The sequence below is a fragment of the Chiloscyllium punctatum genome, chromosome 36, assembly GCF_047496795.1.
Source record: "Chiloscyllium punctatum isolate Juve2018m chromosome 36, sChiPun1.3, whole genome shotgun sequence".
In the NCBI taxonomy this organism is placed as follows: Eukaryota; Metazoa; Chordata; class Chondrichthyes; order Orectolobiformes; family Hemiscylliidae; genus Chiloscyllium; species Chiloscyllium punctatum.
This window is the reverse complement of record NC_092774.1, coordinates 43547944-43620032: the sequence shown is the minus strand read 5'-3', so window position 1 is coordinate 43620032 and position 72089 is coordinate 43547944. Positions and strand designations below refer to the sequence as shown.

General features: G+C 39.6%; 1 non-coding gene and 1 gene segment (V, D, J or C); both read right to left on the bottom strand.

Annotated features, from left to right (window-relative positions):
* Window positions 1–38749: 38749 nt before the first annotated feature.
* LOC140460069 (Ig heavy chain C region-like) lies at window positions 38750–50346 on the bottom strand. The segment is given in 6 exon segments: window positions 38750–39471; window positions 40104–40424; window positions 43347–43650; window positions 44368–44657; window positions 46564–46878; window positions 50271–50346. Coding segments are annotated over 6 exon segments (1689 nt in total).
* trnaw-cca (transfer RNA tryptophan (anticodon CCA)) lies at window positions 44194–44265 on the bottom strand. Its single transcript has one exon. It is a non-coding gene; the product is annotated as a tRNA-Trp (tRNA).
* Window positions 50347–72089: the final 21743 nt, after the last annotated feature.

The window sequence follows — 72089 nt, the reverse complement described above, 5'->3', positions numbered from 1 at the left end:
ATCTCACCTGCCCATCCCTGAGATAATGAATATTGTCCTGTACTAATGTTGCTGTAATTAAGAAATGTGCGAACCAGTTCCGAGGCACAACGTGTTGTGTAGCATTCAGCGAGATAAAGAAAGAGAGACAGATTAAGATCATAGATTTAAAAAGACCACAGATTTAGTAGAGGTGCAAAAGTACAAAGGCCATTTGTTTCTCGGTTGTTAAGTGTCACTTCAATGGCGGCTCAGAGGATGGCACTCCTGCCAAAGAGCACTGAAGACAAGCATTCGATTTCAACCTTGGGAGATTGTCTGTGTGGAGTTTGTGCATTCTCCCCTCTTCACTTGTAATCTTTGGTTCCTCTCACAGTTAAATAAAGTATATATGTATTTGTCATGAGAAATGTAGGCTTGCAGGGATATCAGAGTGTTGGTCGGCGGGTTACTTTCAGACAGTCGTTTGTGGGCTCCATTGGCCGAATGCTCAGCTTCCACATGGTCGGGACTGTATGATGAATGGCAGGCGAGAAGAACAATGAGTAAAAATGGACTGATTATACAGAGCAAGTGATATTTTGCTTTGGAGAATTTCGCCAATGTTGCATTATTTCTGGTCACTGCCCTTCCACTGTCATTGGATGTACAATCCAAAAATTTAGGGAAAAATAATTCTTATAATTAGACTTAAATTTTGACAGTCAGGTTCCAGAGATAATTCATGTCTTCTGTAAATCATAGAATGGGGAGGAGCTGCTTAACCCAACCTGTCAATATGGCAACAACTTGAGAATAGATTTTTGCGTAATCATGTCATCTTGATGTCTGATTTTGAATTTTCCTAGAGCATTCTCGAGTCGAGGTTTTTTCGCAATGAAAACAATTCAAAATCTGTAGATATCTCTCTCAAAATTGAATACATTACTAGAATGATAACAACTAAGTTGTCGAGATATTTGCAAGATAGCGTTATACCATATCCTTCCAAATTGCCTGAATTTATACAAGATTCAACTTAAACATGATCTGAATTCATGGAGGAACGGAACAAAGAATTTGATCAGCTATTATCAGTTCCTTGGCTCCCATATTACTTGACATACGCTCATTAATCACGAGATGGCACAAGATGCTGTACCTCAGATAAAATCTGAATGCACCAGTTAACCACAGAATACTAACTGCACCCTGCTGGCGCCACAACAGATCAGACTTTCTGCTAGATTACGAGTTATTTTGCTTTAATGAATCCTGATAGAAATATTTTGAACATTCTGAGCTAAAGACTTAAAGCAGACCACCTGATTTTTTTTTACTCGGAACCATGTATTAAGCCCTCGAAACTAGAAAAAGTATTATACTTTGGGAATTTCTTGGCCGTTTTCCAAGTTCATCTGAATAGTAAAAAGCACGTCATTGAAACAATCTGATTCTCACATCCATAATATGACCATAGCATTTAACCTCTTGTTTATTGTCTTCTTTGAATTAATTTCAGAATACTTTATCGTAACTTTGCATTATTGTTTGTTCAAACTAACTCGATTGACTTTGAGCTAGACAAACTGTTCAGCGTTCTTATGATTCCCTTTTTATGTAAAGTGAGGACATATTAAATTTTAACAGGAAAGTGCTTCCATAACTATCGCACTTCATGAAGTTTTCTCTGAAACGGTTCCAGATTTTGAAAGAAGTAAATTTCGCTTTCTATGAGAAGAGCTAACGAAGTCACTGCTGTTATGTAGGACTAGTTTCAATCAGTTTCCTGTTCTGTAGATTTTAAAAATAAACTGCACTGAAATTAGCGGACATTACACACTGAAGTTTCATTTTGTTTGCTGATGTCAGTTTTTACATTAAAAGTAACGCTGCATTAACAATACTTCTGGAGGAGTAATAAAAAAGTAAAAGTATTATTTTTCAAATGACACCATGCTGAAAGTTGACATTCCGTTAAAGCATCCAGGAAAAATGTGAAGTAATTACTGCCAAGTAATATTTGCATAAGGAATACTTCTGATCATTTCAGGAATGTAGCTCTCAAAGTTTTCAAATGGCATCATTGCACGAATGTTTTCAATTTTTTGAGACTCGTTTCAGCAGCAATTTTCTTAATTTCAATAACAAAACCAGTAGAACCATCACTGTATCCCATTCCTTGACCTTTGGGCAGTAAGGGGAATCACTTAGGTAAAAACAATGACGCAGATGCTGGAATTGAGATTCTGGATTAGTGGTGCTGGAAGAGCACAGCAGTTCAGGCAGCATCCAAAGAGCTTCGAAATAGACGTTTCGGGCAAAAGCCCTTCGTCGTCGATTTCGAAGCTCCTTGGATGCTGCCTGAACTGCTGTGCTCTTCCAGCATCACTAATCCATAAAGGGGAATCACTTCCCCATCACAGAAGCTTTCTTCTCTGAGCTCTTTGTTTTTAGCCTAAAGCTGATTACTGAATATGAATCTCTGTACTCTCAACAACAAGTCGACTTTTTCTGCACAGCGACTGAGTTTCTCCGACTTCCAGATTTGCAGAATCGACAGTTTTTGGCTTTCTGGTAAAATGACAGCGCCAGATAAATCTGTGGAAAAAATCATCAAAAATTGTTGATAGAATGATTCATCCACTCAGGTGTTCCTTTCGAAACCTTGCAGTTCTTTTGCAGTATTCACTCAAGTGTTAGATATTCAGTTTGTAATGCATTACCTGGAACTATAGATTGGATTTTGCTGTGCATGAAATTCTGCTACACTCACTCAGTGCTTTTCTGTGCCTCTCCATTTTAAGATAATTTAAATCATTAAGCGCTTTCATTTCAAACCAATGAACTGTGTAGTCTGGAACTAAAAGGAAATAATACGCAAGGGAACACGAACAGAGGGAAGATCGCATACAAGTCACTGTTATGGAAAACTATCCTCAATTGTCAGTGAATCAATAACTTGAAAATTCCGTCCAGAAGCAGTTGCATGTGCAGCAACAAGACATAAATTTCAAAAGTTCCACTAATGAACTCATTTGCAGTTTCTCAAAGGCAAATAATTCTGCATACTTTTTGATCATAACAATGTCTCACACACTCCCCAAGAGCGAAGTCAAATATAAAATCAATTGACAGCTCTTCAAACTTCCCGAGATGAAGGGATTCCATTTCTTTGATTGCATTTAAAACCTATATGTATTTATTTATGTGTGGCGTCTTGGTATGACAATACAGTTCGAATTTTACCAGCTTAACCCGTTGACAGAAATACAAAGCTGTAAAAATGTTCTAAATGTATTCGTTGGATTAGGCAACAGCACTTCAATGATAAAAGAAATAAAATTTCCATCATATTTGGAGTCATAGAGTCAAAATAACATACAGCATGGAAACAGACCTTTCATTTCAACTCGTCCATGCCAACCAGATATCCAAACCTTATCTAGTCCTATTTGCCAGCACTTGGCACATGTCCCTCGAAGCATTTTATATTCATTTATCTATCCAGAAAACTTTTAATGCTGTAATTTCATCAGCCTCCTCCACTTCCACGGGCAGTTAATTCCATATAGGCATGACCAACTGAGTGAAGATGTTACCCATTAGGTCCCATTTTAATATTTGGCCCCATATGCGCTAATTCTATGTCCTTGTTCTGGACTCACCACAAGAGGGAAAAGCCCTTGTGTATTTTGCTGACGCTTGTCAAAAATGATTTTATAAACCCCTTTTATGATCTTATACACCTCAGCCTCCAACCCGCCAGGGAAAAGCACCCCAGGTTATGCAACTTCTCCCGAAAGCTCAAATTTTCCAAATCTGGTAGCATACTTGTAAAACTTTTCTATACCCTTATCTATTATAATCCAGCTTATTATGTTGAAGAAATTTAACACTGCGCTGATTGACAAAGAATTTTGATTTCAAGAGAGAAGATGAGAAACGTACTAAGTGAAGATAAATAAAAACCTAGCATGCGATGCAAATGAATTGCGCAGACTTAGCAAGACGACAGACGTTTTAATTCTTTGCGACTCTTCCTTTAACTAAATCACTCCAAATAGAGCCTTATCTGCAAATCTCATGAAACTATATTGTAAGGAAGATAGAGAACAAATTTTAAGGTCCAATGCAAAACATGCATTTCAATAATGGCTAAGGTGGCACAAGACTTTTTTTTCTGTCCTGAAAGCTGCCCATTTTAAAACAATGTCGCTTCTGACACTCTGGTTTAAATCAATTCACGTTGTAACTTTGGTGGATATCAGTTTTCAAAGATTACATTGTATTGACATAACGGATATAATTCATATTTTAACTGCAACTCAAGATATTTTGCAAGTGGCAATGTAAGTTGTTGTTGTCTGGTGTTTCTCGGAAGGTCAGTGGCTCATCGAAAAATATTTGTCCATGGGCCTTAGAATTTTTTTTTGAATTATGTTCAAGTTAGCGATACCTACCAGGAAAATAAATACCCCAAATAATGCTTATCCAAGCTTTGAAACATTAATCCAGTTTTGGCAGTTTCACTCCCGAGCAGCCATGATAATCTTGAGACCATTTCTAGGTTTAGGAATTTGAAACGCTCTTGTGACTGACTAAATCAAAGTGCATGTTATGTCCATTGCATTGTAAAGGGGAAATTCACAAAGTTAGCTTTCTTGTCAATGTATATCTTTCTATGCAAAGGCTATCTTGAAGATTTCTGATTTGAATCACTAATGTATTTGGCAGCAACCATTGGCATCGATGATTTCTTCCGTCCACAGAATACTATGAAGAGGGAATCTATAGTGATGTGAACTAAAGACCAAATGAATGTTTATTTCCGGATTTAATGTTTGTGTTGGACTGTTCTGATATCTATTTTGTAGCTTACTTATATATATTTTTTGTTCCATAGAGACGCCTGAACGCTGTGTCGCAAAGAAATTCAAGATTTCTGGGAAGACTGACATTCTGAGATTCGTATTGATGAGATCAAGGATGTGGTAGGAATGCTTTTCGTGTTTCATTTCGTGGAAATGTTGATAATTAATAATGGCCAGGAAGTGAAACCATAGCGCTCTCGTAATATCCAGCCTAATCATAAGACCAGTCAATCATTTATTCTCAATTTATTTCGATTTATGTTTTGCAATTTCGCCAGTTCATTGGTTTGTTGCATTTCGGTGGAATTCTGATTAACAGTACAGTGAAAGATGGAGAATTGAATATGCAAGATAAGAGAAGCAGTTAAGCAAGCAGTTTAAATCGCTGTTTTGAGATTGTATCTTGATACAGGTTGTGGTTTCTGATAGTGTCACTGGTCGATGGTGGTCAATGCCACACGTTCCTACACTCGTATTGAACACAAACCGGAAGTAAACGTTTCATGATTGTCCAAAACGATGTGTCATTCACAAAAAGTAACAAACTTAGAATGAGAGGCTAATCGGAAGTAGGAAATGACTGTCTGTGATCACATTTAATAACGAAAGAATAAATCAATATTATTAAACCTCGTCACTAAATGTGAAATTATTTCAGGTTAACTGTTCTTGACTAACGTAAATTTATTCATTGCCTTCCATGGAAGTTTATAGGACCGTTTTATCAAGAAGAATAACATCCTATTTCAATGGTATGCATCAATCCTTAACATTTATGGAACGCTTGAATAGACTGGATCTTTGAGAAACAGTGTGTAACAGCATTGAACAAAATAATTTGAATCCAGGTGTCATCTTCATTTATGTTGAGTGGATCCTGCATTTAGGTGAAAAGAAAACGCTTGTTTCCAGCACAAATAGTTTGACTTCAAGAGAACTTAAAGTTATTTAAATGAATTTCTTTCTGCTCTTTTGACTAAGTTACATAAATTGTTATCGATAATCTTTGGAATATTTTGCTTTGGAATAATACCAAACTTTAATTATTTTAAGCTGGCTTTCTCTCCCACTTACTTTGGCGATCTATAAATTTGAAGCAGAAATAAGGAACATTAGGATGGAAGGCAATATGTTTTCCATTGTTAATCAAAGAATGTGCGTGCAAATGTCTCAGGACAATCAAAGAGGAAAACCAAATATTATATTTTAGTGTTATAGCATATATATTGAAAAATATAGCGTTTATTTTCCTCTCTGATTGCCCTGAGAAATATGATCGACTTTTAACTGCATTTTGAAATGGCCTCACAAAATGTTCAGTTGCACCAAATCCTCGAAAGTTCTCAGCTGAAACCAGACAGGCAAGTGTCATTAAATAAGACGGAGGAAACGGAAACAGCAAACCCCTCTCCGTCGAACATGCATAGCCGAGTGTCTGACGATTAGAGCTAGATTGAAGAAACTGATACACAGTTGAGTGAGAGATGAACCTGACATTGTCATATGCACAGAATCAATTTCCCAAACACCCCCATTACTACGTCGTAGCTACTTATGTCCCGTTTATATGGCATAGACAGCAGAGTGGGTGACCAGCAGTGGAAAATCAGTCAGGAGCGACATTGACTCTACAGTTCATGAATTCTCATGATATCAGGTCAACAATATGCAGGGGAATAACGTACTCTCCCATGTTCAGCACGAATTGAAAGAAGAACTGGAGTGTAGTAACATATAGAACAGGTGGTGGGGTGACCGATAAGAGGAAAAAGATACTTGACCTCATCTTCATTAATATATCTGCTCCTATTGCACCTTGCTATGACAGTGTTGGTAAGAGTGACCAGTGCACAGGCATGTCGTTATAGCACAAAGCATTGCCATAGTGACCATAGCTGCATTTGTGTTGATTACAATTGTCCTCTTGCTAAGTGTGATAGCAAATCAAAACGGAGCATCAAAGCAGCGGCATGTTGAATCATCAGCAGAAAATTGTCCTCCAACGAACTTGCAACCTCATAATTTGGCATAGCCGATCTACAAGAACCATCATCAAAGGGGTTCGGCACTTGTTCAATTACACATGCATGAAGGAATATTCGGAGTAGCGCAGGGTGTTTTTATGTTTCCTATTTACTCTTTAATACCAAACCGTTTTTTATTATATAACAGATATTTATGTATCTGGAAATTGATGTTTTGTACCTAAGATGCTGAGAGAATATGGCGACTTGTAAACTTGTAATTATACACAAACACGCACATGTGAAACTAAAGCAATTTCAGTTCAATTAAATGCATTTCGTTTGCAGGATTACTAACTGGGTCAGATTTCAGCCCTTGGTGATTTTCTGTGGAGAGTTTGCAAGTTATCCTTGTGTTACTGTAGGTTCCCCAACATTCCATAGATGTGAAGATTCGTTGATTTGCCACGGCGAAATGTGCCACTTGGTGTCTACAGATGTGTATGCTGTGGGATTAGCTGTGGCAAAACCCCACAGCAGGATTACAAAGGTGTGGTAAACAGTGGACTGGCCTCTTACTGAACGGTCAGGATTGTGTCATTGTGTGAAGCGCCTCGTGCATGACTACAATTAGCCTCCTACAGATTATTCTTGATTTCCCTGTATCAGTCAACTCTGACAGTCCTCCAGCAGATTGACACCATCCAGGACAATACAGGTCACTTTATCAGCAAAAAAGTTACAACGATTCACTGCTTTCTTTCATGATACTCAGTAATTACAATATACAAACCGCATGTAACAAATTCATTAAGAGTCTTTAAATAGTAAATTCCTTCCTATGTCGACGTCAATGGAGGATGACAATGGCATCAGCTGCACGTACACGTCACCGACTGCAATTCCCCTTCTATGGCACTCATCGTCGAATACTATAAATAATTCACCATTGCTCTGATGTGGAAGAGGGAAAATCCTGGAGCATGCTCCTTAAAGACATTGTGGTGTATCTTCACCAAATGGAATGCAACAATTGAAGAAAGTTGTTCACCACCACTTTCTTCACCGCAACGAGAGATGAGAAATAAATGTCAGTGACGACCACATCCTATGAATGAAAAAAAGCGACAGGAGACAGAGGATAATGAAAAGGCTATGGCCTCTGATAATGTCACGACACTCAGAGAGAATAATGGAGGTCGATAATTTCTAAGCTCCAAGTCAAACTGATCCAGTACAACTAAAACATCTGTATCTACTCGGAAAACCCATCATTTGCAGGGTTATGTCATGCACAGAAAAGGCAGAACAAATCAATCCTCAAATTACTGCTTGATCATTCCACCCCAGATGATCTGAAGTGAAAAAAAAGACATCAGCAGTGTTGTCAAATAAGATTTGCCTCGGAATAATTGAGAGTCAGTTTCGGTTTAGCCAGGCGGAGTCAGCTCTAGACCTTATCACAACGTTACCCCAAATTTGGGAGTAAAATCTGAGTACCTGAGATAAGGTGGAATTGACTGCTCGGCATGTCAAGGAAGTATTTGAAGGATGGAGGGTGGCGTCGTGTAGCCCTCGCAAAATTGATCCCAGTGGACGTCATGCTGAGAGTGAACAGGTTCAAACGTACTTTAAATGCAGTGCAGTGACTATATTATCATGCATAAATATCAAAAAATGCAAACTTAAAAATTAAAACAGAAAACTTGAAAACTTTTCCCTCAAACTAGATTAATCCCAAGAGTTAAATAGTCACACAACACAGAAAATACACTATGGCCCACTGCGTTGGCACTTCGCTATCTCCAGTAATCCCTCTTCTAAGCACTTGGCTCTTTCTTTTCAGATGTCAGTTGTTCACAAGTGGAGTCCTAGAGGTATCAGGATTTATACGACAACGATTCATTTTATATATCAACGAAACGGACGAATGCATTGATGGGGCATTTTTGTTGAGTTTGCATGTGACACAATGATTGCTGGGGGGACAGGTAGATTTGAAAAACTGAGAAGGCATCAGAACGACTTGAACAGGATGGGAGAGTGCACAAACAAGCAGCAGATGGAGTGCAATGTGAAAAACTGAATTTATGCATTTTGGTAGGAAGAATAGAGTAGTCGGCCATTTTCCAAATGGGGAAAGTCTTCCGAAATACAAAGTACAACGAATCCTCGTTATCGATTGTCTAATGATTTGATGCAGGTTTGGTTGGCATTTAGGAAGTCAAACGTAACGTTATCATTCATTTTTGAAGATTTGGAATACAGGAGTACTGATGTACCTCTGAGGTTGTCTGAGACTGTGATCAGGCATGCATTCGAACGTTTTCACCTCCGCTACTGTACCAGTCTCAAAAGTGTCTGATTGGCACTCACTGCTGTTCAGAAAGGTACAGTGCAAGGGGAAAATGATTAAGGTAATGTTATGCAGTGGAAGCTGCATGAGAATCAAGCAATGAAGGAATGGCGATGAAGCACAGAGACTGTGCAAAAGATCTTCAGCAGCAAATGATTACGAAAATGACTTCGACTGGGGAGATTGAATTCTGCAGTAAATCTAAGGAACTGGCTTGTGGATTAATTAGCTGAAAGAGTAATGCCTTGATGATTTCAACGTGCAGCAGTTTATTGAACGGGAATATTTTGCAGTTGAGTGGAGGCAGCAAGGTAAAATAAACCAACTGTACATGGATAATTATTAACCAAGATAACAGCCATTCACAGAAGTAAACGAATGAAATAAAAGGGGAAGTCTTAATTGGTAAAGCAAATAAAGTGTTCGTGAACTGGAAAGAAAAGTTACTTCAGGTTTCAGAAACAGATTCTACATTGTTAAAATATGGGAATGTTCATGGAGATACTACATTGTTACCTGTGTCCAAAAACCAAGGCATTGCCATTACATTTTCATGCACACTGTCCCTTTTGTACAATAGCACTGGTTTCCCTTTCAGCCTCCATGATATGTTTTCACAGTTTCCCTCTGCCTCTCTCCACCTCTTTTTTCCATTGCTTAGCTTTCTCGAACTCAGCTCTCTCATTTCCATATGATTTTCAGACCTCCCAGTGCCCATCGCGACCTATGACTTTCTCTCTCCAACTCTCGCTCTCCCCCTCGCTCTCTCATCCCCTTTATCTCTCATTCTGTCGCTTTCTGTCTCGTACACTTTCTATATTAAACAAACACGCATTCTTAGAGCAGACAGTCCATTCCGTCCAAATGTCTATGTATGGGAATATTACAATGTGGCAGCCAGAAGTGCCCAAGAATAGAATTGTTTTTTTCATCTGGATAGGGTCTGACTACGAGCACCAGCACGTCACTTCTTTTAAATTAGAAGAACCACGTTCGATGCAACTGACCTTACTGGCTTCCTATGGAATATTAACTGGGACCCTTCCACGCATTGCCAAAGAAACAGTGAAGAGTGAGGGTTCTTGGGGTGAAATGCCATTTAAAGTACGTTTGAACCAGGAGGCTCTGAAACGAAATCCAATTTGTTCAATGGTGTGTCATGATGTAACTGAACGGTTTAACGAGAAAATTCCTATGACAATGTAAAGAGGCATTTCTAAACCAGCAGGTCGTATTTCCCTGATCCCTGGAATGGTAGGCCTAACATATGAGGAACAGGTGAGGATCTTGGGATTGTATTCATTGGAGTTTAGAAGATTAAGGGGAGACTTAATAGAGACGTACATGATAATACATGGCTTGGAAGGGGTGGATGCTAGGAAATTGTTTCCGTTAGGTGAGGAGACTAGGACACGTGGACCCAGCCTTAGAATTAGAGGGGGTAAATTCAGAACAGAAATGCGGAGACAATTCTTCAGCCAGAGAGTGGTGGGCCTGTGGAATTCATTGCCGCAGAGTGCAGTGGAGGCCGGGACGTGAAATGTCTTCAAGGCAGAGATTGATAGATTCTTGTTGTCTCGGGGAATTAAGGGCTATGGGGAGAATGCGCGTAAGTGGAGTTGAAGTGCCCAGCAGCCATGATCGAATGGCGGAGTGGACTCGAAGGGGCGAATGGCCTTACTTCCACTCCTATGTCTTATGGTCATATGGTCTTATGGAAGTCCCATCAGCTCCAGCAGTATATAGTGGCATCTATGAATAGCTTGATTGAAAAATTAAAATGAAAATGTAAAATGCTCCGCACTGGTGGTACAAAAGGTGCGGGTTCAAATCGATTCAAATCCTCGGTTCAAATCCCACCTGCCGGGTGTGTAATGATGTCTCTGCAGTTTTAAACAAATTAATTTAAACAGGTATCTCTGAACCAGCAGGATCGAGTGTAAAACATACCTGCTCCTGGTGTGTGCAATGGCATAACGAAATAGGCTGTTGAGAAAACAAAGAAAAAAGATGTAAAAGATCTTGAAGTACAGTGATAGTGTGCCTTTCTCTGGGCTGTCGATGCCTGGATTCACGCTACATCTGCTCCACTGGTGTGTACTGTCATCTCTGAACTTAATTAAATAAAACAATGTGAAGCGAGATTTGCTTATGGGAAAAGATAACTGTTCAGTTGGCTGTAAAAGCACCTTCGGTTAGGAATGGTACTGCTTCGGATTACTCTGCAGCTGCAGTGCTCAGTGACTTGCCTTGAACGTTACCGACGGCCTTTTTATTATTTACAATAATCTGTATGAGGATTTGTATCAATGCTGGGACCTTTGTTGTTTGATATGTAGTTTAACGACTTGAACGTGAATGCAGAAGCACTGCTTAGAATGTTTTTGGATGACTCGGCAATTGGTGGTATTGTTGGTAGTGAGCAGATTTTTTCTCTGAACAGAGTCTGATATTGATCATCTGTTCAATTGGGCAGAGCACTCACAGATAGAATTTAGTTCTGTATAACATGAAGTGACGCACCTAGGGAGATTCTGCAATGGAAAGACACCTAAGAATTATACAACCTTGGGTAAAACTGAAGAACAAAACGAACTTGGTATATACGCTGACAGAAACCTAACGTTGTCTGCAGAGGTGGAGTGGTAAACAAGGCATGTGGGATGTTTGTCCTCATAAGCCAAGGCGTAGAATGTGGAAGAAAATAAGTCTTGCTGCAACTTTAGAAACCAAACAGTTTAGATTACAGAGGGAATATTGTGTACAGTGCTGGTTGCCATACCACATGGATGATGTGACGAGAGTTGAGAGGAGGTCGACGAGATTCGCCAGGATGTTATCTTAGATGAAAATAATAAGGGAAGATCGGACAGCTAGGTTTATTTTCACTGCAGCAGAGGAGGCTGATGGGATGGGAGTAGATGGGATTGAGGTGCACAAAATTATAAAATGCAGAAGAAGAGGAGATTGTGAGATTTTATTGCCCCGACGGTTCACGTCAATAACAGCGTATGGCACAAATGCAAGGTGTGGAATAAGTGGCTTAAAGTTGGTCTGAGGAAAATTTCTTTGATACAGGCAGTGTGCAAATATCGAAAATGCTGCCTGTCTCATAACATTTAAGATGCATCTGGTTGAATAATTAATCTGAGGAAACTGTGTCCAGCAGGCTAAGATAAAAGCGAGGGAGAAGGGACTTGGGGGAAGGGGCGTTGGAAATGCGATAGGTGGAAGGAGGTCAAGGTGAGGGTGATAGGCCGGAGTGGGGGTGGGGGCGGATAAATCAGGAAGAAGAATGCAGGTTAGGAAGGCGGTGCTGAGTTCGAGGGATTTGACTGAGACAAGGTGGGGTGAGGAGAAATGAGGAAACTGGAGAAATCTGAGTTCATCCCATGTGGTTGGAGGGTTCCTAGGCGGAAGATGAGGCGCTCTTCTTGCAACCATCGTGTTGCTATGATCTGGCGATGGAGGAGTCCAAGGACCTGCATGTCCTTGTTGGAGTAGGAGGGTGAGTTGAAGTGTTGAGCCACGGGGTGGTTGGGTTGGTTGGTCCGGGTGTCCCAGAGGTCTTCTCTGAAATGTTCCGCAAGTAGGTGGCCTGTCTCCCCAATATAGAGGATGCCACATCGGGTGCAGCGATGCAATAAATAATGTGTGTGGAGGTGCAGGTGAATTTGTGGCGGATATGGAAGGATCCCTTGGGGCCTTGGAGGGAAGTAAGGACGGAGGTGTGGGTGCAAGTTTTGCATTTCTTGCAGTTGCAGGGGAAGGTGCCGGGAGTGGAGGTTGGGTTGGTGGGGGGTGTGGACGGACGAGGGAGTCACGGATGGAGTAGTCTTTTCAGAAAGCTGATGGGGAGGGGAGGGAAATATATCCTTGGTGGTGGGGTCCGTTTGGAGGTGGCGGAAATGACGTCGGATGATACGATGTATATGGAGGTTGGTGGGGTGGTAGGTGAGGACCAGTGGGGTTCTGTTCTGGTGGCGATTGGAGGGGCGGGGCTCAAGGGCAGAGGAGCAGGAAGTGGAGGAGATGTGGTGGAGGGCATCGCTAATCACGTCTGGGGGGAAATTGCGGTCTTTGAAGAAGGAGGCCACCTGGGTTGTTACGGTATTGGAACTAGTCCTCCTGGGAGAAGATGAGGCGGAGACAAAGGAATTGGGAATATGGGATGGCGTTTTTACAGGGGACAGGGTGGGAGGAGGTGTAGTCTAGGTAGCTGTGGGAGTTGGTCGGTTTATAGTAAATGTCCGTGTTGATTCAGTCACCCGAGATAGAAATGGAAAGGTCTAGGAAGGGGAGGGAGGCGTCTGAGATGGTCCAGGTGAATTTGAGGTCGGGTTGAAAGGTGTTGGTAAAGTGGATGAACTGTTCAACCTCCTTGTGGGAGCACGAGGCAGCGCCGATACAGTCATCGATGTAGCGGAGGAAAAGGTGGGGGGTTGTGCCAGTGTAGCTGCGGAAGATGCACTGTTCCACATATCCTACGAAGAGGCAGGCATAGCTGGGGCCCATGCGGGTGCCCATGGCTACTCAGATGAACTCAGATGTCTCCAGTTTCCTCATTTCCCCTCCCTCCACCTTGTCTCAGTCAAATCCCTCGAACTCCGCACCACATTCCTAACCTGCAATCTTCTTCCTGACCTCTCCACCCCCACCCCAATTCGGCCTATCACCCTCACCTTGACCTCCTTCCACATATCCCATTTCCAACGCCCCTCCCCCAAGTCCCTCCTCCCTACCTTTTATCTTAGCCTGCTGGATTCACTTTCCTCATTCCTGAAGAAGGGCTCATGCACGAAACGTCGATTCTTCTGCTTCTTGGATGCTGCCTGACCTGCTGCGCTTTTCCAGCAACATATTTTCAGCTCTGATCTCCAGCACCTGCAGTCCTCACTTTCTCCCTGAATAATTAACATGTCAGGGCACTGGAGGTTATGCAACAAGTGCAGTTCAAAGCGATAAGTGCAGTTTAATGTTTGTCTAGTATCTTTCATAACTTTTTTTTATTTTCAAGATAAATGTTGCGTGTGGCATTCCGGAGACAATTTGATTGGTAGAACAACACAAATTAAAATCCAACATACACAAATTAAAATCCAACTGTCGTTAAATAGAAGTAAACATAAAGGTGGCATTGCAATATAATTGCTCAAAGAAAAACTTAACATAATAGTAGACATAATAAATAATTCTGATGGACTTTTCCCATGAACACTCCCCTGGCAAAATACAAATTCAGAACACAAATTGTCTAACATGCAAATTCAGTAGCCCAAGAGTAAAGTGTCATAAAAGAAAATTCTAAAAGTCTCTAGCGACTGGGAGAGATTTGCTGCAGCTTCCAATCCTGCTGAGACACCAGCAGCAGCTGTTGAAACTCAAAACTGGAAGTTAAAACCTCTGGTCTGCTCGAGCTTGTTTCTCTTGTCCCAACTTCAATAAAGAAACACTCAAGGCTTCACAAGTTGTTTATCTCGCATGGACTGCTTGTCACATGTCCGCAGATCAGAATCTAAAAGAATGCACGAACAAACACAACTCTTAAATTCGTGGTGTCACCATACCTCCCTCCATTTCAAAATGAAATATGAATGCAAAATGATGCCTTCATTTTTTGAAACGCTTGTGTCTTACATTATTAGGTCATAAATTTCACATACACTGCATTAACTCTAAGCCAACAATCATTAAACATTCAGTGCGAACGTTTATTTAAATAGTTTTTATTCCCGTCTCCATCCGTAGTCATCAAAGTCGCAACAATGTGTCAGCAATTATGTTCTCTCGTCCTGCCACGTGTATAGTTTTCGAAATGAAGGGCTATAATAATACACTCCACCGAATAAGTCTGTAATTTTTGTGCTTAAGTGTCTCCATAATCTTTAAGGGGTTCTAATTGGCACCATACAATTGTCTCAGAAATATTATTGCCAATATAAATTTCGAAAACAAAAATTACAAAGCCAATACAAGCTGAAGCTCTCCCTTCTCAGATCTGGTATAGTTCTGTTCACGGTTTTTCAATTCTCTGGAAAAATCCCAATGCATTGTTTTTGGCTGCATTGTCTCCTTGCAAGAATACAGCACCGACGGCCATATCACTTTTATAAATACCCATTTTGAACGGTTTCACTTGTACTGGAGCGGGCTTTAACACAGCTTTCAAGCTGTCAATGCCTTCTGAATGTCCTCTTGTCCATTCAACTTTTCTGCACTTATTCAATAAGTAAGTCAATGAGACAATCACACTCCGAACATTTGGTACGCACATCCTATAAAATACGCACTCAAACCTAGAAATCATACGACTGCCTTCTTCAACGATGGCAGAGGAAACTCCCCAATAACCTTGTCTTCATTACTTTTCTTATACCTCTCTACGTTCGTCATTTAAGTCACTTTGAGATTAGAGTTCGAAAAACGAAAGTTAAAACCCTTTTTTCTCTCTTTCTTCTCTTTCATTCCTCATTTCCTCTCTCTCTATCTCTCTGTCTCTCTATCTCTCTCTTTCTACCTTTCTTATGTCAGGGCCTCCATTTCGGTTTAATTTTCATTTGCTTTAAATTGCAATTGAATGGATCCATTTTATTTTCTTTCAATTTTTGTTTTGCCAGTGTTATTCGTTCATTTTCCTTTGCTCCTAATTCAGGTTGCGACACTTACAATTGAACAGTCGCCATTTCTAAAGATATCAGTTGTGTTCTCTGGCAATTGTAGACGTTGCGTGGTTGTCACAATCATCACCCCTTTCCCCACAGACACTGACAAACTCAGTTCCAAGTCGTTTGCCAATTCTGAAAGCTTTGCCTCGCTCACTTTATGCAAAACACCGTAAGTGAACCTTCTCCACCCCTGGGAAACACTTGACGACTGAAAGAGCAATGATTACACAAGGTCTATTTAAACCAACCGAAAGCAACTTCGAAAATGAAAGATGCCAACACGCAAAACTTATTACCTTTCAGTTAAGCAATCCTAAATGGAATCTGGCGTTTGAGATTTTGATCCCGATAGCAGCCCGAATTTGTAATGGACCACACCAAACCCTCTCAAATATACGTGGAGAAGATATTCGATACGTGGATTTTTTACTCATTTTAAATGGATGTTTCAAGCATTCTAGATCAAATTCAATTGGTCCATCTAAACGATATTGAGTTTTACAGTACCGTTAAAATGAAAAAAAAATAAACGCAAAATAAATAATTCGCTTAACTGTGACTTTATTGAAGATACACTGTCATGCATTTAATGTTTTTATTGTATAGATACCTGCGAAGGAAATGGACCCTCTAAGAACGAAAATGTAGAAATGTATTAGTAGCGACAATGAGTAGGTGTCAAATTAAAATAATTGTAGAACGGAGAATTAAAGAATTAGTTAGAAGGCAAGAAATTGGCAGGTTGACAATTGAAAGGGAAACACGTCACTCGTCACAACTTCAGGGTCATCGTTGAATATCAGTGGTGCAAAAATACTTAAAACCAATAATTGGAGAAAATAAAACAAACAGACCGTGGATTAGCTTTAAATGCAAATTGCATTTATGGTTTGCAAAAGGCAGACAATGCTTGAGAAACTATTCTTGATTTCATTTTGATGAAGTAATACAGGAAGCTCATGAAGGGAGAATAGATTTGTGTGCTCTGAATTGATTTTACGAAGTATAGAAAGGTTCATATTTCAAGGGAAAAGGTCAGATTATCGGAATAAAAATAACCATTCCCCGTGGGAAAATAACACACCGATCATAGAAAAGGAAGGCATGCCAATTTTTCAGATTGGTCGAAGTGTTGAGTTTTTTGGTGTACACAAAAGTTAGACTAGCTAGTGTTAAGCAGGTATCTATACAATATAAGCATTAAATGCATGACAGTGCATCTGAAAACATATGTCATCTATATATCTGATCTTATGTCATCTCCTAAACTGATTTTATACCATTAGAATCTGATTGCAATCTGGATGCTTTCCTTTTTAAAAAAAAAATCATTCGTGTTGATCTACTTTCGACACAGATATTTGTCGATTTGAGATGCAGTATAAAAGCTTGAGTCTTGCTGAAAAAGAAAAAGAAAGAAATTGTTCTGCCGCATTTTATTACGCACTGAACAGGTCAGATACAGAAATATGAAATTTCAAGCGATTGCACAAAAGTGGAACTGTAAGAAATGATTTTGACGTTTGAGTTTTTTAAAGATGATTGAGATATAGTCTAAGCTTTGCAACTCGCGTTTGCAAATTTGTAGAACTTCTTAAAGTGTCATGATTACGCTCACATTTCTTCACAATCGATTGAGCTATAAACCTGAATTAGTTTTGACTTGCGTGGGGTACGATATATCAATGTACAAAGATAGATTCTTGCAAAGAAGGGACGATATCATGCCGGCATGTCTTTGGTGATTACCCAGGAATATGACAAGAATGTAGATAGTCGTTGTTTTTGAATGGCAATGCATCGGCGGATGAAGTTGAATTTCCAAGAAAGCAGCACATTTTTCACACTCGTAAATAGGCTGTGTATGGTTGATGGGTTCAGATTCGATATACAGGATATTTTTTGTGTCGGCGTAATTACCTAACTTATGGTTTGAAACGAGTGCTTTCAAGCAAGGTGCAGAGAAAGAAAGTGGCACTTTTGAAAACTTGGCAGATGTAGTTCCAAACCAGAATGCATGAAGGAGCCCCCTTCACATCAGGAAAAGTACATTCAGAATACTTTTGTTGAAACAAAGGAGGAGAAAGTATGAAGGAGAAAACGAGACAAAAGATGAATTTGGATATAAGCCAAAAACAACCAGTCAGCAAACCTACCAAACAATCCATAAACTGTTTTCGGGTCACTTGGGCTGCCATACAAAGAATAGAATGAGAAGTCTAAGTTTAGAAAATTTTGCTCAGATTGTAATATTGCGTTTGTAGTTTCCCAGTACATTTATATGAGTAGAGTCAGAGTCGTAGAGTCAGAGAGTCAGACAGCATGGAAACAGACCCTTCATTCCAATCAGTCCACAAGAACATAATCCCAATCTGAACGAGCTGACTTACCCGTGCGCGACCTGTATCCCTCCAAGCATTTCTTGTTCGTATACGTATCTAAATGCCTTAGAAACATCATTCATCGCTTCCTCTTGATTTTCATCACACACGTGAACAAGTCTTCGTGTAAATGAGTTTCTTTTCATATCTTTTTAGTACCTTTAATTTCTCAATTTAAAAAAATGTCCTCTAGTCTGGAAATCCACCTCACAAGGGAAAATACATCTGCTGTTAACCTTATCCATATCCCTCATGTTTTTTGTACACCTCTTTAATTTCACCTTTCAAGCCCTTGAGGGAGAAAAAGGCCCCAGCCTATCCTGCCTCTTCTTCCAACGCAAACATTGCATTCCAGGCAACATCTGGTTGATCTCTTTTGAATCATCCCCAGCATAATTTCTTCTGCAGGGAGATCAGAAGTGGACACATTTATCCTGGTGAAACCTCACCATCGTCATAGTATTCTTAACGAAATGTCCCGACTCATGTACACAAAGGTCTGAGTAATGAAGGCAAACATAACAAACGTCTTCTTGGCAACCCTATCTATATGTGATGCAGACTTAAAGAATTATGCACCTAAAACCTAACTGTCAGACCTGTATGTGTATGATTCACAGGTTTCGTCTGAAATCCTTTGTTTTAAAAAGGCAAAGCATCATTTCCTCTACAGTCATTCGGTAACTGTATTTATAGCCAAAACAAATATTTCTGCAAGGGTCCCCGCCGTTTCCTGCCTAACTTCCCGCAAGGTCCCTGGATAAAATAGATGAAGTCCTGTAGATTTATCCAATTTGAAATTATCGAAGACGTCCAAGATTTTCTCTTCTGTTTTGTTAAATATTATTTTGTTGTGTTTCGAGGCTCCATTGATTACGTCTCCGGAAAAAACTGATGACTAACACTCATTTCATATCTGTCTCATCTCCTGAGGTTCCACATAAGGAAGACAGCATTAATGTTTAATGAGCTATACTTTCAGTCGAGCTGTTCTTTTGTTCGTTATGTACTTAAAGAATACCTTTGGATTACACTTAATCTTACTTTCTCACGATATCTCATATATTCTATTTGCCTTCCTGATCTCCCACCTTAGAATGGCCCGTCACTCTTTTCACTGTTCAAAAGGTTCATTAGAAAATGGTTGTTTGTATTAGATATATGTTTTTTTATTATTGACTCCATATGTTTTACATCCATTGTGTTCTCACCTAACGCAGTTATATTTCACTCTAATTGGAGCACAATGACTCTGGACTCTCGCCATCACAGTTTTGAATGTTTCCAATTTATCAGACGTCCCATCGCCAATGAACACTCGCCTCCAATCAATTTTTGAAATCTGAAAACCAAAACATGAAGCTTCCAGACCTGTCCATACATCGCCCAGAATTTTGTCATATGATGTCCCAAGCCAATGTTACCAGTCACCAGCCTTACCTGTAAGACGCCTAACATTGAAATAAATTAAAATTAATTATTCAGAGATTGTTTGCAAGAGATTGAGGTTTAGGGTGGAGGTTTACTCGCTGAGCTGTAAGTTTGATATCCAGACGTTTCGTTACCTAGCTCGGTAACATCGTAAGTGACGACCTCCAAGTGAAGCAAAGCTGTTGTCGCCTGCTTTCTATTTATATCTTTCTTCTGGATGGGGTTCCTGGGTTTTGAGGTGATATCATTTCCTGTTCGTTTTCTGAGGGTTTGGTGGATGGCATCTAAATCTATATGTTTGATTTAGACGTTGAGGTTGGAATGCCAGGCCTCTAGGAATTCTCTGGCATGCCTGTGCTTAGTCTGTCCCAGGATAGATGTGTTGTCCCTGTCGAAATTGTGGCTATTTTCATCCGTGTATAAAGCTACGAGAGAAAGAGGATCGTGTCTTTTTGTAGCTAGCTGGTGTTCGTGTATCCTGGTGGCTAACATTCTTCCTGTTTGTCCTATGTAGTGTTTGTGGCAGTCCTTCCATGGAATTTTGTAGATGACGTTGGTTTTGTCCATGGGATATACTGGGTCTTTTAAGTTTGTTAGTTTTTATTTGTGAGTGTTGGTGGGTTTGTGTGCTATTAGGATTCCGAGGGGTCTTAGTAGTCTGGCTGTCATTTCTGAAATTTCTTTGATGTATGGTAAGGTGGTTAGGATTTCTGGTTGCGTTTGGTCTGCTTGTCGTGGTTTGTTCTTGAGGAATCCTGTGCACTGTATTTTTTGAGTATCTGTTCTTCTTGAATACGTTGTAGAGGTGTTTCTCCTCTGTTTTGCGGAGTTCGTCTGTGCTGCAGTGTGTGGTGGCTCGTTAGGATATTGTTCTGATACAGCTTCGATGTGTGTGTTGGGATGGTTGCTGGTGTAGTCAAGTATTTGGTCAGTCTTTGTCGGTTTTCTGTATACGCAGTTTTGTAGTTCTCTGTTGTCCTTTCTTTCGACTGTGACCAGCAACCATCCCAACACACACAAACGAAGCTGTATCAGAACACTATTCCAACGAGCCACCACACAAGGCAGCACAGACGAACTACGCAAAACAGAGGAGAAACACCTATACAACGTATTCAAGAAGAACGGATACTCAAAAAACACAGTGCGCAGATTCCTCAAGAACAAACCACGACAAGCAGACCAAACACAGCCAGAAACCCTAACCACCTTACCATACATCAAACAAATGTCAAAAATGACTGCCAGACTACTAAGACCACTCGGAATCCTAATAGCACACAAACCCACCAACACTCTCAAACGAAAACTAACAAACTTAAAAGACCCAGTATATCCCATGGACAAAACCAAAGTCATCTACAAAATTCCATGGAAGGACTGCCACAAACACTACATAGGACAAACAGGAAGAAAGGTAGCCACCAGGATACACGAACACCAGCTAGCCACATAAAGTCACGATCCTCTCTCCCTCGTAACCCTTCACACGGATGAAAAAAAACACCATTTCGACAGGGACAACACATCTATCCTGGGACAGGCTAAGCAAAGGCATGCCAGAGAATTCCTCGAGGCCTGGCACTCTAACCTCAACGCCATAAACAAACACATAGATCTAGATGCCATCTATCAACCCCTCAGAAAACGAACAGGAAATGACATCACCACAAACCCCAGGAATCCCATCCAGGAGAAAGATATAAATAGAAAGCAGGACACAACAGCTTCACTTGGAGGTCACAACGAATGGTGTTACCTAGCCAGGTAGTGAAACGCCTGGATATCAAACCTACAGCTCAGCGAGTAAACCTACACAATAAATTATTCAGAGTTTTATTAATTCCTTGACTTGCTCTTCTCTGTGTCTCTGTCATCAATTTATTCTTTCCAGAATCACAACCGTCCTCATCTACGTTTCTATTTAGTCTGCTATTGTGTCTTCCTTCACCCCTTTTCTTTCGTAGTTTGCAGGATCCCTTGATATAATTGACAAATCTTCCCGCAAGGATATTCATTCCTTTCCAGTACTAATAAACCCATTCTACTTGAGCAGGTCTTTTCTGCCCTAAAAGAGAAGCCAAGGGTCTAAGAACCTAAACCCCTGAACATGACACCCTCTACAGACATTGACTTATCTCCTTTATCCTTTGGTTTTTTTTCCCATTGTTTGAGTAAACCAGGGAATCCTACTTATGGCGTGCTGTTTTTTTACCTGCTACCTAACCTGTCACATTCACTTTGTGAAGCCTTAAATATGTTATTCTTACAAATACGTGCAATAACTTACGATTTCTCACTCTCCTCTTTTACGATATGCTTCAAACATTTCGAGATCTCCTGATTCCTCACATTAGGAAAACATCCTACGATCCTAAATTCACGGTTATAATCGCAGAATAACCTGTCTGTGCACTTGACGGGATAATCCCTTAATACTGATTGCTTTAAATTTTCTCAAACCCTGCCCAACATAAGAAACATTCATTGTGTCCAAAGTCTGACTGTCTCATGAATTTTTCTAGTGGAGACCATAACTAAGAATGTGATTGTGAGGGGAACAATCACAAAAGACTTCTAAAGTGACTTCTTACCTTTCGTGACAGTCACCCATCTCTCTGAGTATCCTGTGCTTTTATCACTTCTCCAAATCAATTAGCCTGACATCTCTGTGTCTCTTGTATGAGCTGAACGTTATTAAGTCTAAAAAGAAGCAATTTGAAATGACACCTTAAACACAAAATAAACGGCTTTTCCGCACCAAAGATTTAACATCGGGCATGCAGAAATTAAGAACTTTAAAAAATCAAGCGTTCGAATCTTAAATAATATCAACCACCGAGTTAAATGATTGAGTAAAACTTGCTCCTGCTCAAATGTTCCAGCAGACAGCTTTCAAACTTCTGATTTAAAAAGCAATTCACTGCAGATTTGCCAAAGCGTCGGCCTCTCCAAAAACTCAATAAACATTACACCACTTAAAACAAACTCGCCTCCACAATTTAAAGCAAATATCTTTAGCGATGATTAAATCAACATAAATTCTATGCATATAATTTTCCAGAAAAACAAACGAGCCGTCCACGTACAGATCTCTCCAAAATGTCTGTCTTGAACGTCGATGCTCCAAATGTAGTACAAGGGTAACAGTATTCAAATCCATAAATTATGGTAAAAGGTCTGTGTGTGCTCTTTTAGGATTAGATGGATTTGTAGTGATCTCTTATACATATTAGATTGATGAATATTTGTAAGCAGCAGATTTGACTTCGCTGTATCAGTTCGTTTTCGGAACACATGTATAAGCCAGTAATAGTTTAAATTAGGCACAGGCCATACTAAAGTGAATTTGGAAACAATTGTCACACACATTGTGCATTAACTTTCAAACGGTGGCGGTTCCTGGGAAGTTCAAATCGATGAATGTGTGTTATCGAAGTTGTCAAGGTGCATAGAATTAAGGTCTTAAACGTTTTTTTGGTGTGGGACGTTGTTTGCGATCTAAATGAACAAAAGTCTTGTCTGTCCAATCTGAGATGTTGCTTCCGTTTCCTCGGACATGCGATAGCTAGCGTTATTCTCTAGGTGGCGTGAAATGCTGTTATATGAACCTATTCTCCTTTACAGAAGTGTACCAAGACAGAAAAATATACACTGATTTCTGATTGTGCTGCACTGTGTAATTTTCTCCGGGAAATCCATTAAGTATGGTTTAGTTTCGAATTATAGAAAGGACATGGCTTCACGTTATCTCCTGAGATAAAAAGCTGAAAACTTTCAATTGAATTTCACTTCTGTCTTTCGCAATTGAATTCGCCCGTATGACTGCGATAAGTGAGGGAAGAAGTTATGCATGGAAAACATGCTGGCAGGATTTCTTTTGTCTTGTATAATTAGTATGAAGCATATTGGGGAAACCAGACAAAGATTAGCATATTCTGACCATCACACAAATCAGGGACATAGTATGCGAGATTCAACCTCACTGTTACTTGAAACTTTTGCGTTGTTTTCAGGCTATTGAATTTAATGTTAACCATTCAATTGTTTTGCAAGTGTGTTCTTGGACTCTGTAAGGTATGAAAATCACTTCTCGAAATCCCAATGTTATGTCACTTGTGCCCATATTTTTCGACAATATGAAAGGGAGTGAAGCTATTTCATGTGTGTTGTTGACGATTTTGAACTGTTCCCACAACGTTGACGACGTTTGAATGAATGCATATCAATAACTATTGTAAATCATTGACACAAATTTGATTTTGTAGACGAATACCATTTCAGCTCTCCTAATGCTTCCATATAAGAGCTTTTGAGGCATTTGCAATACTCAGGCAATGAATGAAATGACGCTGTTTTTACAAACTTTAGGACATTGAAAACATCTAATGTGAGGTCTGTCTTAAACGACAGATATGTGTTAGTAAGGGATTGCGTTAAGAATGATCTACGTAATGATGCCAAGCAATCTTGGGGCTCTCGCCCTTGCTTGCTAATTCAAGATATGCCAGTGAAAATCGTCGATGTGTCTCAGGCCACTGACAATGGGCAATGCGGCTAATTGCAGTAACATTTTCGGGTGACATCTTAAAAAATTGTTTAAAAGACATTGTAAAAATAATTTTCAATATCGGCCCGAGATAGTGGTATCACAGTAAGGACAAAAATTATTGATCTGTACCTTCAACATTGGGAAATCAGGGATCATCCACTGCACAATGTAAAATCCCCTGCCTTCTTCAAATGATAAAGCCAATTGCATTCATAATCTGTATAATAATTATTTCAACTCTCGCTGGAATATCCAATGCTAAGGTATCAAGATCTGCTAATTTTATTTTTCAATCATTGTTTTTTCTTACTGCATCGAGCTTCCAAGTCTATACAGATATATATATACTTATTTCTGTCTTTCATGAACAATGAAGAACTGAAGACGATGATGCAGCTGATTGCTAAAAACCGCGACACTAATTCAATGACTTTCTATCCCTCTTCTTTGTTATGTGATGAATTCAGAGCCACGTTGCTCTACTGTCTTGAAGTACAAGGTCATTCGTTACCATGGGTTCAACCGAGGCTTGCCAATTCCCCTCGATTCATTTGCCATCCGGACATGATTTGTGCAGTCCCCTATGTAACGTAGATTGTAGCAGATCAAAAACAATAATCTCGCAAGGAGGAATTGTAGATGGGAATTAAGAGCTGGTCGTTTCAATGCTGCCTACTTCACAGGAGAGTTTCCATTCGATCTGACTTTCCTTCTGGCAGGAAACATTGAAAGTAAATGAATAGAGCTCTGAACACCGGTTGTTAAGTTAATACTTGATTTTTAAAATTTTATTTGCAAAAGGAACACCATTTATAAAGCGAACGTAGGCAATTATTGACGTAGTCATTAGAACGAACTGAATAACATTGAACTTCGAAAACACATGTTAGTTTTTAGGCCAGAGTTTCAGCAAAATAAATGAATATCAATATGGAGCACAAAATAGCAAGCACATTTCACACCTCTACGTTGAAGAATATAAAAGCAGTAACGAAATGAAAACACAACAGGGACATTTATTGATGGCAGCATTTCATTTCCACAGTTCGCGGAATTGAGTGAAGGTTTCTACTGTTTCAGACACTACATTTTTCATTTCAAAATCACACGGATGACAGTCTTGTCAATGAAGTCAATCCAAAGTCTCAGAAACACGTGGGAATACAGTATAAGATACTGAGCAAGCAAATGACAAAGATGTTGCAAGGTTTGGAATGGCCCATTCATTTCAAGAATGAATCCCTGACCCACTCAAAACGAGATATATTCTCTTACAATTAATCATTTTCATTGCAACTTCTAAGGTTTTCAGTTGGATAAACAGCAGAGAAATCTTTCATTTGCATTCTAGCTATGATTATGCAGACCATCTTGTGTCGATTTGACTTTCTTTTGCCTTTGACAGTAGAGAGAGATAACGAATCGTTTTAAAATATTTTGGAAATAGCCCTTCGTCAATTTGCTTTCCAGCCACTATTATAGCAACAATTTTGATGGAATGCGCAACAAGGGTTTGAAAAAGGAATCATACTTGGAACACTTTTCCACATATGTGTTGTTACTGACAGTAATGGCAGTGCACAGTACCCATTAGATTTCTACAAGAATGTGAAATCCTGGGACTGTGTTAAGGTGGAATACAATTGAATGCTACTCTCATGATTTTTTATTAAGTGCTCTCTGGGCTCTGTATCTTCAAATATCCTGAAGATATTTTCAAACATTGCCTTCGTTAGTTTAAGCAAACGAAACGATTGCTCACATTCAGCATTGATAGCCTTAGTATTTAGCAAATAAAAAGCCAAACAGAGGAATTCTTCATCTCGCGCTGGCAGATTATTAGTGAATAACAGAGGGGAGAAGAACGTTCAAGCTTGGAGGTTTGTTTTCAAGTCATCTCAAACACAATTTGTGGATGATGCATTTTTTCAATTCTATAATAATGATTTGAACTTCTGTGATCTATCTAATGCTCTTGGGTAAACATTCTATGCTTGACCGCATGTCTGTTCAGAAAGTTGCTCTTTACTTGTCACAAATATATATCGAAAATATCTCTAGCAGGCCAGTTACATTAGATACACATCACACTTTCAAAATGTTACCAACAATTGGCAACTTTCAAAGATTTGTCTTCAGCTTATTAAATTGGGGAAGTGCAATTTCCTCAGTCTGAAACAGTTACAAGGAAATTCCTTAACATCAATACTTAAAAAAGAAAGCGCGATGGAAAGCATTAATGATGAAAAATGTGCGAGCAGTTCCCTTTCCTTTGTTGAGAGTAAATAGGATTACACGTTGAAGTGATGCCGTGGAGCAGTCAAAACGGTTGAGAGCGAAAATCGATTCAATGCGATTTGCAATCAGCAGCGCATGGAGCTTCATTCACAAGCTTTCAATGAAATCAGATGTAATTATTTTCAATAGTGGAGGTCAGTTCACCTGTAGGGAGAACAAGCGCAATCATTCCGAGAAGAAATGTATACAAACATTTAGAATTCTAAAGCATACACAAAAAGGCAAAAGCAGACGATAGTTATGAAGTCGGGACATCTGGAATATGATCTGGAAACTTATGACCAAAGATCATGCCGAGGTAACCTCAACTCTGCTTAGATATGTCCTCAAGAATGGAAAGAACACAGAGCAATTTAGACTCGGAGGAAAGACAAATGGAGCATAGATTCATGTTTTCAGAGAAAATTAAGTTCAGTTGCACAGGAGCCAAATTCTCTGGTGATTTAGCAAATCAAACGAGTACAAATAAAGGTAGATAATGGTCCCTGAGCGCAAATGTCAGGTTTGTTTTTCAGTTGATGAAGACAGATCAAGTTTGATTTCAAAACGTTAGCAAATTATATGTTCGCGCTATTAACTTAATTGAACTCATTTTCACTCTACATCATCATCCTGCCTGCAACTTGGAATGTTTTGTCAACAACATGCTTCAGAGGCCAGTTAAAGTAAAAATGTAAATGCACACCCTGAAGCATATAATGACAAACTGTTGAGAATCAAATTTCGAAAATTGCTCCAGGAAATTCCAGGATAATCTGTTTTCCATGCTCTACCAAACCTGAAAGAATTAACTGATGACACATTATGTATGTGTGCTTTATTTTAAATACAAGAGATTAAAATTTAAAAATATTCTAAGGCTCTTGAATACTCCTAGAATATTTCCAAAAAAACTATGAAACCTCTTCTCTACTTTAATCTGGTGCCCTGTGAAATGAGGTTTTCACCGACTTCCTCAGCAACCAACTGTCATGTAGGAATTCAATTTTTTTTCTCAGGGAAAACATTTTCATCAATCAAAACAAAAATTAAACGTCTGTGGATACAGTAAATCAGAAACAAAAATGGGAATTGATGGAAAATCTCCGCGGGTCTGGGAACATCTGTCGAGAGGAAGTGGATTTGACGATGTTGGTGCAGTAAACTTTCTTCAGAACTTCTGTGTTGGTATTTGTTTGATAGATTAAGGCAGTGTGTGGGACACAAGGATTTGGACATTCTGTTATTATTACATTGAATTCTTAAGTTTGTGTTTGGCTGCAGAGGCCACACAGCAAGAAGGATACATTGGTCATAGAGTCTGCATAACACAGAAACACCAGAATGATGTCGTGCCTAAAAACATCAAATTGATGTTGGTAGTTGCAGTAATCAAGATGAATTTCTATCAAGATAAATTACCCAGGGGGGCTGAGAATAGCTCTGAAAGAAATGCAGTGAAACAAGATAACACTTGAGATGCATGAAACCGAAGTGTTGAACTGGGAACACTATCATCGTTATCTAATGGTGATCAGGATGATGATGGTCACAAAGAACAAAAGTATGCGGGATAATAGTATCAATTAGTGCTCACATATTAGAGAGTGATGTGATGAACCAGTTTCATTTTTCAAATAAAGGGTGTTGGAGATGTTGAAGTCGCCTACTCAAATTGGTGTGCATGTCGAGGGCCACTTTCATTTCAAGAAGGCATTCCAGACCCTTGCATTTAGCAGTATGCACTGTATATATGTAAGACCAGGACGGTTATGTTGGAGCTGACCAAAATCTTGGTGAGACCACAGCTGAATTACTGTCTGCAGTACTGTAAGAAAACTATATGAAGAATATTTCTGAACTGGAAGGAGTTTGGAGAAGATTAACCAGAAATGGAGAGCTCTCGATGTGAACAGATACTATATGCATCCTGATTGCTTTCTTCACAATAGAAAAAACAGATTATGAACGTGATTGAGGTGTACGTGACTATAAGTGGCATGAACAGGGTAGATGTGAAAATGCTGTTTCCTTTAGTTGCAGGTTCAGTAAGCAAGAAACATGTTTGAAATTAAACGGAAAATGTAGAGGTGGGAGGGAAAGTGGCAGATGGCTTTCAATCCAGAAAAATGTGAGGTGATGCATTTGGGAAAGACCAATTCTAAAGCGAAATATACAATGAACTTCGGGAAAGGTTGTTGGGCAGAGAGATCTGCAAGCGCAGGTCGATTGTAGCCTGAAGGTTGCTGCACAGGTGGGTAAAGTGCGCAGGAAGGCATATAGTATGCTTGCCTTCATTGGACGGGGTATTGATTATAAGAGCTGGCAAGTCATTTTAAAATTGTACAAGACATTGTTTCGGATGCATTTAGAAACATGTGTACAGTTCTGATCGCCAAGTTAGCAAAAGGATGTGGGCGCTTTGGAGAGCGTGCAGAGAAGGTTAGCTGGGATGTTGCCTGGTATGGAAGGTGCTAGCTATGAAATAAGGTGCATTAGGTCAGGTTAATTTTCATTAAAAAGAAAGAGTTTGAGGGGGGACCGAATTGAGGTCATCAAAATCATGAAGGGGATAGACAGGGTGGAGAGAGACAAGCTTTTTCGAAGGGTGAATGATCCAGTAACGAGAGGTCACACTTTCAAGGTAAGAGGTGGAAAGTTTAAGGGGGTCACATGCGGTAGGTACTTCACACAGAGTGTGGTGGGCGTTTGGAAGACTTTGCCAGCAGAGGTGGTAGAGGCAGGCACGTTAGATTCATTCAAGATGCGTCTGCACAAATGCATAAGTAGGTGGGGAGTAGAGGGATACAGATGATAAGGAATTCGAAAGCAAATTTGGATTGGCTCAGGCTTGCATGGTCGAAGGGTCTGTTCCTGGGCTGTAAATTTTCTTTGTTCGTTGTTCTTTGGAACGCGTGTTAGAATGAATTTAATGCAATATTTACTCGGGCAGTGGTGGGCTTCTGGAGTGCACTGCCTCGGAGTGGACTAAAAGCGAGAACCGTTATTATATTTAACTGTGAATGTGGATGATCACTTCAAGTGTCATCACATTCAACACAAATGGCTGAACGTACGATAAGAGTGGTTAGGTCGGTGCAGACTCAAAGTCTTGAAGTTCCTCTTGTGTGTTCTGTGTATGTATTTCTCTACCATCAGGACAAACAAGCTTTCTGCATTACGTGAAGGAGCCGATGTTGGACTGAGTGTAAAAAGTTAAAAATCACACAAGATTTGTTTATAGACCACCAGGTACATTTCGAAATACAAGCTTTCAAAACAATGCTCCTTCATAGAAGCAGCGGTCCGAAAGTTAATGCTTCCAACTAAACCTCGGGCGACAACCTGGTGTGTTGTGAGTTTTAAACCATTCTGCTTCTATCCTGTAAAGTCATCGGCGAATCTTGGATTTTATACGTAAAGCCGCCAATCATGTCCATGTTTTTATTCCTATCTTTTCACGGTGATTTTTTTCTGTTCCATCATTAAATAATGGTTTCCCCATTCCTTCACGGAGATTCTGCATTACTTGAAACAATTATTTGTGAGCTTCTTTCCATCTATTCAGTTACCTTTATAACCACAAGTATCAATATATTTCACCGTGTCCAGCTTCGTACAAAGAAATACAAACTCCTTTTTTATAAACCGTTGTCTGTCCTTTTATGAGTCACACTAACTTTTAAGCATTATTTGATTACTGACATATTTTTGTTCTTCAAGTCCACATTTTATCATGTGTGTCTGCATTCCTCTGTGCAAAAGTCCTAATAAGGGCATTTATTCAAAATGGCAGTTAATCAACCAAGTCCAGTCGCATTCATTTTACAGGATAAGCTATTTGTTTGAAATGTATATACATTATTATTTGCTGCTAAACCGCATCTCAGCTGTGAATGCAGTAGATTTGCTGATTGTCATTCTGCTGTAGAAATGCATCATTACCTTAAGCACAGTTACAAATGTGCTGTATAGCATACTGAGAATAAACAGGATGACGAAAGTCATGATGGATAAGGAGCTGTTGGCATCTCCATCGACACTTTCTAGTTCGTTTTCTTCGATGCCATAGTCTCCTGGGTATTCCATTATTTCTGGGTTATCTGCAATTAATGGATGAATATTTAAGCAAATTTCGTCACGTTGAGTAAAACTTTCAGGTCAAGTATCTGCAATATCATGGCACTAGCAATCGTGAGATATTTAGCACATTTGTCAGCAGACTGAGTGAATTCAAATAAAGGAATTAATGGCCTATCATCGGGCTGTCATCACAGAATAGATTGCAGAGTTGTCAGAACAAGCAAAAGAGGGCAGAGAATAGCAAGCATGGCTTTGTCAGAGAGACGTCATGCCTATCATATTGGTTAGAATGTTTTGAAAGTGCAATAAAGTGTGTGGACAGCGAGAGTTTAGTTGAAGTAACTTATGCATGGATTGTAGCAAAGTTTTTGAAAGACCCCTTACTGGAGATTGATTGATATGGTTAAAGTATGTAGACTTGGGGTAAATTTGGCATGCTCGTACAGAAACTACCTCAGCAATAGGACACAAAGTGCAATGGTAGAAGGCTGTTTGAATAATTAAAGGCTTGAGTGCAACGATGCATCACGAGGATCAGACCGAGGACCCTTATTGTTCGTTATATACATAAACAATTTAGATTAAAAAAAAGTCGGGGTGATATGAATCAAATGTACAGAAGACACCGTGTTTGTTTGAATGGTCAATAGTGAAGATCCTTGTGGGTTATTTGAAAATATAGATAAGATATTGAAATTGGCAGACCTGCGGCAGATGGCAATTATCCCAGATAAGTGCGAGATGGTGCACTTTGGAAGAAGAAATGAGATGAAGGAGTATCATGAGACACTTACTTTCATCTATCGTGGTATGGACTATGAGAAAGTAATGTTGGGCTTGTACATGATGTTAGTCTGGCAAGAATTGGAGTATGATGTGCAGTTCTGGTCACGTCACGACAGGAATTATGTGATAGGACGAGAGGGGATACAGAGAAGATTCACCGGGATGTTGACTGGACAGAGAAATTGAGCTAAATGGAGACGCTAGATAGATTTGAATCGTTCTAGTTAAAGCAGAGAAGACTGAAGGGGCCATGATTGATGTGTATAAGATTATGAAAGGTATGGCAAGCTCTAATAGGGAGCACCTGTTCAATAACAACAGGGAGTAATTTTATGGGAAGGGGCAGAGGGTTCAGAGTGAATTTAGCAGAAATACTTTAGTCACTCAGCATGTGGTGCGAATCTGCAATGCACCACCTGAGAAGGTAACGGAGTCTGGAAACGTTACAAACTTTGGAAAAAGAAATTGGATAAGTATTTCAAATATCACAACATTCAAGGATGTCGGATAAGTGAAGGCAGTTGTGATTAGCGCACATTTAATGGTAGTTATGTTGGTGCAGATTTGATGGAGCAAAGGGTCTTTTCTGTGGTATTCTGATTCTGTGAATCTATGTACCTTCAAAATGCATTAATGTTCCATACAAATGTACTTTTTCACGTTTGGGGGAAAATGCTTTATGAGGCTGACAACAGCATTGGGTGATCAGCAACCAATATCTTGCGTCTTGATACCAATAACAATTAAATAAAATCCAACTAAAGGAATTACACTTTACACTGTTCTGTCCAGAAAAGTCAAAGGCATTAAATGGCTAACTGAATGCGGAATCAGATGCTAACTTTATATTAAAGATTACATGAAAAAGGCAACGCAAGGGGATAGGAGATAAAACGTCAATTCTCGTTTAAATACTTGACATTTGAAATACTTATCCAATTTCTTTTTTCAAAGTTTGTAATGTTTCCAGCCTCCGTTACCTTCCCAGGTGATGCATTGCAGATTCGCACCACACGCTGAATTTAAAGATTTAAGGCCTGTTCAGTACAGCTTACTATGTATGTTTCTCAATTCAGAAGGACACAGTATTCTCTGTCATTTGACATTTGTATAACTCCTTGTGATGTTTTACAATTTTCTATGTGTTACATGAGTTTATATGCAAAGAGAAATATTGTTTCTCTTCCTCTTGCGACTTCAAGTCAGCGACTCAACAAGATAACACACATGGACTCACTTTGTTACCGAGTCAAAAGAGAAATCACGTCATATGAACTCATTTTTCCTGTTTTGAATCATGACTTCATTCCTGTAAGTAATTCACATATCTCCAATTGGCTTTCAACTTTATCCAAAATGATACATTTTAATTACAAACCATATCCCGATGACAAAGTTACATTGACTGGTTTGAAGACACCTACATAGGCAATATGTTACGGTCAAGCATGAATGAAACCTTGCAGAACCATAGAAACATACAAAATTACTGCAGGTTATAGCATCTCAGGTGCACATCCAAACTGGATGCAATTAACTTGGGGATTTTTGTCACAACCACCAAACCAGAAAACAAAACTCAGACAGCTCCGAGCATCTGGGAGAAATGTTTTTCTTTCTCTTGATTCCCCTGTCGTACTTAAAGGTACCCACTGGTTGAATACGGTCAGTTATCGTTTTCTAATTAGAGAATGCGGCTACAACGAATTTACTTTACCCATCTCTCATGCAGTAATGTAACTCCCTCTGGACTCACCTCAATAATAACACGACTTCGCTGCCCATACTATATAACCGCCTCATTGTTTCGCACTGTTCAATTTAGTTGGACTCAGGCACCTCCCTTGTAAGGTAAACAACCATGGCACCTTCACTGAAAAGTCCTTATAACATTCTTGTTGTACTTGTTGTGCTCTACCTGGAACAGCTTTGCCTTTCCAGGGATATGGTGGCTTGAACTCGATACAAAACTGCTCAAACGATTTTTCAAGCAACCCAAATATTTCCAGCATTGCACCTATTTTGAATTATACATTTCATCAAAACAAGGTAAATGCCTCAATATTTTACACATGCATTTTTTCTAACCAGTTTATCTCCTGTTCCTCAGCAATCACGGAACTCTGGACATAAAATCCAAACTCTCTAACGTCCTCTGCACTTCATAAATTCTCACTGACAGACTAAATTCAAATTGTCATATTTCAACGATCGAATTGAACCATTAATGTAAAGCTACCTTCGACAGCCGATATCAAACGTATAAATAACACCATCAACTTTGTATCATCAGCGAAATCCAGTTCAAATCGTTTGCATTAAACTCTAAATCGCTAAATCACACCGAAAATTGCGAGGGATACAATACTAAGTCGTGTCAGAAAATACTGGAGATGGTCAACAAGAAAGACAGTCTGCACTTTTAAATTTGGCTTCCTGCCGTGAATTAGTTTTGCATCCGAACTTGTCACATTCTCTTGTATTCCATGGGTTCTATCTTTCTGGCCAATCTTCCACTTTGGACTTCGTCAAATTCCTCACCATATTCATTTAGGCAGTACCCACATTACTATCCCCATGAATCCCCTTGGTGTTATTGCACCAAACAATATCAATTAACTTCGTAACACACGATGTTCACTTCACAAATTCAAACCGACTTTTCGTGATTAGTCCATTCCTATCTTGGTAGCATTCCATCTGATCTCTAATTATTGGTTCTGTACATTTCACTGCACGGAGTACAGACTAACTGGCCAAAACCGATATGGTCCACGATCAAAGCATTATCCAGGCTGAAACATTTGTAGACTTATAATGACACGTCTCTGGTGCCTCACATGCATCTCATTAGAACTGGAAAATGATCCTTTCAGCATCTATTATTTCCTCACTGGCTTCATTTTACCACGAGATACTCATGCAATTTCATGAAGGTTTCTCTCTGTATTACTTTCATTATCATTATTATTCTTTTCTAATATCTTACTGGACTCTTTTTTAAACTACATTGTCTGCATTAACTCCCTTCTTCGTGAAGAGAAAGCATTCTGTAAGAAATAGTGACGATGCCCATGGCTCTTCGGCCCAACAATTTCATTATTCACCATCTTGCCTGAAAAAGCACGAAGAAAGTATTTTAAGATTTCATTAAATTTCCATTGTTTTCATCCTCTCGTTGCTTTCCAAATCTTTTTTTTTACTTTAATTGCCTTGAATTCTGCAGTTTTATGCTGTTTTTTCCATAGGAACTTGGAAACATACGGGCAAGATCAGAGATCAACACTAAATTTAAAATGTGATAGTTCCATTCGGCAATCTAATAGCAGCAGGGAAGAAGCTGTTCTTGAATCTATTCGTGGATGTGTACAAACTTCTACATCATCTGTCCGATCAAAGATGATGCACGAAAATGTAGGAGGGATGAGAGCGGTCTTTGATTATATGAGTTGCTTTCCCAAGGCAACGGGAAGTAAACATGGATTCCACAGATAGAAGTTTGGTTTACGTTATAGACTCGGCTGTCTCCATGACTCTGGTAATTTCTTGCAGTCATGGGAAAAGCAGTTGCCAAATCTCAGTATGATGAATACACATAGAAGAATCTCTATGTTGCATCTCTGAAAATTGGTCAGAGTTCTTCGGACATATCAAATTTCCTTAACACTCCTGAGGAAGTAGAGAGGCTGTTGTGCTTTCTTGAACATTGAGACGACATGGGAGGACCAGACAGATTGTTGATGACCAGCACTTCCGAAACTTGACGCTCTGCACCAACTTCACCTTAGCATTATTGATGCAGACCAGGGCGTGCCCTCAGCTTCACTTCCACAAGGCAAAGATCAACTCTTTCGTTTTATTGACTTTGACAGTGAGGTCATTGTCTTTACACCATCCTTCTAAGCACTCAATCACTTTCTTGCATTTGTTAGATTTCAATAACTATTATAATCAGGTTTTCAAGATGCTTTTTAGCACCAACATTCCCCATTCTCTTGGCTTTCCAAAGATATTCCTCTTCGAAAGTCGTCATGCCAGTCAGTAGAACCATGCACTTAATCCGCAATCTAATCCATCTGCTCTCTACTTGCTCAGACATCATGCTGTCCGTATCAGCTGGGAGCCTCCTGACATTCTCATCATGACCCATATAATTAAGTACTACTCATAATGATGGAAATCTAGTATTTTGTACTTATAATCATTGAAACAGCTTAGGAGTAACGAGTGCACAAATGTTGGTCATTATAATAACTCACTTGTAAGAACATTGCTACAACTTAATTATTGTTTGTGTATTCCATTTAGACTGACTTCATGCTTTCTTCAAATTAATTAAATCTTAATTAATGCCAGTATAATATCCGTCATCAAGAAATCTTTCATTCACACCAGGTATAGTTAACATGGAGAAATCAGTGCTCATAATGTTTTAAGGCAGTGGGATTTCATGTTCAAAATAATCATGATCGATGAAGTGGTGTACTTCTCACAGACTGAACTATTTCACAGAATGTTTTAGAAGCTCACATCCAGGGTTTTAGCCTGTCACTGCACTGTCAGGTTGAACTGATCTACTGGGTATTCTCAGCAACAGCTGAAACTGGCATCCATCTAAACTCAAAAGCAAATCATTTTTAATTTACTCATGTGCAATTGATAACAGGACTTCAGTGAGTTGAAGGAGTTCACATCGATTTACTGAGGAACAGACGATGAAAAATAATGGGTTCAGATCCCCAGGAGATATTTCAGCACTGTGGATATCGATTGAGATCTTGAGAAGAAGATTGTAGGCAACACCGGAACTTTATTTGCAGTTCTGCCTGATTGAAAACTATTGCTCAAATCGCTGACATAGCATGGTCACTTCCACAGTTCATCAACTAACCGGAATGTAAAGTCGCGGATCCTGCAGTAAACGAGATTCTTTTTTTAACATGAAGAGATACCACACACAAAAGTTCAGCAGTTTGTGTGATCGTCAAATCAAGCAAGATTATACATTTACATATTCTACTTCAGTAGCAGCATCATTCTTCAATTCACAGGTAATATAAAACATGGATAGATAGGTTGACCTGAGGAATCTGCTATAGTTACTGACACCTCCAACACTCTGGACTAGCGGGACACTATATGGCACTGTGTTTCTCTTATATAATGAAACAGCCACTGCACAAACAGATGCCACATACCGCATTAGAGATATTTTCTCATTCAGAAGACGTCTATGGATACACAGAACAAACAATTGAAGTTCAGCTCTCCAAACACTAATCAAACAAGGACAGTAGTCACCTCACATTAAACAGACGTAAAAACGCACAGATACGTCCGACAGCATGGAAAGATGTCACATTGAAGAGCAAAGCAGATTGTCACACGCGGATATGCAATCTACTGAGAACAAGTATCCCATGTCATGAAATAGCGACAATTGCTGAATGTAAGAAGTCTCATCACATTCACGAACAACAGGTCAGACACTTATGTTCACCTGAGCAGGTCACCTGAGCGTGGCCCCTCACATTGGTGTACACCTTCGTGACCATGTAGAAATTTCAGAATCACACTCCTTAGCACTTCTCTCCCATAAACTATTCAGAACACATATGTTATTAAAAACTTAGATCAGAATGCTCAATGAGAAATTTGTGCTTTGTTGATTCGAAATGTCATAAAAGGTTTGTTAAAGAGTTTTACCTGTCATCTTAAAATGTAGGTCATTTCAGAGAACAGGCATCGTAAAGTCAGAAGAACTTAAACACCTGGCAACCAATTCCCCAGACTACTCTATTGGTTTCAGCTTATTGTGTGCAAAATGCTAGCATAAAAATTTAGATAAAAATAAAAAGAAATTCTGCATCCTGTAAATCAGTAACAAAAGCAGACGTTGCTCAGAAGGCTCTGCAATCTGTCAGCATCTATGGATAGAAATCAGAGTTAACGTTTCGGGTCGACTCACACTATTCATTGGTTCTAAAGAAGATCACTCGCACAAAACGTTTACTCTTACTTTTTTCTCTCCACAGACACTGACAAACCAACTGGTAATTGAAACATGGACTGTTTGGTGCACAGGTTGTAAACGCCACAATGCTATTCCAACAATGATATCATCAGTAAATCGATGTGCTCATCATCTAGCTGGAATTTACATTTGCATGTTATTAGTCAGGGCCAGCGTGCCGATTCCACATCGATGAGGTTCTAAGCATGGTGTCTTGTGGCGATGCAGTAATAATGCTGTGCGAGTGCGATAAGACATGCCTTAGCAGAATATTTTGGAAGACTGGTTAAGTGAAGTTAAGTGTCGCCAATCACAAAATTGAATGACCGAATGTCATTCAATGAACACAGTGATGGCAATAAAAATCTGGAAGTAAAAGAGGCCAGAACTGTATGGGTGCAGAAATTTTAGTGAAAATAAATCGGAAGGGGTCACTGAGACTGTGATGGAAGAGGATGTGGCGGAATTTAGACACGTCAGGAATAATTTTGTAAGGGAAGCATGAGTGGACATTATTGAATAGTTCAGTGGTGATGGATGATTGGGAACTCCTGCGAATTCATATGCCACGTAATTTAAGACTATAGAGAGTGGAAAATATATAGCAGACGACGAGTGTTGTCAACTGTCAGTGCGGAAGACATGATGTTGTTGAAAGCAGATTAAACCAGAAGAAATGCAGTCATCTTCTGGGTTCAGTGATCGGTTTAGAAATTCAGTTTAAATGGAATGTAAAGTCAGAAAAATAAACAAAAGTTACCACAGGAAATGGCCAAAGACATCACTGATTCAGATTAGTGACGAGCCTGAGTGGTCACCACAATAGAGGACTATGATTTTGGACTCTGCACTTTTTGATTGTGTGGTCACGTATTTGGATGTATTGGACATATACAGAGTAAACAACAGACTATTGTGAAAGAGATTATTGTGGTAGCAGTGCCGAATTGGAATCTGAATTTGCATGATATGCGTGAGGGATTGGATGGAGCCTGTTCTGGATGAGGGCTCAAGCATAGATCATCGTAGGGATGCAACACGAAAACTGTAGACCAGAATTGGACATCACTGCAGTAGAAAACTTGGTAGGACTGGGATAAATGAAGGCGAGGACAATTTGGATGCCTAATTGCTGAACGAAACAAGTTGGCATCACATCAACTTCAGTCATTTCACTTCACATCTCGATATCAAATGAGCAATGGAGAACGAAAGAGTGCTGCCAAAAACGGCTATGTTAGTTGTGGCTTAGTCAGAGGGAACCCGAGCGAGTCTAAAGTTCTGCACGTTTAAACAAGCTGCAGTGCTGATGTTTCAAAAAATGGATATCCCAAACACTTCAATCAAGGTCTAAATCATCTTTCTGAAATTACGATGCATGTAAATAAAGAATAAGCAAGTCAAAGAGCTTTCATTCTGCATTTATTGCAATCATTGGAGCCACATGCAAACTTAATCACTGTTTCCTGATCTTTCAGTAGCAGTGTGGAACGTTCAAACGATCTTCTGAACGATTGTAATCACAGGATAAGCTTTTCCTGGAAATTCCGATTCTAACCTTAATTACCCTTTATCAACAGATACAATTTAGAATAGTAGGCATTCTCCCTTTTACGAAAATGTTCACTGATCAGAAATATGACCGCTGCATGCAATGAATTGAAAATGCATTGGTTTGGTTGCTTAAATAGTTATCGCCGTAACAACATTAACCTATTTATGGAAAACAGCTCGTCAATCACGCCAAGTTACGTGCAAGATTTAACAACGTCGCTTAGTACGACTGAAACATTGACTGATGTTGGTTTACCACGAGACTTATTTATACTTCTGATTAACTCCCGGCTGAGGGATGGGTGTCCCACTAAGCAGGAGTAAGTGATGTCGCTGTTCCATTCCGCCGCTGTGACTCTCAACCTGCTGGTCACGAAGTTGGAACCATTCCCCTTCTCACTATCCATGTGCGTCCGGTAACCGGCATCCAAAAGCGTGTCATTGGCCATCCATCCAATGTAAATGTCAGCTGGGTAAAAGCTGGTGGCGAGACACATCAGGGTCGCTGAATTCTCGGTGTCAATCTCGTCAGTCGATGGATGCAGGAGATAAACCTGAGGAGGACACATTTGACCATCTGCAAAGAGAGGATGATTGTTTAACTGAGACTGTCTTATGTCTGTGTCACAATTTCTTTGTTAGTAATGCATGTGATAGATAAAATATTTCCGATCTGCAAGACTTTGCGAATATCTGTAAATGCTACAGCATTTCACGTCCCTTATTTTTCCCATGACCCATCCACCCACACTGTGCATATGTGAATATGACCCCTCCACCCAATCTGCACATCTTTGTACTGTGGACAAAAACCGGAGTACCCGAAGTAAACGCACGCAGACATGGGGAGGATGGGAAAATTCCACACAGACGGTGCCGAAGTTGGAACTGAATGCGTGTCTTGGCGCTGGGAGGCAGCAGTGCAAATCAGTGATCCACCTTGCCAATGCTAACCTCTGACCATTTAATGTAAAGCATCAATTATTTGACAGATTTTTTTTAATTTGACAATTTTATGAGTCAAGCTTATCTCACAGTAACATTAACTATTAGTTTTGGAAAGACACATAGTGGACTAGAAAGGTTCACCCTATTTTTCTCTCCATAGATTTTGCCAGACCTGCTCAGTATCTACGGAACATTTGTTTTTCATTTTAGATTTCTGAAATCGATTCGATTTGATATTATTGCAGTACCATTCCCACTTACCAGTTGCTTTCTTGATAGAGTCTTTTACTGGTGTTGGTAATTGACTGTCTTCGACCAAGCAAACATATTCGGCACCGCTGTCCCACTCTGACGCCACGATTTTAAGTTTGCTCACAATGGTGAATTTACTTCCGTTCCAATCAGGATTTTCCGTCACGACTCCTTTGGTTCTCTCAGACCCGTTCACTTGCCAGACAACATTGATGTTTCCTAACTTGCTGGAAACGATTTTGCAAACGATGGTTGCTGTCTTTTGTGTCCAAATCTCTTCAAACGCAGGTTTCACAAGGTTGACAGAAATATCTGGCTGATGGCATTCATCTGGAACGAGAAAGGAATGCATGTTTTCAGGCTGCAATATCGATATTAATTCCAAAATACTTCAGGAGGTGGGGAATAATTTTACTTACTGTGATCTGTCACCTCTTCTGCTTGATAGTTTCGACTTGGTGAATTAGATGTTGTGCTCTCCTGTTCGTGTTGGTTGCATTCGCCCTGACTGCTATGGATATGACTTCAGTAAGATTTGCGATGTATTCTTGCACAATTTGGAAATTGCTCTGCCTTGGGTACACTGACAACTATCGTCTCCGTTCGAATACTGCACACTTTCAACTATTGCAGTTACGGATGCCAGAAGATAGTTGCTACCAGATGGACTTAATTCGACAGAATCCAATACCAGACGAGCAAAAAATGCATCATCAGTGTCTGCTTTTCAACAGCTGAAATTGCTTTCATTGTGACCGACCAACCATTGGAGAAATGTACGCCTGGTATCAACTTGCATTTGATTGATTGCATTTTTTAAAATGCGTTTGCTGTCCCGATTCGTCAGCAGAGCACTTTATTTGTAAAAAAGGATATTTACCGCATAATTCAAGTCCAATCAAGGGCACTGTCAAAAATTTTTATTCTTTTAATTAACTATTTTTGAAGAGTGTGAAGTGAGGAAGTATAAAATTTTGATGAATACTTGTCTTTCACAGCTCAACTCTTGCTAAAACTAACAGAATCAGTTATCAGAATCGTGATAACGTTAAAATGACGCATTAGACGGGGAAAGCATGCTTTTAGATGTCTTCAAGGTAAATCGTCGGTCTAAATACAATAGTCGTTACTTTATTTATGCATAACGGAAAATACCAATGAAAAGAAGGTTCTTGAATGTTCTGCTTGTGTCGTTACCATAAATATCAGTACCTTAACTATGTTCGCTAAACCGGTTATTTCTGAAAGTCCCAATACCTCTTGTGATGACTCATGTTCTGTGTCTATTGTACAGCTCTAACGGCCTAATTTTATTTTGTACGCATACTGTAAAGCTTATGCAGTTCTTCAATTATGCCACTCCCTCTGCGAGGTTGTTTGGGCGAACAGGATATTGGCTGAAATTACTCCCGAGTTGATTAATATTACTGTCTCACAATCCAAGCTCTTAAGTCTAAACACTTGCTTGTCTTCAGCCATCCAGAGTTAATCTCTTCCACTAAATCTCCAGTCAACCAAGCAGACTGTTAACATGAATTTGTCAATTGACAACCTGAGCTCAGTCGTGGTATATTTTCAATTCATGATTAAATAATTGTGCCCAATTTAACATACAAGATCAGGTCCATCTGATGAGTCTTGGTCAAAACCTTTCAGTAATAATATCTAGACGGTGCACGGGATTGTGGGAAAACTGATCCGAATGAAATTAACCATCTCCTCACATTAAAAATAGAAATCAGAGTTTGAACAATGACTCATTATAGCAAACAATTTCAGAATTTTGCGTGTATAACTGAGATGATTTTAAAAATGACACCTTTGCATCGAAGTTCTGAATTGAAAACTATCACATTTTCATTACTGTGAAGAGGAAAATGGATTTTCATATTGATATAGAAACGGTATTGGTATGCAAGATTCCTTTAGGAATCTCATATTGGCTGATCAGTCTTTGTAAATCAGTGGGAGAAATGGAATAGAGGCAGCCCATTCCACAGGAAATATGTAAGACTCGCAGTTGTCCTTGCCCTTTGCAGGAGTGCAAATACGTTTATTTTCAGCAAGACTTCTCAAATGAAAGATAGAACAAAGGGACTGTATGGAAATCATACAAGTCTATTCCGGTCTAACTTTCAAAGAATCATCAGCAGGCCGAAATTATCACATGGGCTTCTCAATGCCTGCTATTTTAGCGCATGGTTGCTCACCAAACGGAATTTATCATGCTTAGTGTTTGTTACCACATCTACGAGCAGTGTTTGCTCAGTGCAACTTTTCTCTTTCCCTTTGTTGTATGTGACTTTCTGTCATCCATTTGTCAAAGCAGTTGTTGTTCCACTGAAATCTACGCGCTAATTATCGGCAAGTGCATGACCAGAAGTTTGTCACAACCCGTTCATCCATTCCCTTGATCACAGACCCGTGTACCAGAGATCAGTGTTGCAAAGTTGAAGCATTGTGACTCGTTTTTTAAGGACATGAACGGGTTTTTCCCCGGCCCATAACACAGTCCGGTACAAACCAGTACCGGAGCAGACAGTCGGAATTAAAGCCAATTCACTAGTTCACATGACTTATTCTCATCAAATGCAAAATTATTTGTCAGTTCCTGCGACGTTCAGGGGAAGAGGACAGAAGAATATAATCTTTGAAGTATACAAATTAATTCATGAGCTTTCATCCTGCTCTTCAGAAATATTTGCATTTCTGTGTACCTTTGAGTCGATTGTCAGCAACCACCCAAGCTGGACTCAAAGGTGAAGCAGTTACTGAAGCGAACAAGACACGAAATCATGGAGAACAATCTCCCTCTCATCGCCATTCATTATTGTCAAAAAAAGCCTTCAAGACTTATTCGTGCAATGAAGCTCTTTTTTCTCAATATAAATATTTAGTTAACCACTTTTTCTTATCAAACTGTTCAGATAGATCAAGACACCACTCAGGAGCAGGTGGGAAGTTAACGTGCGCCCCTTCGTCCAGTGCACAGACACTCCTAATGTGCCACAAGAGGGCCCTCTCCGTTCTTTGATTCAGCAGACTTCACACTGCTTGAGCCAATGCGCTTGTGGGATATTATTGTTTCTCCCGTCAACCCGTGTGCAATGTTTTAAAATTGTTTCATTTCAAGAGGTTTTGTGCATTTTAAAGTTGGTGGTACCTTGGAATGTTTGGTCATGGTTTCATGTTGCGTTGATATTTACCACAAAGTGATAACTGTGGGAATAGTTGCGAAAACCCTGTTCTTACCTTTCGTATGGCTGATTTCCCTTTTCACATTGGACTGTGAAGGTGGATGCGAGGCAGTACAGGTGTATTTTGCTCCGCTCTTCCATTCCACTGCAGGTACAACGAGGAGGCTCCGTGTGCTGTAGGTCAAGCTCTGTTCCAGAGCAGTGGGGAAATTGGTAATGTTCTTGCTGACAGAAGCTCCGTCTTTCTCCCAGTTAACTCGTATTTTGTCAGGATAGAATCCTCTTATCAAACATGTGAGAGTAGCAGAGGTGCCGTTTTGTACCTCGTTTGGTGATGGAGGCAGGAGGCGGAGATGTGGCTTAGAACATAGAACAATACAGCACAGAACAGGCCCTTCGGCCCACGATGTTGTGCCGAACTTCTATCCTAGATTAAGCACCCATCCATGTACCTATCCAAATGCCGCTTAAAGGTCGCCAATGAATCTGACTCTACCACTCCCACGGGCAGCGCATTCCATGCCCCCACCACTCTCTGGGTGAAGAACCCACCCCTGACATCTCCCCTATACCTTCCACCCTTCACCTTAAATTTATGTCCCCTTGTAACACTCTGTTGTACCCGGGGAAAAAGTTTCTGACTGTCTAATAATGTTATTCACACCGCGTGATCACCAACTGAACGAACCGGCTGTGTTTAAATCCCGTGATGAACAGTCTGTGTTTTACTTCTCACATTGCGGGGAGCTGAGCATTTACCCAAACAATGGGCACACCACCGCCCCGACACTGTGTTTACAAATCAAACTGATCGAAAGTTTCCACAAAGAAGATTAGACACGACCAATATACGGAAAGAACGTACTCCTTCCTTGATTTGAAATGTAAGAAGTTGACTGTAGTGAGCCTGACGTGATTTGAACACGCAACCTTCTGATCTGGAGTCAGACGCGCTACCATTGCGCCACAAGCTCACAGACTTCTCTGGTTCGACTGTAATAGAATTACAATTTTAATATTTCGTCATTGATACAATGACATATATAAATGTATATCTCTGGTTACCAACCTCTTGCCATTCTTGTTCGTTTTGATACTGCGGTTGATGATTGTTTGTGTTTTGCAGAGCATGTGTATTGCACCCCACTCTGCCACTCATCCACGCTGCTAGTCAAGCGGCTGATGGTCAGACGTTGATTTTCAATAGCTGCCTCAGTTTGAACGCCTCCATTCCGTACCTTTCCATCCACCATCCAAGAGATGACTATCCCAGCTGAAACTGTAGAAAGCACTTCACAAACCAGAGTGGCATTTTTATTGATCCAGATTTCTTCAACCAAAGGATCCCTTAGCAATACGGCGATCTCTGTTGGTGAGAAATCAGAGTTTCAAATTCTTTTCCATGTTCCAATAATAATGTAACCAGGATTGTAACAAGAATGCCAAAATCAGTGCCAAGAGATGGTACAATAAATTGCGAATGTCTTTCTGACAGATACAACAAGAAAGAATTTGCAGTGTCATTGCTTTATTCACTTTTGTTGATTTGCTTTATAATTTGTATAAGCCAATACAATTAAGAAAGAAATAAACACAAAGGAAAGCGAGAGAAGCTGTTGAGGAATGAAGGAAGTGATGTGGATCCATTTCGTAAGCAGGAAAGAAAGAAACAGAGAAACAATCAGTAGAGAATTAAATGCAAACTAATTCAAAATGTTGCACACACAAATGCAGATTAAGGTATGCAGTAAGACAGATGTAGGAATAGGTGAAGTGAGATTGTCAGATGGAATATATAAAGACATAAAGCTCAGAGAATGGGATCTGGAGATAACAGATTAGAAAAAACAGCCAGAAAGAGCGGAAGATGGTCAGAGAGTGCCAAGGAAAAGAAGACAAAATGGAGGCATAAATACCGATAGGCACAAAGAAGAAGAGAAGCATAAGCCGCTACAGTCAATGATACGCAAAGAATTATTAAAATCTGCAGAAACAGGAGCGTGAAAGAATAAATATTTTTGAGAAAGGGAGAAACAAAGAAACCAAGGCATATACACATATGGTCAGTGAAGAGAAATATCAAGTTACAGAACTAGAGTGGTCAGAATTAGCAGAGAGACACAAGCCAATAGACAGAGACGAAGTGAGTCTGGCAGTAATAAAAGAGCGTGAGAAAGCAAGATAAAGATGGCGAGACAGAGAAAAGCTACCACATCATGAGGGTTGTTGAAACTGAAGCACAATGAATATTGAAGTCATTATCCCTGATACGTCATTGGATGTACTGACTGAAAAAACAACATTTGTCTTGTCCTTCTGGCGATCTATGTCAGGAAGGTTTCAATAAAGCATGTTGTCTCCAATCCAAAAACAAATTTCTCTCTCTGTTTCATCAGAATCCTCTGTCTCTCCGCTTCGTTTCTCTGAACAGCCATCCTCCCAATTAATCTTTTCTACAAATGCTTGGTTCCACACAGCAGCAGAAAACACTAAATCCTTCATAACGTTAGCAGTAGAATTACTCATTGTTGAAGTTGTTTCCTTTCTGATGAAGTATAGGCATTGACAAAGTATTTTTGATGGGAGAAAGTGAGGACTGCACATGCTGGAGATCAGAGTCGAGAGTGTGTGGTGTTGGAAAATGACAGCAGGTCATGCAGCATCCGAGGAAGGGCACCTGACCAAAACGTCGATTCTCCTGCTCCTCGAATGCTGCATGACCTGCTGTGTTTTTCCATCACCACACACTATCGAAACTATTTTTGATGCCTTGGATTGAATTGGTATATTAGTTAAAGCGTGGAATTACCTTGTTTTATAAAGATAATTAATATCAAGAATAAGGAACTTTGGTTAAAATCGTCATCTCAGGAGATTGTACATTAACCTCTATCGTTCTGTTATTTTCGTCACAGTGCCTATATCACTGTCTCTTTTCCTCAGTCTTCTTACAAGGCTTCTATTTATTTCCATCAGCTTTTGCGACTGAGATAAAGACTTACACAGAGCAGAGGGAAATAATATCAGATGTTGTACACCACTATATATTTTTTTGAAGACAGGTTTTAGGTACCTGGGTCATTCCCAATCACTTTTGGAGTAATATTACTCTGGACTACAAATTGCCATTGATATCACTCACTGCAACTATTTAAAGAATGCTTCATCCTCAGCAATAAGACAACATAATAATGTTCCTTCTCGTCTAATATTTATTATGCAATTGATTATGATTATTAATATGAGTTTGTGAGATAGTTCAAATTTTTTACCGGCTGTTGAATGAATTTCCTTTCGCTGGTTACTGCTGGTTGCAGAATGAGAAACTTGACAACTGTACACAGAACCGTTGCTCCAGTCCTGCAGGGGCACTTTAAGCAAACTTGTAGAGCTAAAGTCATTGTTCGCTGTTTTCAATGGAGATGTGGTTGTAACGCCAGAATTTATGGCATTTCCATTCCTCTGCCATTTCACCGCAATATTTCCAGGATAGAATTTGTTGATTAGACAAACCAGCTGCAGAAATCCGTTTGGTCTCTGTTCTTCAGAGTAGAGGAGACTGATGACTGGTCGAGAAGGGTATGCTCCTAAAATTACAACAGAAAAGATTGACTGTCTTGTGTATAGATGATTAGAAAGTTTCTGTGTTGCCCTGTTGAATCGATTACTGTCAAACATTACAAAAAGTAATTATTTTACTATATCATGGTATCACGTTGTGAAAATAAACTACTCTCAACGTTGGCAACATATTTAACCTTGAGGTGAGCTCCAACTGGATAGATTGATATTGTCCAAAGAACAGAGAAAAAAAAACATTCACTCGAATTCATCCACGCTGACCTGCTTTCACTATTTTTAATTGTTCCATTTAGAGTCATAGAGTCATAGAAATGTACAACAAGGAAATATCGCTTCAGTCCCGCTCGCCCATGCCAAGCAGATTGCCTAAATTCGTCTCATCTCATTTTCCAGAAATTAGCCCATATCCCTCTTAACATTGTTATTCATGTACCCATTCAGATGCAGTTTAAGTAATGTAATTTTTACCAGCCTCCACCTCTTCATCTTTCAGCCATTCCATAAAGGCACCATCCTGAGAGAGTCGAAGTAGTCCTGATAGACCCTTTCATATCTTTTCTCTCTCAACTCAATCCGACCCCCTCTAGTTTTGGACTACCCCAACCTAAGGAAAAGACATTGTCTATTTATGTTCTCAATGTCCCTCATAATTTAATAAACCTCCATAAGTTCAGACATCAGCCTCTGACACTCGAAGGAAAATGGCACCAACCTATTCAGTCTCTCCCTTCGGTCAAACTCTTCAACCCTGACAACATTCTTGTAAACCTTTCCTGAAGTCTTTCAAGTTTCAGTACATTCTTCCCAAAGCAAGGAGACAAAATTGCAGACAGTATTCCAAAGCGGCATACCTAATGTCCTCTACAGCCACAATGTGCCCTCCCAACTCTTCTCCTCAGTGCACTGATCATCAAAGGAAAGTACACCAAGCGCCTTCTTCATTTGCTTTACTTGGTCCATATTTTACAAACAGTTTTTCCGACTGTTTCTTCCCAATCGCTTTAAAATATTGCAACTGCTCCATTTCTACCCCTTCCTCTGGAAGTTCATTCCACATTTACCCCACCATCTGTGTGAAAAATCTGATCCCCAGGTGTCTTTACAATTTTTCTCTCTCACCTTAAACCTATACCTTCTAGATTTGATCTCCCCTGCCCGAGGGAAAATACTTCTGATTTTTAAATGATACAGGCTTCTCATGATGTTATCAATCGCTAAATGTTTGCCCCGGACTTCCTCGTTAAGACCACCTGTTTTTATATCTAACTTCTGCCTATCTTTAACTCTAAGCTAATTTATTGTTCAAACATTAAGTCATGAATTTGCACAATCTTGAGAATGCATTCTTGGCCAATCACCACTTTCTACCTTTGGGGCTTCAATTAGTCTTCTGCCAGTGTCTTAAACAAAATCTAAGTTCCTATCCTGGAACACCTGTCTGCTTTGTGACCGAAATTTTGCCATGTTAAGCCATCCCTCGACTTCATAATTCCCATAGTTGTCCTGAAGCTCTCAATAGCTTCACTCAACTCTCACTCTAAAATTATCTCGAGCTCATATCGTACGAGAAATCTGCATTCATGTACATGCCTCTGGAGAAATCCTGATTTAAACTGTCCCAAAACGAATCAACGTCCATCCAGCCTCCAAGAATCCAGGTTATGTAATATTCCTCCATAAACCTATTTATTTCTCATCCCCTCTTTTTATTCTTTGTACACTTGTTAAAGCATATCTTTCTCTTTTAAAATTTAGCCATGTCTCCAAAGTTTAAGGAGTTATTGCCAATATCTGTTTTAAATTTCCTGATAACGAGGCAGTTTCATCTTATGTAATTGCCGGGAGAGAATTTTGAACAAGCTTTTCATTTTGGTGTCATTTTAGTTTTGACAAGTCAACAGAAGTGTGTTTGCACTCCAGAGGCAAAAGGGATCTCGAAGCCTTGTTAATATACTTGAGGGAGCAAGGTTGCTCCTTACTTAACTTATGCCTGATCCGGCATTCATCATGATTCTGCTGATCTTTCAACTCAATAGCCCAATCCTGCTTTCTCCCCGTAACATTTCACTCTATTCATTCCAAGTGCAGTATCACGCTGTCTGTTGTACACATTCAAGATTTTGGTATCAACTACTTCCTGTGGTAATGAATTCCACATGCTCACCACACTTTGGGTGAAGAAATGTCTCCTTAAATGCCTCCTAAATGGTCCAACTCGAATCCTCAGACTGTTTCCCCAGTTCTCGCCAACACGTTGTACAGGATGACAGCACACATAAATCAATTCCCCATCCTCGCACTGTGATTTTCTATCACTGTTTTCAAAGTCCCATCGTGGAGTAGAAGTGAACAGTTAACGCCTATTACGCAGCAGAAATCATATTCTTCAGTCCCATAACTTCAAGCTTTTGTGTATTCCAAAAATTAGCATTCGTGCCTCACTGTTGCATAACGTACACACAGTGGTTCTGGGAGAATTACTCCTGGAGCGAAATACCTCGAACCTGACAGCTATCTCGATCGTAAAAGGCATCACTTAATATCTCCTTTACTTAGACGGTTTTTTCAACGAATCACTTGAGTCCCCAATAAACACATATGGGTTTCTTTCCATTCAGTGTTTGATTGGATCTCATAACTTAAAGACATTCCTATCAGGAAAAGGGACCACATTTTCTTTACACAGAGCATAGAACATTATAGCGCAATATAGGACCTTCAGCTCTCGATGTTGTGCCCACCTGTGAAACCAACCTGAACCCCATCTAAACTGCACTACTCCATGATCATACGTATATCTATCCAATGACCATTTAATTGCCCTTAAAGTTGGCGAATCTCCTACTGTTGCAGGCAGTGCGTTCCACTCCCTTACTATTATCCGAGCAAAGAAACTACCTCTGAAATCTCTCCTAGATCTATAACCCCTGAATTCAACTTATGTCCCCTCGTGCTAGACATCACCATTCGAGAAAAAATGTTCTCACTCCCCACCCTATCTAAGCCTCTGACTATCTTATGTGTTTCAATTAAGTCACCTCTAAACAATCTTCTCTCTACGGAAAGCAGCCTCAAGTCCATCAGCCTTTCATTGTATGGCCTCCCTTCTCGACCAGGCAACATCCGAGTAAATCTCCTCTGAAGCCTTTCCAAAGCTTTCATATTCGTCCTATCATGCAGTGACAACAACTGTCCACAATACCCAAAGTGCGGCTGCAGCAGAGTTTTGTACAGATGAAGGATGATCTCATGGGTCCAAAACTCAATCCCTCTACCAATAAAAGCTAACACACGACATGCCTTCGTAACAATCCTATCACCCTGATTGGCAACTTTCAGCGATGAATCTACATGAACACCGTGATCTCTCTGTTCATCACATTACCAAGAATCTTACCATTAACCAAATAATCTTCATTCCTGTTACTCCTTCCAAGGTGAATCACTTCACACTTTTTCTCATCAAACTCCATTTTACATCTCTCAGCCAAGCTCTGCAGTTTATCTATGTTCCTATGTAATCTACACCCTCCTTCAGCACCATCGACAATTCGACCGACCTTAGGATCTTCTGCAAATTTACTAACTCATCTTCCTACGCGCTCCTCCAGGTCACTTATAAAAATGACAAACAAAAGTGGCGAAAAAACAGACACGTGCAATGCACTAGTAGTAACTGAACTCCAGGATGAACATTTTACATAGCCACCAAACTACGCCTTCTTTCAGCATGCCATTTTCTTATCCAAACCGCTATTCACATTCAACCCTATGCTTTCCTATTGTGTGCAATAGCCTACCGTGGGAAACCTTATCAAACATTTTACTGAAATCCATAAACACCACATCAACCACTTTACCCTCATCCAACTGTTTCGTCACCTTCTCAAAGAACTCAATAAGGTTTGTGAAGCACGTCCCAGCCTTAACAAAGCCGTATTGACGATCCCTAATACACTTATCCCTCTCTAGATGATTAAAAATCTCAGCTCTTCAAACATTTTCCAACACTTTGTCCACAACCAGCAAGGCTCACTGTTCAATAATTACCAGAGTTGTCAATACTTTACTTCTTGAAAAACGGAACAACATTTGCAATCCTCCAGTCTTCTAGAACTAAATCTGTAGACAATGACGGCATAAAGATCAAAGTGAAAGGCTGTGCCATCTCCTCTCTCGCTTCTCAGTGAATCCTGGGAAAAAAACATTCAGCACAAAGGATTTATGTATTTTCACACTTTCCAGAATTGTTAACACCTTGTGAAACTCAATCCCATCTATTCCAATATCTTGTATCTCAATAATCTCCTCGACAACGTTGTCTTTTTCCTGTGTGAATGCAGATGAAAAATATTCTTTTTGTGCCTCTTTTACCTCTTCGAACTCCACGCACAACTTTCACTCCTGTTCTTGATTGGTAATAATCTTCCTCTCGTCAGATTTTAATTCCTGATGTACCGACAGAACGCATCAGGGTTTTCCTTGATCCTATCCGCCAATGATCTCTCACTTCCCCTCCTGGCTCTTCCTCGCTCTCTCTTTAGATCTTTCCTGGCTAACGTCTAACTCTCAAGCGCTCTAATTGAGCCTTCACGCCTCATATTAACATAATCTGGAGATGCTGGTGTTGGACAGGGGTGTACAAAGTTAAAAATCACACAACACCAGGTTATAGTCCAACAGGTTTAATTGGAAGTACACGAGTTTTCGGAGCGACACTCCTTCTTGATGAAGGAGCGTCACTCCGAAAGCTAGTGCACTTCCAATTAAACCTGTCATCTTAACATTAGCCTTCTGCTTCCTCTTGATAAGAGATTCAACTTACTTTGTGAAACATGACTGGCTCGCTCGACAACTTCATCCCTGCCTTACAGGTACAGGTACATAATTCACAAGATACACATTAGCTGTTTCTTGAATAAACTTCACGTTTCAATTGCACCAATCCAGTTCACTTTCCTTCCCCATCCTATGCGTCCTAAATCTTCCATGATCACATCATGAATGCCTTTCAACCAAACGATGACTCTTGCCCTGCGGTAGATACACATCACTTTCCATTGCTCTAGTAAACAAATGTTTAAAACTAAATAAACAAAATCTATTGCCACCAATGCAACCATCTGACCAGACTGTTCACAAGCTGTGACCTTGTTATAATCATCAGACTACTTAATACAAATTCAGCAAGACGACCTACTTGTTCACACAAACTAACTCCTCTCTCGAAAATGCCTCAGCTGACCTGCGACCATAACTTCAAAGGTATCCGAGATTTTCCCTCATTTTCCACGCTGAGTACCCATCTTCAAACTCTTTGAAGTAAATCTAATCAGGATTCTGCTGCCAAGAACGTAAATTGGACTTCTTGTTCACCCATCAACGTATTTTCTCAAAGTCAGACAATACTTTCGAATTAAATTTTTGTTCCATTTATTCAAATTCAGCCACAGCCACATTCATACTATTATAACGGCCCAAGATAAACACACTCTTAGTTCATGGTGATGGTACATTGCTGACTTCGTATTAATATCCAATGTCTATCATTACTCAACGAACGTCATTAATAACACTAGAAAATATCGTTTGTGAAGTTTTATAATAAAATAATACATCACATCATCAAATACACGTACGCTTACTAAATGTCAAGTTATTTATATTTTTTGGTTCATTCACACTTGAGTTCTGCCCCATGAGCTCCAGCAACCACACTGTCAAGAAACCGCGTAATTTCAATCCAAAATTAGATATCAACATACTGCAATGCTCTCTGTGATAATGACTATCCATAACTGTCTCGGTAACCAAATACACCTGCATAATAACTGACTCCACCTGCTAATGAAGTTCTCATGCATGTGTTTATATCTTCACGATCATTCATTATGGAAACAACAGCTTGTGATACCTTCCAACAAGTATTCCAACAGGTACATTCGATTGAATTCATCTGAACGACGTTCACACTCATATTCAGCACATGCCGATGCCAATAGGTTATGAAACTGCTCTTGGCCTTCAACACTATCCTTCCTGCAAGACCATATGGATTGGATTCGTTCAGATAATGTAGAAAAGACGGGAGACTAAGACACCTGGACAAGTGCAACAGTCCATTCACAATGCTATTTGCAGAACAGAAAGAGGGTCAACAGAGTCACATCAGACTGGAAACAAACTCTGCCTCTGACTCGTCACAAAGGCTGCCAGAAATATTCTGGCTGTTCTTATCTTATGAAAGGCAGATGAGTGTCCACCATTTCAGGAAAGTAGTCCGTGGAATTGGTTTTTAAGTAAAGTTAAGAAATTGGCATTCAAGAGGTTATTTGTGGGAGTGGTGTTCGGGTCAGCCTTGTGTGATTTTACGATAGGGAGGGCATAGAGGTGAACGTTATGAGAGCTTGTCTGTTTATTATCAGACAATCATTATGGGTGGTATTATCTGTAAAATCAAGCTGTGAAGGGGAGATGTGCAAAGACAGCCTACATATGGAGCTCCGAAAAAAATGGTTGAATAGTTCATTCGAATCACATGTTTTCGATATATGTTGAACCTCCTGCAATGGTGCAAGGAGGTAGGATTAATTCATCATTACATTGTAAAGGCCCCCCTAGTGATTAGTAACATTCACGTGATTGCATTCACTTTCAAACTGAGGGAGAGAAAACTGCTGTTTAGCATAGGATATTATGAGGGCACGAAAACAGAGCTGGCTGATGGGAATTGCAAAATAATCTTAGAGGATAATTTATCCATGATATAGTGGCAGACATGTAAGGAGACATTTCAGATCACATAAAGAGGTACATTCAAAAAATGAAGGAAAATTCCAAATTCGGACTATTACCTGTGGTTTAAGATTACCAATAAGCAAACTGGACAAACAGATGGTAAGTCAGAAAATTAGACAGAATAGTAAAATTTGCAGAACAGAAAGATATGAAAATTATTAACTATTGAATCATCAGGTTTTGATAGGAAGCTCACCAGAGATTAAATCAGAGAATACGAATCCCTGCATTTAAAACAAAGTAATTGACAAAGTGAACGTCGGTCATGTAGAAAATGAATGTGGGCAAATCATGCTGTAAAACAAAGGAGACACAAAAATAAATAAATAGAATACTTAATTTACATGAGGTCTCACGGTAGGGAATGCAACAACATTCCAGGAACTGTAATGAATAGACAAATGAAAGGAAGGAAAAAAGCGTGGAAATGACATGCAACAGAAAGACAGGACTGGGTTAAAATGTACAGCTCGGGGGCCAACACCTCCGCGCCCCTCGTGGCATTATCCCTCCGTTCGAACATAAAATGATAGTGAAATAACTAACGTTTTTAGTTTATTGCTGCAGATCATCCCCAATGCTGGAAAAGCCCTTTAGATTGCAAGATATCATATTTAACAAGTTCATCAAAACATTTTAACAAAGCAAACAAGAAATAGCACGAGTCTGTTTTCGAAACTGTCATAGCAAAATATTCGAAGCTACTTAAAATGAATTTCAACTGGATAAGTTCAAGAAAATCATGGCGTTATAAAAGAGAAATCGTATTTGAGAAATCTGCTGGATAAAGTGGAATCAGTGGTTGCACTGTGTGTTGATTTGCGAAGACATTCAATAAAATGTGACATCAAAGTTCATTGTCGACAATGAAAGACCAAGGAGTTAGAACATTGAAGAGGAGAAGAGAATAGCTGAGGAGCTGAAATTGACAATGGGTGTGCAGGAGTAATCCTACAGTTTACAAGTGGTGTGCCAGACGAACCAATGTGGGAATTGTAACTGTTTGCAATGTTCCTTTTGCTAAATTTACTGAGCTCTCAAAAATAAAAAAGGGGAATTAAGTCTTCAGAGGGCACAAGGAAATTAAAAGATTATCATGACATGTGTGAATAATACGGAAAATGATTGTGGGGTTTGGTGAACAAGATGACCAGTTGGCAAGAGGAAGAGAAAACAACAATCAAAATGATGACAGATTGTACAACACGAAGATGCAGAATGACCACAGTTTCCAAATGGATGGATTGCTTGAGGTTCGCACACATGGCCAGCAAATAACTCAGGAAATTAAGGCAATGATATCATTTATCAAAAGGAAAACTGGATACGAATGTACAGAAAAAGAGTGGAATGCAGATGCTGGAAATCAGAGTCGATAGTGTGGTGCTGGAAAAAGCAAAGCAGGTCATGCAGCATCCGAGAAGCAGGAGAATCGTCGGATGCTGCCTGACTTGCTGTGCGTTTCCAGCACCACCCTCTCGACACAATCGACAGAGGTCATTTTTTTTTGTTTCAGATAAACCAGATACATGCAAGCTTCGCCTGGAGTGTAGTGTGGCAGATTGTTCAGCTCATTCACAGGAGATGCAATTGCATCAGAGGGTGTTCAGAAAAGGGTTACCTGACAATTTCATGGAATGAACCGGTTATCTTATGAGGAATGGTTTTGCAGCCTCCTGGCTGAATGTTTAATGGAATGCTGCATATGTACGTAGATATTACATTATCATGCTCATGAAAAATACTGCAAATCAGAAGAAGTCAGTATACAATTGCCCAGTAATATTTGAGACGTCCAAGGAAATACTGTTAATGATTCCTATGGAGCAGCAGGACATTGTCACGAATTTTATGACATTGCATGCTGGATTGGAGGATCGGCTTGGGTCTAATTTGCCAATAACTGCAATAAAATTGTTAAATACTTCTGGAGAACGCAGCAAAGTTAATGCCATATTTTATAGGGTAGAGTGCATTTATATCCTAAATTTGCTGGTGTAAAAATTTGCTGGTGATGCCGACATTTTTTTAATCAAATCGACAGATATTCTTAAGAAATGCAATATTTATAACGTAAGCAGCATTCCCTGTGTTGTTGGAAAGGAGAGGAATTTCCATGAAATACTGGAAACTTCAGAGCCAAATGGATGCATTACAGCGAGTAGTATTTGACGACGATGATAAAAATAGCAGAGCTAATTAAATAACGACAGAGATGGTAATGGAATAACCAGTTGGAAACAGTGTGAGTAATTAGCTTGAAGATAACCAATAATGCAGATATTAGATTCATACTGCTGGCAAATTTCAATATTAAATATATGTTATCTGTGTAAACACAGCTGGCTCAGCGAATATACCATCGTCTTATTCAGTGTTTTCAGTGAGAGAAAACAAACGTCAAATTTACCCTGAAAATCTCTGTCGGCCATTTTAGGGAAATACATTTGAAGCTCAATTTGCATCATTTCAGTATTCTATGAAATTCTCAAAATAACTATTGACTGAATGAAATAAAGTTACATACATACAAAATTAAAATCAGTTCTATAGTTTTTCAAGCAGGCATGGAAACAATTGTTTTGGGAGAGTTTCAGGTAGTAATACGTTACCTGAAGCCAAATGATTATCTCATTGCAGCCTTTCCTCTTCCCTTCCAGAAAATTTCCGACATACAATTTATTCTTCTACCTTGACGATGAAATACATGAAACTCTAAATCTTTTTTTCTCAGAACCAGAATTGTCTATGATTTCCCTTCAGACACAGCACTTATCTGACCATACTAGGTACCATACTATTTCTTGGGGGGGCAGGACTGATCTGCATGGAGAGAGCATACTCAGCGAGACCATATTCACTGGAGAGCGAAAAATGAGGGAACCCTCATGAACAGTTACAAAATTCTAATAAGATAACGAGGAATTTCTTCCCCAAGAGAGTAGTGAACCTATGGGATTTTCTGTTAGAGAAAACTGTTGAGTCCAAAACATTCATTGCTTTCGAGACCAATTCAAAAAACGGTCTTAGGCCGAAAGGGATGAAACAACATGAGAGATAACGGGTAGAAAGATTGAGCTGACTGATCCATCATGATCATACTGAATGTTGGAGCAGTTTAGAGGGTCTGGTTTGCTGCAACTTGCATTTTCTAAGGTGTCACGTTTTATATTGAACGTTATTCTTCAGGTTAACGTCATTTTCTAGTCTGCCCAGCTGGTCTGTTTTCCTGCAAAATTAACTGCATACTTTCTCTTATGGGAAGATAGAGAGCAGTTATTTGCGTAGATCGTGCCATTCAGATTTGATTTTGGGTCAAATTTTAACAATTTGGTTTGCCATATATTATAGCCTGTTGGTGGCAAATCACAGGCTATAACAGAGCCATATTATTGGAATTTCACACCACATTACCAATACTGCAGAGAAAGATCTTGTTACGTTTCAATCACAAATAACAGTGCCTTCTGCCGGGCAACCTATTCCACGCATCCCCTAAATGCACTAATATCATTTTTTTAAATACTTTTCACATTAGTCTACGAATGCCGAAAACGCAGAAGTCGTTGTTTAGTGGAGTGAATGCTTCCTTTTGTGGGATTGATAATACAGAAAATGCAGACTTTTCTTGTATTCGGAGGTGGCAGTGTTGAACTGTGTGATCAAGGTCTGAACTCACACGACACCAGTTTATAGTCGAACAAGTTTTTTTTTAAATATCACACACTTGCTGCCTCTTCGTCAAGTGAAGCCTGATTTCTGACCATTTCTTTGTTAATTGTTGTCAATTACTAACCACATGTGTGGGGTTCCCCTCAGATCATCCTCACGCCTGGCTACCTGACAACCATAACACAGCAGGGTGGCTGCATTACAAAAACAATGCTGTTGTGTACACATCAACTCATCGATCCTGCTTTGTTTGGTATGATGTCTAAATCCTGGGGATCCATGAGATCAAGGCAGAAGATTCTAATTAGGTAGGATTATGTGGTTAAAATAATTGAATCGGACAGCAATGAGTGTAATCAGTAAGTCAAAGATAAAATTATTCCACTTTCCCACCCAAGCAAAAAAAACCGAACAGATGGGCTACATGATTTCCACTTTAACTCAAACTAAAAGCTTATGCAAAAACTCCAGTGACTGCAGATTTCTCAAATGGTCGACGAGCAGATGAACGGTGTTCTGTGAGATCAGATTTCAGGTCATCTGGTTTCATGCTGAAGTACAGCGAAATTAATCTCTGCTGGTTGGTCTGAAATGGGGCCCTGGTGAAATCTGTGCCCAACCTATTCATTATTTTGCGCAATTCGAGGACAGCTCCAATCAACCATTATTGTCAAGCCCACCTTTAGCAAGCCACCATTGTTCCAGTTTCAAAACTGGACGGCATATTTGCTGATTTGGTGACAATGTTAATGTAATCGAAATTATTTTACACGATAAGTCTTTCCTTTTGAAACATATTAATTTTGAACACAATCCAAATCAATAATGTCAACAGAAAGATTTCTTCAATCCAGACTAATGGTAATTGTTTGGATGTGAAGGTTTGCATCCTTAGGGCACACAGTCATGTGTAGTACAGCCTCACAACTTGGGTAGTTTCCTGTCTTAACACTAAGATCCCCGATCTACACAAATGAACATCTTATGTTCTTGTGCCAAACAAGATAAATATTTAAATATTGGCTTGTTTCCAGTTACATTATAACTTGATATCTTTATATTCACAAACATTTGCTCAAATAAAATCTGCAGATGAGTTTGAAATGGAAGACACATAAATGACAGCATACAAGATTTGTTGACGAAGAAATGGTCTGCTTTTCAATTGTGCATTTCAGCCTGTTTTAATGAGAAAAACCATTACTTTAACTCGTCTACAAAATCATAGCGATACGTAGCAAGGGGGTCACTTACTAGGTTTCACTGTTAGAAAAGTGCCGCTTCCTGCATGGTAGTAGTCACAATCCGTCAGCTCCCATTCAACGCCATTCAAAAAGCGTCAGTGAAGCAAAAGTCCTGTAATAAATAAGCCAAAGCACATCGTTTCCACCATATTCCATATATATTCATAGCCTTAACAAGTCTTCATTTGTTAACAGTTTAAATTCACTCACACATCTGCTATCTCCAATGCGAGTTTGGGTGACATTGGAAACGTCAGCATGCCGAGCTATAATCAACAATATCCATAGAATTCCAGAAGTGAACGAATTGGTATTTTTGTTAACACCATAAAGCAGCATTCATTACAAAAAGCTCATTACGAAATCATGCCCATCAGACGTAGAAAAGGGAATTACTGTTGGAGAGGTTTGTGCTGTGCCTTGTGTCACTGTGCAATCCAACACAGTCACACACAGCAGTGCAAACATGTCGCATTGTCATTCATACAACAAGCACAAGTCGTTATACAAACTGCAAGCTGGATTCCGATCAATGTACACTTTCTGACATTTGTTTCAGAAAACCAGGTTTGATATCCGACCAATCTCCAGAATAGCTGGCCATCCTGATAACCAATAAATCAAAGTGTTTGCGGTTCTGGTCACAATGTGTGCTGGTAGTTTCTGTATTACAGACGTCGAGTTCTCGATTGTTGTGGTCATCACAGCTGTCACAGTGATAAGTCCCAGGGCAAAAACAAATGCTCACACGTCACTAAGTTGAACAACAGCACTGAATATCCAAGCGCACGTTCTCTGAACGTTCCTGCTCAATTTTGTTCACTATCATTTAGAACCTGCCTCTTGCTAATCCGTATCATAAATGATGGCCTCAAAGTGCATGTTGAGCGTTGACATGACGAAACAAGGCCAATTTACTTCATGGACGATGTGAAGATGTTTTTGTCTTGGTGGAAGATCAGGTTTATTACTGTGGTCAACATCCACTTCACAGTTATATGCACCACTGTCTTCAACTCTCAGATCACGAATTCGCAAAGAAAAGGACTTTGATCCCTTGTTCACTGTTTCAGAGTATCGTCCACCAATTGATATGCGGCTCCACGTTGTTGCATCCAATTTTGTCAGATACCAGTACGTGCTATGCAATGCACAGCTAGAACTTTTTAGGACACAGTTGATGGTCAGCGATTCGCCTGCCTCCTTCGTTGATATTCTCGGTGTTTGCTCAACCCATGCAGTAAAGACATCTGGACGGAGAAAAATATATTTAATACATGACATTTACCTCTCAACAGGCGAGGATCACACAAGGACATTTCAATAATGAAAACATGGTCTCTATTGCGAGGAACATCTATAAGAAACAGTACTTACTTGGTAACCAGGTTAAAAGGCACGAAAACAAGAAAATATTCATTGTTTCTGCACCAGCAGACAGACCTTTATACGCAGCCAACGCCGGAATTAAATGCCACCTGTTCTGTGTAACAGTGTGTGTCGGAGCACCGACCTTATAAACCACGGGACACTGTGTTTATTTGCATCAAGTGGAGCGAGAAACCAATCGCGTTGATTCTAACTCACGAATTGTGATGGGCTGAGCTTTGCGCAGAAGAACCGTCATCCCATCATGGAAATCTGCATCAATTTAGAATGGTTAAATTAGCAGCATGCACTTAATTTCCTTGTGTTTAACTTGGTGATATTTTAGTTTCATATCTGGGAAGATCTATCATGTTCAGACAGCGAATTCATGAACAAAGGGGCACACTTAAATAATTAAGACTGTAACCCACACATGGTGAACTCTGAAAACCGAGTGGCTACATAGCCAAATGTATGCATGCTATACTCACCAGAACTATAAAACGGATAGAAGTTTCACAAACGATTTGCTTCTGGAGAAACTTCCAGTCACGTTGATATAATCGACCTGGGTGTAATCCTCGAGACGGTGCTGCTGAAATTTGTATGTTCTATTCAGCTACAAATTATGGCAAGCAATTTAGAAGATCAAAGAGACAGAGATGGATTGGTGTGAATCAGTTTAGAAGCAGCAGACAGAATTCACGATCAATTATTAAAAAGGTTTTTGGGAGTTGTTAATCGACAGGAGATTCGATATGCTTTGAATTCCTAAAAGTGTTTTGTTTCGTTGAGGAAGACTTCTTTTTGAGCATAACGTTCGAGCTTGGTTCGACTTTACAGTCAATAGAAAATCCATTTCGTGTTTGATAAATCACTACAAAATAGCGCAAACAATAAATCCCAACACGATATCAGAGCTCAGCGTTCGACTCCAGCCAAGAGTTTGCATGCTGTGAATTCAAAGCATGCACCAGAGATTCTTTCCCATGTTGCCTGACACGTGGAAATATGAATATGAGGAATACATGAAAATTGCATTTTCTTTGTTCAAAGAACTGCAATTATTGGTTCAACTAATACATGTTTGAAATATGACCAGACAGCTTTTCCATTGAGAAAGAGAAGTTCCAGAGGTTGAAGAATCTGGAATCAGAAGCCGTTCATACACGTTTGAATGTAAACTCTTTTTCGGAGGGGCCGAATGCACACCGTCGTCGACAAGGTTGTGACGCTGTGATTTTTTTTTTCCCTGGGTTGTAGATTCATTTCGGGAAGCTTCATGAGAAGGGCTCCGATTGAAACTCATGGCGTGAAGTCTAAACTTTGTTCTGTTCTACTCAGACATTGCTAACGCTGTTGAGCATTTCCCCGTTTTTAATGCAAAATGTTCAGCAACATCGCATGCTGTTATAAACATAAACAAGTGAAGTGGGAGTTAAAGATCTTTACTGTGAGACAACGTAACCTGATACCACACTCTTCAGAATTTTGCAGAATGAATAGCCTCGTTGTGTCGTCTTGAATGGTTTTTAACCTGTCTGGAATGGCCTTAAACATCTTTCAGGTAATAATTTTGAGAGGGCATCCAGTTCCAACTGTGTTCAGAGGAGTTCCATTGTATTTAGCAAAGAGGATTCATTTCGGGAAATGACACGCAAAGTACATTTGGAAATGTTTGCAAATCCCATCTTTTATGGAGGCTTCCTGGACATTCTACATCAAAGACTTGAGATTGGATTTATATCTCTGGGGACGGTAGTTTGTGGATTATTAGACAGAAAGTGGGTACAGGAGATTTCGTGGCTGTTAGACACTTGACGCAGTTTGATTTTCTAAGTGAGTCATTTACAAAAACTGGAAAGTGGGGCTTGTTTGAAAGTATGGTGTTGACAGCCCGGTATTGTTGACAAGTTTGAGTTAGGATTTAAGAAATGAATGGGACTCACCAGGAATGGACATCAGATTTCTGTTTGCTACAGATATTATACCCTGGAAAAATAAACGGACGTTTTTCCAGATTCAGATAAAATGATGTATTATATTGAATTCTTTTTTAAAAAATTCGCAACTTGCCTGTACAGGATAAGTAAAATAAAACTTTTAGGTTAAAAAGACAACATCAACATGATGTGCAATAAATCGAATAATACTGAAAGGCAAATACAGAAAACACGAATCAGAAACAAGATCAGAGCAGGAAGAGGCCTTTCGGCTCTTCAAGCTTTCTCTGCCATTAATCACGAACATCTCAACCATCTAATCATGATTTCTCCCCAACAGCGTTGATCCCAATTTGTCCTAGGTGTTATACCTAGCACACATTTGAATACTTTCAACGTTTTGGTGGTGGAGGAGTTTTGTTTTTCAGGCTGGAGGCCTGGGACCCAATGGTATTCCACAAGGATTGGTTTTTTGTCCACTGATTTCATCATTTATTTGAAGAATTTAGATGTCAACATCCTAGTCAAAGTTAGTAAATTTGCAGACAGCACCAAGTTTGGAGGGATACCGGGCGGCAAAGCAAATTAGCTCACAGTACAACAGGAGGTTCATCAGATGGGCGAATGGGCCGAGTGATGTCAGATTCAGTTTAACTTAGATTAATGTGTGTTGCTGTATTTTCGAATGGCAAATATGAGCAGGACCTACACTCTTAATGGTAAGATCCTGGAGAGTGTGGCTGAAGAAAAACAACTTGAAGTGCAGGTTCATAGTTCCTTGAAAGTGGAGTCGCAGTTAGATAATGAAGAAGACGTTTGGCATGCTTGCCTTCATATATCTTGAATATAACATTTGATCGATCATGTTGCAGATGTACAGGACATTGGTTTGGCCATTTTTGGTATATTGTCTGCAATTCATGTCTCTGTCCTATGAGGAGTATTCTGTGAAACTTGAAAAGATAAGCAAGGATTTTGCCAGGATTGAAGGATTTGAGCTCGAGGGAGAGTCTGAATAGTCTTAGGAAGTTTCTTTTTCACCTGTAGCGTTATCGGATGAACGGTGACTTTACAGAGGTTTTTCCAATCATGAGGGGCATAGACAGGGTAAATAGACAAGGTCTGTTCCCTTGGTTAAGAGAGTCAAGAAGTAGAGTGCACAGGTTTGGACTGAGAGGGGAAAGATTTTAAAAAAGACTAAAGGGGCTACTTTTTCCATTCAGACAATGGTGCAAGTTTGGAATTAGCTGCCAGTGGAACTGGTGGAGGCTGGTACAGTTACAGCAGTTAAAACCAATATGTATGGGTATATGAATAGGAAGACTTTCGAGAGATATGATCCAAGTGCTGGCAAATGGGAGTGGATTAATTTAGTTTATCTGATTGTTGTGCATGTGTTGCACCACAGTCTGTTTCCGTACTGTACATCTCTATGACTCTACACCTCCTTCCTGTGGTAATGAATAAATGAACTACTCGGCAGCAATAAACATAATGTGATATAGTTCAGCCTGCAGTTTGAGAGTAAGAAGCGTAAAACGGATCGTGGTATTTAACTCATTAGAAGTAACGAAAAATACATGGGGGTGTGGAGGCTGGCCAGACTTTTATTCGGAGGGAGGGTTAGCAGAAAGATGCCAAAGAGCAACGTCAGGTGTTTCTGAGGCAATTCGGAAGGCACAATAGAAATTCATTCCAAGGAGGAAGAAATATATTAAGGTGAGGACGATGCAATTATAGCTGACAAGGGAAATCAGAAACAGCAGAAGAAAATGATGGCGAGTGATGGTGAGTGGGAAAAGCAAGATTAGAAAATCTCTAAAAGCGGCAGTAGGCAATTGATTTCAAAAAAGGTGATTTGTCAGAAAAAGCTAGCTTTATTACAAAAGATGACAAGAAATTTGTTTCGATACATACAAGGTGAGAGAGAGGCAAGAATGGACATTGGACCACAAAGAAATGAGACTGGAGAAGGAGATATTATGAACCAACAAATTGTGGACGAAATGAATGGGTATTTTCCATCAATCTTCACAATGGAATACTACAGTAACATTGCAAGTATTCAAAAAGTCAACGAGCTAGGGTGGGTACAGAGTCCATGGCTAAGGAGAAAGTGCTGGGGAAGCTGAAAGTTCTGAAGATGGATAAATAACCCTAACCAGATGGACGGAAACACTGAGTTCTGGGGAAGATAACTGAAGAGGTCATGAAGGCAGTGGTGGTGCATTTATTTTTTAGGAATAACTGGAGTTGGGGAAGATCCCAGAGGATTGGAAAATGGCTAATGTAAAACCACTGTTTAAGAAGGGAGGGTGTCAGAAGACTGGACATTTAGGCGAGTTCGCCTGACCTGGGTCGTTGTTAAGATTTTAGATTCCATTATTCAAGATGATATTTCAGAAAGCTTTATGTAATTGGTAAAACAGAGTTGATTCAGCATAGATTCGTCAAAGGGGAGTCATGCCTCACAAATCTGTTAGAAGTATTTCAAGAGGCAGCCAGGAAGTAAGACAAATGAGACTCAATGGATATGATCTATTTGGATTTCCACTATGATTTTAACAAGTACAAGCGGCTGCTAAATACGATAAGAACCAAGGTGTTTGGCACAACTGAATGACATACCTGGAGAATTGGCTCACTGGCAGAAGGCAATATGTGGGGTTAAAGACGTTATTTTCAGGATGGTAGCCAGTGACTACTGGAATTCTGCAGGGTCAATGTTGGGAGCACGATTCGCTTTATTCATAAACGATCTGAACGAAGAAACTGAGGGCATTGTTGCCAAGTGGCAGATGACACAATGATGAAATGAGGGACAAGTAATGTTGACGAAGCGGATTGTGCTGAAAGATTTGGACAGTCTGGGGGATTAGCAAAGAAGTGGTGGATGGAATATCATGTGGGTAAATGTAAGGTTATGAATTTTGATTGGAAGGATAAAGGTGAGAAACACTTCCGAACTGGGGAAGGACTTTTGAAACTTGAAGCATGACGGGAGTTGGGAATCCAACTTCAAGATTCTCTTCAGGTTGAACATGCAGGTGCAGTTGGCCTTTAGAAAAGCACATGCAGGTTTATCATTCATATCAAGAGTGCTACACTGCAAGAACGGTGACTTACTATTGATACTGTATAAGTTTCCATCAGGAGCACATTTGGATTATTGTGAGCAGTTTTGGTCTCCTGTCTAACAAAGGACGTGTGGCATTGGAGGGGATACGCAGTGACTGTACACTGGATACCGGGCTTTTCTAATGAAGAGCTGTTGAAGATTCTACCTTTGTGCTCAATGCAGTTGAGCAAGATCAGGGTGGAGTATCATTGAATCTTACAGAATACTGAGAGACCTGTATATAGTGGGTGCGCAGAAAATAAAAAATCACTGGCAGAACAGACTTCAACCAGAGGGCACAGCCTCAGAATGAAGGGACGGTCCTTCAAATTTAGTTGGAGAGGAATTTCTTCTGTAAAAGTGTGAAACGCGTTGCCACAGAAGTCTGTGGAGTCTAAATGATTGAATGTATTTAAGACAGATTTATGTTCTTGATTAGGAAGGGCATGAAAGCTTACGGAGCAAATGCAAAAGAATGGGGTTGAGGGGCCTGTCAACCATGTTCGAATAACGGAGCAGTTTGAGTATGCGAAATGAACTTATTGATCCCCCATTTCTTTTGGTAGTATGGTTTAATATTGATACACGTTGCAGAGTTTCTACAATATTGTGAATACAGTCAGATGGGGGTTCTTAATCCTGTTATAATTTTCCTATATCTTCTATCAGAACTTATTTATACACTTACTAAGCACATACATAACCCTACTGTTACATTAATCCACAAAAACCTTGAAGCAGAAACATCACATTTAACCATAATGCCCGTAAAACGGTCTCTGTTTCAGAATCCATGGCAGCTCGGTTTTCGTGAACCAATCCTGACCAGATTGTTTTGATTGTTTGATAGTACCGTTTAGAATTCCTAATAATACCAGAATGGAGCAATTTTGAATGCAATAGCAATTCTGGGTGGTGCTGGAACAATATTAATCATTGAATACATGAAGAAATGTATCAGGAAATAATATTTAGAATTAGTTTTCGAGACTAAAGCAATGCATCTACTATATATCTTTCACGGCAGTGCCTCCAAGAATACTCGTTGTTTGTGAAGCTGTGTAGTCGGCACGAGACAGGGAAACACTTATATAAACGTAAGTTCTGTTGTAGATTTAATGCCCGTCATTACTTCATGCACACGACTTGATATATTTTATGTGAGACCGCAATTAAACCAACCAAACAACTGCAGTCCACCAGATGCATGAACACAGTTTCAAATGTTTTACTTTTCTAAACATAAATACGAACTGCAGTTCAGCCAATCAATAAATGCAGTGTTCACCGCAACGTACAGTCGGGTTCGCCCCGATGCCACAAATGGCCCAATATTTCTGTATCATAAGGGAACTAAAAGAAGGAACTAGCTCGTTTCTTATCTCTTCTTGCCTTTAACCTCCCGCTCCCGTAAAATCAATAACTAATGTTCCTTACACCAGTTACCGTCCAGAAAAATCTTTTCAATTTATAATAATTGAGAATTTGCCACAAAACAATTCCGACTGGGGGGAATGCACCTCAGTTATCATGAGCTGCCCGTGGGCTACATAACGTCTTTTAGATCGAGTAATACAACATGTTTTAATTCATATTTGAACTCAACATTTGCAAAAGAGACGAAAATGTTTCGACCTATTTTGGTTACAGTTCCAAATTACTCCTGAGAATATAATGGACAGACATCTTCTTGAATCACTTCATACAATCAGAATAAACTCCCAGATTTCTGTCAGAAGGTTCCATTGCGGCTTCTTAAAATGCGTGAGAGAACACGGTATTATATCAAGTTTGGAAGGAAAATTGTGATTTATTCTCATCCCTAGCACACTCTGTCTCTTTCTGTCAAAGTAAATATGTACATTGAAAATTGCAATCCTGCTAACTTTTAAATTGTTTAATTTGTGGGATATGTATATCATGGTTGAGCTCGCACTTACTGCCCATTCTTTGTTACAATTGAGAGGTGGTCAGCTTTGTTCTTAAATTTCTGCTCCTGCAGAGGCCCCAGAATTCAAAGATGTCAGTCTACAGTTCGATTCATTCTTGCTCATACCATCAAGTATTTGGAGGCTCCGAATAGTTCAATGAGGACTTACAACGTTCCTCCAAATGTACTCAATACTTGTTTTGCAAAACCTGCTGTCCCATGAGCCTAGTTGTTCTGGTAAAGCTGCAGTAATGCTATCTAAACAGCAATGATGAAAATGGCCTCGCACTTTCCTTTTCCACTCCACACAATTATTGCCCAATCATAATCTCGATCACCGGAAAAGTGATGATACGGCTCGTCAACAGTGTTAAAAAGAACCAATTGCTTTGTAGTAATTATGACTTGTGCCAAGGCTGCTTCGATCTTGACGTCTTGACGTCAATTCAGTCTTAGTTCAAATATGGATAAGTGAGCTGAATTCCAGAGGTAAAGCAGAAGAGTCAATCCTTCCGGCCGAATCTCAGATGGCGATGAAAAAGACTGCAGACAGGGGGTGGGAGACCTGGAAAAATGGTGCACTGAGAACAACCGAGCTCTCAATGACCGCAAAACCAATGAACTCATTATTGTCTTTTGGCGGATGTTACTCATGGCCCCCCTACACATTAACAGTACAGAAGTGGAACGAGAGGAGAATGTCAAGTTCCCAGGAGTAGGATTTCTTGTGGCTGCAATGGTTACAAAGGCCCAACCAAAGCTTCTTCTTCAACAGGCAGCTGAGCAGACTTGGCGTGACGGCGAATACACTTGCCAAAGTTTATAGCTGCACCGTGGAGAGCATTCTGTCTGGATGTATTACTACCTGGTATGGCAACTTAAATACACAAGAATGGAGATTGCTACAAAGAGTGGTGAACTCGGCATGGATAATTGCAAAGGCTAATCTCCCAAGTATGGAATCCATCTACCAGGCCCGCTGTCAAGGGGAGGCCCCCAGCATTCGTAATGATCCATCCCACCCTGGCAATGTTTTTCTACAACGTCTACTGTCGAGGAGAAGGTACAGAAGCCTGAACGCACGCACCAGCCAGTTTCGTAACAGTTTGTACCCTACTGCTGTTAGGATATTGAATGGACTCACAAACTCTTAACATTCGCCATAAAGTTTTACATATTATTTACTACCTATGCTACTTAACTCTGTGATATTCCTGCATTGCTCCCAAGGCAAACCATTTCACTATGCCTCGATATATGTGACAATAAATTGAATTGAATTCAATTCATATCAAGGACACATTTGAGATCGTGCAGAATGAAGAAGCCGTCACAAAACTGAAATCAGATGGAATCAAAACTCTTCACTGGCTCGAGTCATACTGATTAAAAGGTAGGGTGGCTGTAGCAATTGGAAATCATATATTTCAGTTCCAGAACATCTCTGCTGGAATTATTCAAAGTAATGTCATCTTTTAAACCACCTTCAGCTTCTTCGGTAATCATCTTCAGATCAGAAGTGTGATGTTCGCTGAAGAAGGCACTATATTCAGCATCATTCACAACTCCTCAGACACTGAAGGAATATGTGGCCCAGTGCAGCAGAACCTGGATAATGCCCAGGGTTAGGCTCAAAAATGGCAAATATTAGCACCTCACATGGTCAGCCAATAACCATCTGCAACAAGAAAGGATCTTGCTATCACCACCTGATAGCATTGCAATCACTGAATTCCTCCATCACCAACAATCCTGGGAGTTGTCCAAAACTAGAAACTGAAAAAGATGTTTCATATTTGAGGTACAATTGTAATGAAATTGCAAGCTGAGAGCATACTATTGTTAATTGCAGTATCGCTGAGATTGCCCTCTTTTTTCAACTGTGGCGTTATGTTTTTGTTTTAGCTTTTTCCCTGTATTCCTAGACAGCTTGCATCTCAGAAGGGTTTTGTGTTGCTGGAAGTTGACAGCATTTCAGTTGTACTGGAAGAGCTTGTACTAGAAAGTTATGGTGCATTTTAATTTGTATCTACTGTATGGACATTGGCAGTAACAGTAGGCTTTGCTTTATCCAGTACTTTGAAATAGTTCTTGATGCCACGAAGTTGTTTTATATTCTGTCCCTCGCGCTGAATTCATTTTAAGTCAATTGCATTCTGGTTAACAGTTATTTGCTGCAGGTGGACTTGAGAAGCCAAGTTGCAACGTATTCCATTATTTCAGATAGTACCTTAGTGACTCAAACAGATATTGCTCTCAAAGCAATTGATCGTTGACATCAAGTAAATTAAGAGACGCGTTATAAACGTGCTTGATAGACATCTCAGTTCTGCTATGTTTTCCCGTAAAACAGACTTTCCAAACAACAAAAAAAACCATGACCTGTTTCTGCGTTCAACCAAAATCGACATCTTTCGGTAACTGTGTAAGTGTGCACTCATCAACTTTGGGCGAATTATGGCAATGCAAATTAAACTTGACAAATTCCTTAAAGTATTAGAAATAAATGACATGTCGCAATATTAAAGTTAAATATAAAATATTAATCAGCACAATAACTTGCATTATGCAGGCAAATTACAATTTACACAAAAACTTTGCAGATGGCTGATCCAAGTTCATAGTGCAGAAACTGATCAGTATTCTGCAGTCAGGAAGCTTGAAAGTGTTTTTCAAGGTTTGCATGATAAAATGCAGATTCTCAATAGTTGCCTGTCTTTAAAAATGCAAACATTATCTATACATTAACAGCTGTTCCGCGCTATTGATCAAAGAACGATAATTCAACTGCACTGATGGAAGTACGCATCTGTATCAGGCAATCGTACTTTTCAGGCATTTATACTAACTGAATATTGTTTCTTAAAAATTCAAAAAGAAAAAAATTGAAAATTAGGAGCGAACCTGTAAGCGTAAAGCCGGTTCCACACTCTTAATTAAAATAGCTGTGTCTGGTCAAGATTGTACTCAACCATGCAAAATTGGAATGGGTAGACTGAGAAAAACAGCGTACAGGAAATAATGAAAGGTGCAAATGATCGATATCACGGTTGATATCTCCAGGAAGATGCAGATGGCCTGAAATGGCTGATCAGAACAACACCCCTATGAAACATGAAGGAAGCTTTCTTTTCCTGAAATGTTACATATCAAATGGACAATGTCAGGGGATTTTTTTTTATTTCTGAAGGCTTAAAGAACATGAAACCGAGAATTTCACAGAGATAAAAATTAAAATATCCAGAAAAGGTCAAAAGAATATTAATACACACGCAATTCATTTGATTTGTTTCCCGGAGGCATGAAGTAAAATCGCCCACGAGTTTATGGTAATTCATGTCAAAGCAATGATCAGGTCATGGCAGATTGAAAATATCCTGGCAAAATGAGACATTGCTCACTATTGTGGAAAGAAACGGTGTGCATAATAGTTACCAAATTGTGAAAAGGTTGCAAAATAAAGAGGAACAAAAGGCTTTGGGTGCCCTTCTCAATTATGCACTGAAGGCGAACATCTGCATGCAACAAGCAATTAGAAAGGTTGATAGAATTTTAGCTTTAATCGCAGGAGTAGTGAAGTGTTATTTCATTTGTAAAGCAGCTTTCTTAAAACTCATATGGAGCAATGTGTGAATTTTTGAAACCTTACAGCTGAAAACATGTTACAGCCGTTGAGGGAGAGCAATGCTTGATAAACCACAATTAGCCCCAAGATGGAGGGACTGGACTTGAACTGTGCTGTAGGCCTCGATCACTCTATTTCAGAAGAAAAAAGTCAATGAATTTAAGGTACCGACCAAACAGGGTCTGAAGTAGACAGAAGTGAGGAGATATATTTCAACATATACATAAATGCAGATAGAAATGTATATACATATATATCACATATTTGTGTCTGTGTAATATAAATTGCGTTTTATAAACATATTCGTGTCTAAATTGTATCTCAAACTCATTCGACACGGAATCAATTATCACATGATATTTTCACTGAATTTTCTGAAACTTTTGGGGGACTTCAAATACTCTGGGATCCAACCAATTATCATCGACAACAAGAAATCTAGCTATCACCACTTCATACCCAATGGTATTTCAGTCACTGAATTATCCATCTGCCAACACCCTGTGAGTTACGATAAAACAGAAACTGCAATAGTCAGAAAGTGTGGTGATGCAAACGTGCAGCCAGTCAGGCAGAATCCGAGGAACAGGAGAGTTAACGTTTCAAGGATGAGCTCTTCATCTGATTAAGTGCTCATATTCGAAAAATAGACTCTCCTGCTTCTCTTCTGCTGCCAGACTGGCTGTGCTTTGCCAGCACCACAGGGCTCGATCCTAATCTCCAGCATCTGAGAAAACTGACCAGTGAAGATGTAGCACGTTCAGATACCACCTACCCAACCTGCTGCAGAATTACTTCTAATTCCTCAGACATTCAATGCACGTTTTGCTACACCCGCTCTTCAAAGATGTTTTCAGCATTCTTCTGTTCTTATACCCACTGATACATGGCACAGAGAAATCCTCAGATTACTGCCTTTGAGAATCTGTTTTTCAATTTCATTCTGAACTCGTTGAAATCTTTCTTCTCCATTCTTCTATCTGCATCTGTTGTGGTATCAATGCGGGCAGTGACATCTGTCAGTGCCATCTTCCCGAGAAATAATTCTGTAGCCAAACATAATATCATTCCATTCAAGGATGCAACGCCCGATCTTATGGTTAGTGAATCAGATTTCTGGCCTCTGAACAGTTGTTTTTGAGACTGTCCTTATATGACTACAATAGTTCAGATTCTGGTCAATGATGACAAGCAGGTTGTCAATACTGTAAAACTAACTTCACTGAATATCTCCAGGCAATATTATTGGAGATAATCAATGCCTCGTATTCGAGTGGCAGGGATTCTCGCTGACAATTGTCAACTCAAAACGTGCTATGAATCCAGATTGTGGTACATTTAGACATGGACTGCTTCAGCATTTGAAGAGTCATGAATGGTACCCAACGTTGTATAATCATCAGTGGACATCCCTGCTCCTGCCATTATGGTATAGGGGAGGTCATTAATGGAAAGCATGATGATAGTTCAGCTAAGCTTATTCCCCTGAAGAAATTCAGCAGAGATGCCTGGCGCTGA